Raw genomic sequence first — 70,472 nt, 5'->3', positions numbered from 1 at the left:
TACATGTCTATAACCATAAATAATTGACGAATAGAGGGAGGGACGGAGACAAAGAACAGAGACAGAACGATTCTTGAGAAGATGAGGACAGTTGAAAGGATTTAAAAGGGGCCGATTTAAAAAGGGTGTTTTGGTGTAACATTGGAGAGAAACGAAAATTGCTCATGGGTGAAACATTGACGGCTGGGGATCGCCAAAATAGCTAACAATCGGACGTCCATATTTAAAGGCAAAGGGGTTCACACAGATCGCTGACGTGGATGAGGAACCCTCTTATCCGTTTATACACGAATTAGCAAAATAATCCCTCAATTTCAAAATAAAAACAAGTACATGTCCTCTCTTTGTACTATGGTTAGGGGTGTCAATTTTAGATTGGAATCGATAACCGGATTGAAATCGATCCACTCAATAGTTTATTGATCTGGATCTAGTCTTAGTGATAGGTTATTGGTCCGAATCTAGTCTGGTCCCCGAAACCATTAAGGAACCATTGGAACCAAAAGAAATGCATACATTTGAACTTGTCTTGCACCATTTTTTCTGTTTTAAAATGTTAAAAGATGATCCTTGTTATTTTATCATAAAGTTAAAGTGACTTTTATTATACAGTTGTTGTCCAGTTGCTATTAGAACATGACCCAAGACTAAGCAAGACACTTGGCCCCTCAAATTCTAGTAATCTACTCCTCTCATATCTATTGCACATAGAGGACACACACCAATAGTTAATGAATTGCTTTTGAAAGATTCTAGCTTGCTTGAGATTTCTCTTTCCAATGGGAAAAATGTTTTACATTTGGCTGCTCAACCAAGGCATGTTTGGACCCGATTAGGAACTAGAACTATATGGACCCGATTAGGAACTGGAACTGGACCACCCATTAGTTAATGGTCTTGGATCTCAGATTTGGAACCGGTGAACTTATTGTTCTAGATCTGGTCTTGACACCTTAGAACCGCAACTACTAGAGAACCAAACCGATAGCCCATAACCGGACCAATTGACACCCCTAACTATGGCCTAATTACACATTCCGGATCTTTACCCCTACGATTCCTGCCCGGAACAGTTACTATAATTCCTCTTAGGGGGCAAAAATGACCACCTTACCCCCTGCCCGAACACACTGCCCGGATGGGGTCCATCCCACTCTTATTAGAGGCACAGAGGAACTGTACCGGGTAGAGAATCGCAGGAGATACTTTTCCACACATTCCTCCCCTAGATCCTTCTCGCTGACGATATTAGTCTTGTGTTATTTTTAATTTGAAAATAACTATTTTACCCTTATACTAAAACATCATAAATATAATTACGCAGCTTTTGGATGGCCTGGGTGAGGTTTTAAAATTTATCTTCTCCTCCTTATTCCTTCTAATTTTGTTCTGTCTCTCATAGATGGTGCTAATATATAACTATTTCTACTGATGAATTGCTGAATATTTCATAGATAGGAGATAACCCAACTGACAAAGGAGAAAGTGAGAAACAATAAAAGTGCTATCTTACTCTTAAGGGGCCTGGTTTTGGCATTGCTCACAGTGGTCATTTAACAAAAAAAAAAAAAAAATCCAGCATGATTGTGTGTTAACGTGGAATTAAAAGTGGTTTAATGAGAAAAAATATTTCATGGCTCATGGGAGGATGAAATTTCCAGCATCCCCAAGTGACGAAAAGTAATGGTTTTGGGATGTATGCAATCTGACTACAAATCAGGTAAAACGTTCTCAGATCTTATTACAAGGGGTAATAAATCTTATTAATTAAAAAGATGGAAATAAAAATAGCAAAAAATTGAGGATCAAACCATAGTTGGAAAATCAGGTTTTTTGACTCGATTCGTCTTTTAGAAAAACCTGGTGACTTGGTCTTGTCAAACCTAATCAAGGCGAGTCGCATTTTTTATTTTTTTATGCAATAATTATGTATAAATTAGTAAAAAATTAGAAAGATACAGGAAAAAAATATGAGAAAACTAGAATAAAAAAAATCAAGGAATCACATGTCAAGGGAGTTAGGAGTTGAAGGTTTCTTGCTATTTTGCTCAACTTAATTTTCGAGTGAGCCGAACCTTATTTTTTAAAAAAATGACTAAACTCGCCGAGTTTGTTACGATTCGAGTAAAAATACGAAATCTTATTTAACGTGGACGATTTATACCTTGGCCAGATTTTCCAAAATTTTGACTCAACTCAGGTGACTCGCCCTAGTCAAAACTGGGGTTTCCAACTATGGATCAAACATGAATAATATTGTCCCATTGATGCATTTGTAGTGCAAGCCAATTACCCAATTTGGGGCGAGTGGTGAAAGAATAAGCTTTTCTTAATTTCGAGGAAGAACTTGGGGGAATTGGATAGGTGAATCGGTTGATTCGGATCGGAATCAACAGTGACCTCACGATCTCGATTCAATCCGAATAAGAAGAAGAAAAACCATCTTTTCTTCTTTCTTTCTGTTAATCGTGTTAGTCAAATGAGGTTGATTGTATATTTTGGAAACAAAGGGAAAGTTCATATACTACGAGTCCGGATAAGCTCCACATATGGGGAGGGTAGTTACTGTCCACACAAATGAGAAATTGACACGTGTTATACTCAATCAGAGAAGACTACCGTCCGTTAACTTTTGTTTTCAGACGGTAAAACTAGAGACTATTTGGCGATAACATTGTTTTCAAAAAACCTGGACGTCGTCTCTCTCAGGTCAATCGTCTCAGACTCCAGTCTCTCTGCACAATTCTAAGCTTCATGCACTCAAACACATTTCGTCTCATTCCGACAAGGATCAGAAGAACCCAATTGCAAATCTTCCTTCTAAGCTCCATTCTCTCTGTAGGCTCCTAAAAACACTAATGGCGCTCATCAATCTCGCTGCAAGGATTAGAAAAACCTACTTGTAAATCCTCCTTGCCCTTGTTTTATGCCTTAACTTTTCATCCACCTTTCACTTATTCTTCACAGGTTATCTACTCTTGTTACTCCTTTGCTACTCCATCTCAGTTCACCCATTCTCAAACCCATCTCCATAGACAATTTATTTTTCATCACTCCATCCCTCTTCTCACTTCGGTTCGAGTGATTTCGAGTTACATGAAGACGAACCCTGCAACCCAACGAGCCAACTCTTGATGGATTTCTTGAAATACTCAAGCAGACTACAGAGTTACCTCAACAACCCAACATAAGGTTTGTTTATTCTGTAATTTGGGCTCTAAGACATAAACTGGAATTGGCTTCCTTGGCCATCAAATGGGGTGAGAAATGGGATTGTAACAGTGTAAAAGATTGGGAATTGATGATTTGGATACTCAGAAAGCAGAAGACTTTCAGTGTCGTTTGGAGCTTGAATCGGGAAATGCATCGATCTTCTAGAAGCTTGAGGAGCTGGAGATGGTAATAGGCAAGATTTAGGGTAGTAAAAATCTCTTTGTTATGCTTTCTCAGCCTGCCATGGACAATGACCTCGTCTTCTTCCCTTGTTCTTCATTGTCATTAACATCATCAACAAAATTGGCTTCTCTGTGCTCTTCAAATATGGTAAAATCCCGTGCTTCTATAGAGATTCATGGTAACAACCCAACTGGGTTTCAAGAATGGAAGACGGAGTCTAATGTCTTAGTTCACAGGAATCACAGTCGATTGGAAATGATTCCCACGGAGGGAGCTCTAATGTGTAAGGTGGGGTGGATATGTAGGGGAGGGTTGCGGAAGGAACATCGCTCTGAGTGGGGGTGGGGTTGAAGGGAAAGGAAGGGGCGGGGACAAGGGAAGGAGGAAAGGGCTGTGGGGCCAGGGTGAGTGCCGTCGGGTTCTCCGAAGGAGAAGACGAAGAACAGGTGAATAAAAAGTTGAAACAAACAAGAATGCTAAATAAAATATTCATTCTTAAGCAGTATTGGGTCCCACTTAATTGTGTGGTAAAATAATTTTTCTCTTCCAGGTTGTCTGGCCGGTCAGGTTCGTAGGTTCCTCTCATAAGGAGGGCATAAATGACGACCTCATCCCACCCGGTCAGTGTGTTCGGGCAGGGGGTGAGGTCGTCATTTTCGGCCTCCTATGAGAGGAACCTACGAACCTGACTGGACAGGGAACCTAAGAGGAGTTAAGTCCGTGGTAAAAAGGGTAAAAACAAAAAACCCAAAGAACAACGTTAACGAGTGGTATTCTTCTCCGTTTGGGTCATAACAAGTGTCAGCTTTTCACTTATGTGGAGAATAAATATCCTCCACATATGTGGAGCTGATCCAAACTCTATACTTTTAGGGGAGGTCCTAGTAATTTTCTCTTCTTTTAGCCTAGATAGCATTAGGGGGTGTGGTTGTATTTGTTAGAAAGGTAGAGGAGATCCAGGTATTTGTCAACAAGGTTAGCAGAGTAATTTACTCTTTATTTTTTTTTATATGTAACATTGACTATGTGGGAAAAGGCACTCTAACTCTCTTTCTATCTCTATCTCTCTCCTCTTGACACTCTCTCATCTCAACCCCCTATTGATGAACTGTGGCCAGCGCTTCCATTGTTTAGCTCTCCCACCCCATTGGCTCAGAGAATCCTCACCTAGGCTAAATTTACTAGACTTAATTAGTAAAATGTCTTTATATGATTTCATTTTGGAAGGGCTTCACAAGCAATCCACCATTTTGAGCTATATTGGTGATGTGGCAATTTCAACTGTTAGATAAAGAGGATATGATCTTTTATTACCTATTTGTTAAATTTCAAAGTCAAATTCAATCAAATAGTCTCTCATATGAATCTATCCACAAAAATTTGGATCAATCTAATATACCATATGGTAATTATTTTTTGACGGTTTAATTAAGATTTTTTAAGTGGATTGTGTAGAAAATATTTGTTGTTCCTGGTTCATCCACCATTTTGGGACCCTGATCTTCTACGGAGCCACGGGCAGAGCGGCCTGAGCGGCGCACATACAAGTCGTCCTGCAATGACCGCTTTGCCCTTGCCCGAGCGGGGGTAAGGCAGTCATTGCAGGGTGCCCTGTTTATGCGCCGCTCAGGCCAGGGTGCCGTAGACGATCTCGATTGCCATTTTGGTGTGCTTTCAACTATTATTATTTTGTTTTTTTTCTTTAAGCCATGTCTTCCCCACAGCGCACTGTGCTTAATTCCTCAAGATCTACAGCCTTCAAGGGTACTCTCTGTAGTCCCTCCCATGGAGGACAAAGATGTTTTTCTGCTTAACGAGGTTTCTGAAGGAACCCAGGCTCATACTTGGGACCTCACCCTAGTGGGGCGAATTCTTGCTGGCAAGCCATATCGCCGTCAGGCTATTGATGAGGCTCTCCTTAGAGCTTGGAATACAAGATTTCCTGTTACAGTGGTCGCTTATGCGAAAGACATGTTTTTATTTCAGTTTCAACATGGTCTCGATCTACAAAATGTTCTCAATGAAGGGCCAAGGTTAGTCTCAAATAACCTTATTATTCTGGAAAGGTGGTGTTCAAGTAAAGATTGGACTTTCATGTTGAACACACAGTGCAGATGGCAGTGACTGTGTGTTGGTTTTCATTGTTGTCAACACAGTGCATGTGTGTTGTTGTGGTCAACACAATGCATCTTGGTGCAGTTATAACGCTCAGGCCAGTCAAGCAGCATTCTAGTTGAGTAGACATGCTTATGGCAGTGCAGGCAGTGACTGGATTGTATCCTCACCATCCCCAGTAGTTCTTACAGTGTTCATTACGACAGTGATATCATTACAGGGGTATGGCAGTGTATACAGAGGTCCCATAGTGTTTGGGAGTTATCCAGGGGCATTTTGGTCATTTGACAGTGTCGTGGCATGTTGGCAATGATACTGGAGCGTCCAGGGATTATGTGGCAGCATGAGATTGTTCATTGTAGTGTTTGGATGCCGTATACAGCCTTGGGTGAAGGCTAGGTGCATTAAGAATATTGATTTTATAGGTTTTCGCACTAGCAGCGTGTTCGTCGGTATTTTTGGAGGGTATATTGATAGAACTGGATGAAGTATTCTACATGAATATTTTAGTTCGTCGAGTCTTCTTTCCATCGGTTCAAACGGTTCGTCAATCCGACGTCAAATGAGGGAGTTATGATTTTTTCCGTTTGGATGCGCAAATTAGAAGCAAATCTAGAAAGTTGGATTTCAAATTTTGCTCTCGGCCAACAGCTTAAGATCACTTTTTGGTCTCAGGGGTTTAAATGCAAATAAATATAATTAATGTCTATGATCACATAAATAAGTGAGGTTAGAGGGGCTATTTTTGAAATTATCAAAGTTGAAGAGATTTTCAAAAAAAGGAAATCATTACTCTCTCACGTGAAGGCTGTGAATGGATGAGTTAAAAAGCTTTTCAAAAAGTTTTTGATTCCATTTAAAAGCTTTTGATTGGTTCTTCAAAAAATACTTTGGAAATTGTGCCAATCTCTCTCTACCTTAAGAGAAGTACTTTAATTAATGCTTGATTGAAGATTCCTTTTATGTAAATTCCATTGGTCCATCTAAAAAGGGCTATTTAGTCTTTTACTTGATCTTTTGTAGAAAGAAGAGAGAAATGGTTCTTCTTTTTCTCCGAAATGAAAAAGAAGCTTCAGAATTGTGTAGAGAAAAATAGAAGAAAAAGGGAGAAGGAAAAAGAGAGGAAAAGAGAAGGAAGGAAGAAGAAAAAAAGGGGTTGCAGCCCTAAGCCCTAAGAGGTGTTGTATGACTTGAGTCTCCTTCTCTATCTCATGTCTCCAGCCCTTCCTTGATGCCATTGATATTCGAAATCATAGAACCGAACTTCTTTAGGTGGTTGTAGCCAAGAAGGAAGAGGGAAAAGAGAAAAGGAAAAAGAAAGAAGAAGGAGAAAGGAAGAAGAAGGAAGGAAGGTTTAGTGCAAAAAGAAAGAAAGGAAGAAGAAAGAAAGAAAAAGAAAAGGAAAGGAAAGGAAAGGAAAGGAAAGAAGAGAAAAGAAAAGAAAGGGAAGGAAATAGAAGGAAAAGAAAGAAAAGGAAGAAGACAAGGTTTCCCACACGCCAGGAACCACTCCAGGACTCCAGTGTGAGCACAATTGAAGATTTTAGTTCTCCATCAAATTGGGAGAAATTGAAGATTCCAAGAGCCGCGAGTTGCCGACTCCATCATCGGACATCGTGATCAAAGACAAGCATGGTTGTGAGATTTTCTACACTTTATTGCTGTTGTGTTTGATATATCGTATTTCCATTGCATATGCTAGCTAGGTTATACCGCCATGACCTATGCTATGTGGATTTCATTGTAGGGCATTTGTATAAACCCAATTATTTTTATTGAGTTGTCCAGGTGCATCCGGACACGAGTGTTGGTTACTAGTGGTGGGAAAACCATTGGGGTAACACCCTTGTCTCTATACTTAGAGATAGAAGCAGGTCGGATGTCCGAGTCATAGGTGTGATTGAAACATCATCTGCTGTGGAGTGCGGCTTCTCGGTTTATCTTTGGAAAAATTAGTGATGAGTAGATCTTGAGGTCCAAGTAACCATTACTCGTGCACGTAGGCAACTTGCCGGAAGCACGTATATCTACGTGTTGTGGATGCTTGCTTGCTTTGGTTAGAAGTGCCTTTCTGCGGGATGGGTGTACACTTGGTAGAGCCTTTAGTGCGGGTGGGGTGTGTACGATTTTGTGGTTTGTATTCGAGATCCTCCAGGTTGTGATTGAGTCGGTGTGCTTGAGTGAGGATCTCCAACGTTGACATAGCGACTCTTAGCGACACTTTGTTTAGCGACTCTTGGCGTGCGATATCGATTGATTGTGGTTGTATGTAATCGTGTCAAGAGTGCTAGTTAGAGTGTGGTTGTGTGCCTGTTTGCCTTTTAAGAAGGCGTGTGGTTGGTTGCGGTGAGTGTTAAAGATCTCAACAGGTGATCTAGGAGGTGAACCTGCTTGAAGGAAAAGATTTTTATAGTCCACTGATTCACCCCCCCTCTCAGTGGCCATCACTGTTCAACATTTCACTCATACACTGTTTTGGATTCAATTACATGCAGTCCCCCGATGAACTACTCACTCTGGACTTTGCAAAGAAGATAGCACCCAGATTCGGTTCGCCATCGACAGCGATGCTTATTACATATATGAAAGGGGGCAATAGAGTGCAATATATCCGGCTTAGGGTGCTTATTGATATTACCAAGCCGATAAAGCAAACATACAAGATTCAAAGGAGAGATGGTTCAGGCCATGTTTTGAACATAAAATATGAAAAGCTCCCATTATTCTGTTTCTTTTGTGGTGTTATTAGTCATGACGACCAAAGATGCACCTTATTGTATGATGCCGAACTTCTTCACCGTAGTATTCACGGCTGTGATATGGTGCTCCCTTGTCCAGAATTTAATCGACGCCATTTTACGTCTGATATTCAGGGATTAAGTCCGGACAGTCGACTTTGCGAGAGAGCACCTACAAGGTATATGACGTCGGGTTCCAATACTTCCTCCAGTGATAGGAGGTTAGAGGTAGGGGTTCCTCCATTTTTTTCCGGCACTGCCAATGGGTTCTCCGGCGAAGGTTTCCACCGTCATTGAACATTCCAGATCCCTCGCTTCAGCCGAGGAACCTCGGACTTCTACGATGGTTTTCCACATGGTCGAGATACTTCTTTGGGTGACTCTTCAAGACCCATTCAACGTATTCCCCCACCGAGTTTGAATATGACATCTCATCTTGAAAATTCCATGTATTTTTCTGTCAAAATTTTCTTTCCTAAAACCCTAAGGCTCCAGGTCCATCGTTTTGCATCTGCAACCCATTCCTGCCACCTCCCCGTTCATGGTTGCCAAGCCAAGATGTAACCCTTCCGCCTCTGTGGCGTGAAATCTCTCCGCCGCGGTGGTGTGTTCGCTTCCGCCCCAGTGGCGTGCTTCCCTCTTACCCTCTTTTCCTCATTCCCTCTCTTTCCTGCCCCGCAGTTTTCTCGATCTTTTTCTTTCTTAGTCATACTCTGTTAATCTCGTAAGTGATTTTGGTATTTCTTCAGTTCTGTTGTCCCCAAACTTCGAGTCAGTGCACCGCTCCTTACCCACCTCTTCCCTGTGTGTCTTTCATTGGTTTCTTTTGCTTTTCTCTTCGTTTGTCCCTTTTTAAGGAGATTATTGTTACAAGATGAGTTGGATTTTGTGGCGTTCAAGGATTTCCACAAGGGTCTTTGCCTTCCACTTAACCCATCTCAGAACTGCATCATCCGATTCCGCCCTCTTTCTCCCCCTTATGGCAACAGTCTCTTTGATTCGCGGCTTCGGCTCCATCACCGAATGGATTGTCCAGAAGATTTGCACCATATTTGTCGTATTCGTTGCCGATCTTCTTGGTCACGGCCATTTCGTAGTTCTCCTGCTCATGGAAACGGTCAAAGCCTTCGCCGACATTAACAGACCCCTTGGTCAACGGTTGTTGTGGATGTTCAACGAGTTAAGCGCACCCTATGATGACACCTACCTTTTTTGCTTGCTTTGTGTGTTTGCAGGTGAAGTCGACTTTGGTGCCACCAACACCGAGATTATTGTCGGTTCCGAAACTCCAACCGCCTTTCAGTTTTCTCCAACCCTCTTGTATCCACTGCCTTTTATCTAGGGAAAGTGATTGTGACCTATCTTCTAGTCTGGATGACTCAGTCAATGGCATGTGAGACTGGACCAATTTCCACTCTTTGGTTTTGAACACCGTATAAAAATAAAAAAAACATATTCCCCAACCGATAGTGGATAATGATCCACTTGTATCTCCTATTTTCATGCAGCAAGCCCCTATTACCATGCATCCTATTAATGACATCCCTATCCCTCCCTCACAAACCCCAAAATTTTCTAACCTCCCTCTTTCTCAAAATCCAGAACTCACACTATCATGCAATTACTCTCATTGCTATCCAACGTGTCCATATCTACAGCTCCTAATCCTCATCCTTATCCTTCTATTCCCACTTCTACCCCCCTTCCAATACAACCTCAATCGACCCATACCCCTCCAATTAATCTTAATGACCCACCACACCGCCCAATGCACATTCTACTATTTACTCTCAACCCATCCCACCCTCTCCAAATCCGGATCTCCGTGAAATTTTATTGTCACCATCGTCCAAGAGACAAAGAAGGGAGTATGATACTGCTTCTGAACCTACTGAAGAGTCTACTTTGGCATCTAAAGAAACTATTCTTGACTCTCAGACTTTTTTATCTTTTGGCCCTGTGGTGGCTTGGGGAAATCAGTCCCACGGATCATCATGAAAATCTTAAGTTGGAAATGTCAAGGTTTGAGGAGTTCCTTAACAATTCAATCTTTAAAAAATTTCCTCAAGTCTAGATCGTGAAATTTTTCAACATTTTATTAATGACTGCAATCTCATTGATTTGGGATATCATGGACCCCTCTACACCTGGAGGCTGGAGTAATAAAAGAAAGGGCTCTTATTTGATTCGGATTTGATTGGATAGAGGATTTGCTAATACTGCATGGATTCAGGACCTCCCTGATTATGCAGTTTTCATTAAAGCAGCCATAGGCTCAGATCGTTCACCTCTATGTCTTGATACTTTTGGTTGTCTCCCAAAAAAGGCTAGACCCTTTAGATTTGAAGATATGTGATTTACTCACCCAGATTGTGGGAAAGTGGCGCAGCATGGATGGTGTTTGTCCTTCACAGGTTCCCCGGCTCAACGTCTCTGTCATAAGCTTGCCAACTCTAAGAAGGTTTTCAAGAAATGGAACAGGGAATGCTTTGGTAATATTCATTTTAAAATTCAGCAATTAACTGAGGAGTTGACTGCTTTACAATCTCAGCCTAATTTTTCCCCATCCAAAGAAGATGAAATCATTAAGACATTGGAGAGAGAATTGCAGAACAATGAATTATTCTGGAAACAAAAATCTAGAATTTATTTGCTTAAAGAAGGAGATCAAAACCCAAAAATTTTCCATATGATGACTCTTAAACACCGCCATCATAATAAAATTCTAAGATTGAAATATCCAGATGGACGGTGGACCTCTTCTGAAGGTGAAGTTCAAAATCTTTTATGCAAGTATTTCAAAGATCTATATAAAGTTGATCCTACCAATGTAGAGGCTATTATGGAGGTCACTCAAGGGATTCAACCTATCATTACTGATGAGGTGAATGTTGGTCTCTCTAAGAGTCTAGACATGGAGGAAGTGAAAGCTGCATTATTCTCTATGGCCCCACTCAAATCTCCAGGTATTGATGGCTTTCCACCAAAAAGTTTTCAAAAATATTGGGATTTCCTTGAAGAGGAGTTCAAGGAAATTTTTGTTTTTGTGAAAGATTTTTTTATTCATGGGAATCTTTCCAAAGCTTTGAATCGTACTTTCATATGTCTCATACCTAAATCCAAGGAGGCAAATTCTCCAGATCAATTCTGCCCTATCAATTTATGCTCGGTGATGGTGAAGATCATAATAAAACTGATCGCCTTGCATCTCAAAAAAGTTCTGGAATCAGTAATTGATCATTCTCAGTCAACATTTATCCCTGACAGGTATATTTCTGATAACATTCTTATTGCACATAAATTATTTCATTATATTAAACATAGAACCAGCAACTATCATTCTCAAATTACGGCCATCAAATTAGATATGCGAAAAGTTTATGACAAAATCAACTGAATTTTTATTGAAAAGATGCTTCTCGCACTGGGATTTTCTGCAATTTGGGTTAATCTTGTTATGTCATGCATTAGCTCTGTCTCATATAGTTTGTTGGTTAATGGCTCAGAATGTGGCCTAATATCTCCATCTAGAGGTATCCGACAGGGAGACCCTCTCTCCCCGGCCATTTTTATTATTTGTGCTCAAGCACTTTCAGCCATTATTAATAAGGTAGCAGCTAATGGTGAAATTTAGGGAATTCGAATTAAAAAGCGGGGCAATCCAATTTCTCACCTATTATTTGCAGATGACTGCTTATTATTTGGAAGAGCACATATTAAAGACATATTAGCATGGAAGTCCTATCTAGATCTATATTGTACCGCTTCTGGCCAGCAAATAAATTTGAAAAAATTCCGTATCACTTTTAGCCCAAATACTCATCATAAATTCAAGAGATGGTTTTCTAGAGTTTTGAAAATTCCCTATGGCGAAGGTCCTTCTAAATATTTGGGCTTACCAATTGATTTTGGCATGTCTAAAAATTGCTTTTTCAGAATATTAAAGAAAGAACACTCTCAAATTTACAAAGTTGGAAGAAATCTCTTCTCTCTACAGCTGGCAAGGAGGTACGTATAAAAGCATTGGTTCTTCCAATGACAAATTTTGCAGGGCCACATTTTAAAATGCCTCATTCTGTGTTGGATGATATTAAAAAAGCGACTTCAGATTTTTTCTGGGATGACTCTTCTGAGACTCATAAAATTCATTGGATTTCTTGAGATAGACTCTACAAGTCCAAACAAAAAGGGGGCCTTGGATTTAGAGACCCACAACTCCATAGTCAAGCTCTTCTGGCCAAAACAGCATGGCGACTATGGTCTTATCCTGATTCACCATGGGCTAGATTAATGAAAAATATCTATTTTCCAAATGTTGATTTTATGCAGGCAAAGATTGGACACCAACCATCCTAAGGATGGAGAAGTATATTGGAAGGTAGAAAATGTCTTTCTCTTGGACTTTTGTGGATTTTAGGTACTGGACAAAACATCTCTATATGGAAAGATAACTGGATCCCTACTTCAAGGAATTTTAAAATTCGGTCCAGTAGACCAAATGATTGTCCCTTGGAGAAAGTCTCTGAGCTTATTGATCATCACACAAGGACTTGGAAAATGAATCTTCTAAATGCTTTCTGTCTACTTGCAGATATAAAAGAGATTCTCAAGATTCATCTCAATCTTTACCCACAGGAGGATAAATTGACCTGGGGCGGCTCCAAATCAGGTATTTTTTCTGTACGATCGATGTATCATATCCTTACAAATAACAGGGCTACAGTCTCTCAAAATAAGCCATCCTCTTCCATACATACAAAAAATAATCAAGTAATGGATGATTACTGTTGGAAACGCATATAGAATGCTCAGGCTCTTCCAAAGATTAAAATGTTCCTTTCGAAGAGTTGTGCTGATGGAATTGCAACAGGTGAAGGCCTTCTCAAGAAACAAATCCCTATAGACCCGTCTTGTTTACGTTGTGGCTATCCTCTTGAAACGGTGGAGCATATTTTCCTTTCATGCCCTTTCTCTAGGGCTGTGTGGTTTGGATCTTCATTGGCGCATTTAACGCCACAAGTTGAGAACCCATGCTTAAAAGATTGGCTTAAAAGTTGGGATATCATTTTTCAGGAGGATAAAAAACTGGCCCAAAATAGATTTTCTTTGGCAACTTTCATATTTTGGTATATATGGAGAGCACGAAATGACCTTATTTTCAAAAAACATTTATGGTCTCCAACAGATGTTATTCTCATTGCAGAGAAGGCACATATAGAATTTTGGGAAGCTACATCAGCCAATGGTCAGACTCTCTCACAAATTAAGGATGACTCTTCTACTCTGCAAATGATTACAAGATCTACTTGGACTCCTCCTCCACTGAATGTTATTAAAGTAAATTGTGATGCTATGTGGAATGGAAAGACAAAACATAGAGGCATTGGTATTATCATGAGAGATGAATCTGGAGCTAGCACCTATCTCAGCAAACTCTTGTGGTATTCCGTGTGATTCAGCTTTCATTAGAGAAGCCTACGCTATTCGGGTTGGACTCCTACATGCGGCAACACTTGGCTTTACCCATGTCATGGTTGAATTGGATTGTCAAAAGTTGATTATTCAGCTAGGTGAAGGTTCTCAGGTGGAGAAGGAAATTTATAGCATTTGCTATGATATTAATTGTTTGCAAAAGACTTTTGTTTCATGTAGTCTTGCTTTTGTTCCAAGATCCTCCAACACTGTAGCGGATTCTTTGGCTAGGGCAGCCCTATCAGTTGAATCTCCGATTCTGTGGTCAACAACCTCTCAGTGGCTTTTGCAACTTTGTGCTGCAGATACTACTACTTGTAAAGACTGCTTGTAAAGACTCCTCTCATCAATAAAATTCCTCTTTACCAAACAAAAAAAGGAAAAATTACACTGCCACCCCCTGAGGTTTGTAGTAAATATAGAGCGACCCCCTGTGTTTCTAAATTATACAGCCACACCCCCTGAGGTTTGGTTAGTTATTACAGACAGCCCCACTCCGTTATATCATTCCCGTTAATTGGTATGGTGCTGATAATTCATGACTTAAAATGACTAATATACCCCTAATTGCTCAATTTTTTCCTTTTTCTAATTTTATCCTTGAAATAGAGTTAATGGGACCCATCACCATCCCCCCTTCTTCTTCTTCTCCTTCTTCTTCTTTTTCTTCTTCTCTGCAACCCCACTGGCCCCACCACCTGCTGCAACCCAACCCACCTGCCCCTACCTACTGCAACCTAACACCACCACACCCCATCTCCCCTCCAGGCTTGAATTTGCTTGAACAAAAAAGATGAAATTAAACCCTGGGTTATGCATAAGTGCTAGAGCTCAACTCTTGAAGAACAAACACACAGAGAGGTTTCGCTATCCACTCTCTTTAAACGCTTAGGAATCGTAATCGTCAATCTTTAAACGCTTGCACCTCCCACTTCTCTTCATCAATGCTTGAGATCTTGTGAGTCGAGTATGACCTGGTGAAGGTTTTGGTCGGATCTGGAAAATTCTGTAAACAGAGACTCTTAGGTTTAGGAGATTGCTTAACTAACACCATTTTCTGTGTTCGATAATGTGCAGCTTGTCACTGCAACTCCATTCACATCCTTTTCATCTGGATACTTGCCAAGGCTACCAACTTTGTTGTTTAAACATAAAACCCACAATGTTAACATTGAATTGGTTAAAGCCACACATTTTCTGGGTTTCTCTTGAAAATTAGGATTAGGGATCAAGGGAAAAAATACCTAATTCCATGTCCTGGTCCGCTAGTAACCTCATTAATGGTGGTATTGATTGGGCCTTGACCGATTGAGATGCAATCATCCCTTGTTCAAATGATGCCTTTGGATATTGTGACACAATTGGATTTATTGATGTGGTTGCCGTCTATGTTTGGGCTAGTTTCAGGGGTGGTGATAGTGAGCTTGCGTGCCCTAGAGTTATGGCAAAAGTTAATCATAAAGTGGAAAGCTTTCTATTACGTGAATGGATACGTTGAACCGAACCCTCCCATTGTTTACATGATTGAACTTTTGTTCTGCAAAAATCAATAATTTTCTCTGAACCCCCACCCTCCCCCTTCCTGGCCGAGATGCCTCTGTCGGAATTTGAAGATGAAGGTTGAAGAAGAATGTTGAATAAGAAGGGTTTTTGTTTAAGATGTAAAATGAAAGTCGATAGTTCCTCCCTTGCAGATCGCCGGAGAGGACAGTGGTTTCTGGAGAAGAAAGAGGGTTTTGTACATAAGGGTAAAAGGGGTTTTGTTGGAATTTCCCATTGGATATTAATAGGATATTAGAAGAGGGCAAAATTGGTATTTAAAATATATTATTTAACACCGTCCATTTACCATCCACTCAAGGGGTGTGGCTGTATAATTTAGAAACATAAGGGATCGCTCTGTATTTAATACAAATCTCAGGGGGTGACAATGTAATTTACCGAATAACTATATACCAGCAAAGCTTTTTTCTTTTAGGTGGGAAGAAAGCCCTAAAAGCTCCCATTATTCTTCCTTGTTAGGTGGGTCACTGCCCAAACAACAAAAGAGAAGAAAGATTTGGAACCACACGTGCATCCGTGTTTCACTTATTCCAATGGATTTTTTATTGTAAAATTATTGTGGAAGACAACAATAAAGCACAGCTTTAAACTGTACGACCATTGTTTGATTACACTAATTAATAACAATTTTTAACGGCAGGTCGAATTAATTAATGGGTATTAATGGGTAAATTTCATGTCACCCCCTGATTTTCAAACGAAACTCAAATCATCCCTTGATTTTTTAAAATACTCATCTGACCCCTCTACAATAACAGTGTTAGTTGCTATTAATTATTGGTGTGAAAGAACTATTTTACCTTTGTACTAAAACATTAGAATTAAATTTTTGTTTGGATGTCAAGGGTAGTTTAAGAATTTAAATTTATTTAACTTGTTGACATCATCATTTAACGGCATAAAACTAACGATAGGGACTAATTTGTCATATTGGGGTCTAATAAAGGGGGTGATTTGAATATTTTCAAAAACCAAGGAGTGATTTGAGTTTCGTTTGAAAACCAGGGGGTGACGTGTAATTTACTCTTAATTAATCCGTATATCTTTACCTTATCTCACTTCCATCTCTTTAATGCATCAAAGGATCACCAGCTGTCTATGGGTGCCAATCAGTCCGGTTTTGATTTTTTCGGTTTGATTTCGGTTTGATTCAGGATACATTTAGGGCTGCAACAGGGTCGGGTTGGGTCGGACTTTTTGAAACCCTAGCCCAACCCTGATTCCCCTTATCTAGGCCCAAACCCGTCCTGACCCTGACTCAGGATCTTAAAACCCTGACCCTAACCCTGACCCTGACGGGCCTAGATAGCCCAGCCCAAGCCTGCCCTAATTAGCCCTGATTAGGCAGGGCTGGGTCAGGTTGGCCCTGACCCTGACCTTGACCCTGAATTACGATGCTTCTTTTTTCTCCTTTGTTGAATGAAAAAATAGAAAGGGGTTTGAGAAATTAAGAATGCTCTATCTGGGGCAGATTCCATGAAAATAAAATGGAACATCTCTTGGAGAAATCACATGAATGGTTTGGGGTCCCTGGCCGGTGCCAATGTTCTATGTTTCTCTCTCTGCAAAGCTTCTAAAATTCTAAAGTCATGAATAATACGCCAGATTTCCAACAATATGCAGCCTGGAAAGTGGAAACAAAGAAAACAAGTCAAATACATTAATTAAAAATGCAAAAATAGATAAGAATGTAGAACGAAGGGAGAGAAAGACTTACCAGTTAAATTAGAGAGGGTCGACAGGTATAGTCGCAGAGGTTCAATTCAAATGAGAGCTAGAAGGAAGTCAAAAGTATTGGGTTGCAGAAATTGCAATAGCGGCGAGCAACAGCTCCGTCAAGTCGTCAACGTCAAGGGTTCGATTGAGAAGGTGTGGAGGCGTGGAGACGACAACAACAGGGAAAATGAGAATATAAAAGGGGTTGGTACATTTTTAGGGTTAGATTGGGATATTGTTGGGGTTTAGCGACTAGGGTTTGGGTATTTTAGGAACAATACATGTAATTTAAGGGTAATTAAGTAAATAGGTTGAAGACAAGCTGTAAGCGGGAGCAGTATTTTATCCTATAATGGGTAATTTAAAATTCAAAAGCTAACTAAAGGGCCAAAGTAGGGTCAAAATCAGGGTCGGGCTGAACCCGAGGTCTCAACCAGGAACCGACCCGACCCTGACTCAGGGCCATGAATTTCTGGCCCTCACCCGCCCTCAGGCCCAGAAATCTTAAGCCCAAGCCCTGTTCGGGCTCAGGGCCGACAGGGCCAAATTTGCACCCCTAATACATTAAATATAAATGGATAAATTACATGACACCCCCTAATTTTTAAATGAAACTCAAATCACCCCCTGATTTGTGAAAATACTTAAATCACCCCCCATATTAGACCCCAATATGACAAATTAGTCCCTACCGTTAGTTTTATGTTGTTAAGTGATGATGTCAGCCAGTTAAATAAATTTAAATTCTTAAACTACCCTTGACCAGTGTTGATTTACGATTTTACCTTTGTATTGTACATTTAATTCTAATGTTTTAATACAAGGGTAAAATAGTCCTTTTACACCAATAACTAACAGCTAACTAACACCAATATTACTATAGAGGGAGATAGATGAATATTTTAAAAAACCAAAGGGTGATTTGAGTTTCGTTTAAAGACCAAGGGGTGACATGTAATTTATAAAAAGTAAATGAATTTAAAAAGGTAAAATCAAAATCAAACTGATACCATTTGATTCGATTCTTATTTGGTCTAATTAGGCTTTGAAACTTCTATCAACTTATTTGATTTCATTAGATTCATATTTGGTTTTTGGATTCAAATATATTTTATTCAGTTTGAATCCATTTTAGTTGGTTCAATTTGATTCAATTCAAACCGCCACTTTTAACTTTTAAAATTGAACTGAATCGAAATAAAATCCATTTTCCAAAATCAAAATCGAACCACTTTTTCGATTTGATTTGGTTTAAACAGTCGGTTTCAATTCCAATTCCAAATTGACATCCCAAAATCAACCAACAAGCATCATGGTTTTTCATCATGAGATCGGTCTCAAATATTGGTCAAGGCCGAAACCTATTCAGATCGGCTAGATTGAACAGATTTACCCCTGCTTTTTAACAAAAATCAATTTTAATTAACATTTTACACTTTGGACGTACCTTTGAATCAGTCAGGATACATTCTTGACCGATATCAATTCGGTCTGACCAATATCGACCGATCCGAGATTATGAACAATGCTAAGCTTTAAATGGAATCAACAATGGGATCAAAATCATCCAATACGAATCAACATGAACCCTAGAAATCCAATACGAATCGACCGGATCAAAATCAGATCAAGTCAATTCCAATCTAATTCTGATTCTCAAACCATGATAAACACCTGGGACCTCATGCATGGTAGCATCGTGATACTATAAAGTATAAAAAGAGATGTTCTTTTCAACTTTTAAGCATACGCACTAAAGCTTAGATATAAGACTAAGCATAAAAAAGAGGAGTGCATGTATCACGGACAAAAAGAGGTCTAAGGAGCACGGATAGGCCGACTTTGGCCGGATCGGAATGGTATCGATCGAGACCAATCCGATCTACCTGTACGAATAGGGATAAAAAAGAAAAAAAATGGATTTTTATTTTACAAAAAACAAGGGCAACAGCGTCATATTTGTCACGAGTTTGGTTAATCTTGATCCGATCCACCGACCTGATACCGATACCAAGATTACGAACCATGTTAAGGAGAGGCAAAGAGGAACGGAAACAGCAAAGTGGGAAGCCGTGGGGTCCTTATCGCCCCTAGTACTGGGGAGGTGCTGTGCAGCACCGCCCATGTGTGCACGATGGGGCCCACTGTGCACACGTGGGCGGTGCTGCGCCGCACAATGCGCACAACATCGCCCCCAGTACTGGGGGAGATAATTTTCCGAGGCCGTGTGATCTTGGTAGCCTCGTTGCTGTCTTCCTAAGACATGCTTTTTCGCTTTTGGCTCCCTATATATTTACAGAGTTCCCTTTTTGGCGAAAAGTTTTGAGAGATAATCGTTTTCATCACCAATCAGGCGATGGTTGTGGCCGAGTGGGGGTTTTATGCAGGGTTTTAAGAAAAGAGAATCTGTGAATAGGCGGATACAGATCGGAATCGGCTGATACTAATCCCAACTTCCACAGTTCCTAATTGTTATTGTCTGAATCAGATCCAAATCGGTCGATACCTAGTCATTTTCATTGTAAGCCACCTTGAATCAAACCAATTCAAGGACCGATTCTCGATTCCTAAATTGTAACTATTTTCACTATAAAATAGCTTAAAAACAGATGGACCGAACTGATTCAAGCTGATTTGGATTCGATTCGGATCGGAATCGACTTTGAATGATTCCGTGCCTGCTTATGATTATAAGAACCCGGTTCTATGTCGTCGTTTTTTTTTCTTCTAAGCATTATGCCTAGTGAAGTTAAACATTTCAGTATTTATCACATGGCATGCAAATAAATGCTTAAAAAATTAAATTATAGAAAAATATAGTAACTAATATTTTCTTTATTTACTAAAAAAAAAAAAAAAAGGAAGCAAGGATCGAATATGAACTGAGAGCAAGAGAGACCTTTTTCCTTCTAAGAGGGAAATTTACTGAGAAAGGGGGTGTGTACAAGCAGCAGCTTCACGAGAACAGAGCTCATGAAGCCACTGAGTAGAAAGAGGCCAATCTATCAAACACACCAATGACAGGGCTTTCCTGGCTAGGGCATCGGCAACACCATTAATAGCCCTAGAAATACAGTGAAAAGAAATAGAAGAAAAGGAAGTAGAGAGCTTCCAAATATCACCAAGCACCACAGCTGAATCGATAGGGGCTATACACGAGTGATCCAAGATATAGTTCACAGCCTCTCTACAATCCGACTCAACTTGAACCTGCTTGAGACCTAACTCAAGAGCCAGCCGCAGAGCAGCACGAACAGCCAGCAGTTCTCCTTAAAGAGTTGAATTGAAACACATGGGAATGGAAACAAACTTTCTCTAATTACCAGCATGATCTCGCAAAACCAATCCCAGACCACCCTTTGCATTGTCTTGCGGGAGAGCAGCATCGTAGTTTATCTTTGTAATACCTGTTGGAGGTACAATCCAGACTTGAGGGGGGGAGTCTCTATCTGCAACCTGAGACGAATTCGAGAGACCTTCAGGCTTCCCAACCTCTGCAAATTCCAAATAAGCCTTGTTTGCCATGGAGATGACTTCTGAGGGAGTCCAGCAGATAGAATTGAAGCACAACTCATTCCAAGCTCTCCACAGGTACCAGCACAAGAAAGCTACCTTCGACAGTGCCTCACACGCCAACCTTTTGTCATGTCGAAACACGACATCCCAGCTACCTAACCATCCAGCAATGGTGGGAGTTACATCCGTAGGAGGGGAATAATGAAGAGAACTTCCATGCCAAACCGCTCTTGCGAAAGGACAGTCCAACAACAGATGATTAGGGGTGTCAATGGGTCGGGTTGGGCCGGGCCTGCCAAAACCCTGACCCTGACCCTAGAGGTCTAAACCCTGACCCTGACCCTGACCCAACCCTGGCAGGCCAAGAAACCCTCAACCCGACCGACCACTGCCAGGGTTTTCTCAGCCCTAACCCCGACTGACCCGACCCCGATAGGGTCTAAAGGCAGAGACTCGAATCGGCCACTGATTGACCCCGTCTTGACCACTGTTTTAACCCTCTTGACCCGATTGATATATATCAAAGAATATATCTAAAAAAAACCTGAAAAATTCTATAAAGAATAAGAATAAGATGGGAAGGAGAGAGAGGGAGAGAGGGACTTGTAAATTTAAATAAAAATAATTCACAAACATCTATAAAAATCCATAAATATGAATATTGCCATAAACATCCATAAATAAAAATACTCTCACAAACATCTATAAATAAATACTTCCATAAACATCATAAAAATACTACCACAATCATCCATAATAATCTACCACAAATATCCATATAAATACTGCCACAAACATCCATAAAAATACTCTGCTACAATCATCCATGAATAAAAATACTCGCCACAATCAACCATATGGATGTAGAAGAAGAACGGGAATACTGAAAATGTGAAAAGTGAAAACGAAAAGGGAATATGGTCATATGGGATTAGGGTTATTTATCACTCTTATGGGTATTTTGGTATTTTCAGCCATATAAAGGCTTATAAAGAATTCAGGTCGGTCGGGGCCGTGGCCGGCTAGGCCGCCACCTTGAGCCCGACCCGACCCGACCCGGTCAGGCCAAAATCTCAACCACGACCGCCCTTCGGCCGCTGCGGATCGTGTCGGGTTCGGGCGGGGCTCGTGGCGGGTTCGGGCGGGTTCGGGCCAGCCGGGTATTATTGACACCCCTACGAGATGATCCCCGGTTCCTTCTCAAATCCGCGTGGGCACACTGGATCAATGGGAATTTGGCGAGCATGAAGACCTGAGCCTGTTGGGAGTCCTTCACTGCAAGTTCTCCAAATAAAGGCTTTTATCTTCGGCAGAGTATCATTCTTCCAGATTCTCCTCCAAACCCTTTCTGGAATCATCTCCCAATGGCGAACTCTAGATGTTGCTGCCCTTGACCTTTGGGCCTCCTCCTCCTTCGCAAGAAGCCAATATGCCGACTTTATAGAGAAGCGCCCATCCTTGGAGGCACCCCAGACCTGAATATCCTCTTCAGCGAAGAAACTACGAGAAATCTTTAAAATAGCATTAACCTCCGCAGGCTGGAACAGGCGCTGTAAGAGGCTAGTCTTCCACGTGCGGCTAGTTGGATCAATTAAGTCAGCAACAAAAGTGAGCCCATAGTCCACAGGCCTTTGGGATTGCACCTTATAGTTGGGCAGCGAAGGGATCCAATTGTCCTTCCAAATATCAACCTTATGGCCATCACCAATTTTCCACAATAAACCATCCAAAAGCACCACCCTCCCCTCCAGAATACTTCTCCAACCCCACAAAGGTTGATTACCCAATCTTGCATGCAAGAAATCAGTGGCAAGGTAGTAAATAGACTTGAGAAAGCTAGCCCAGTAAGAATTTGGAGTTGGCCACAAACGCCAAGCCACCTTTGCTAAGAGAGCTCGATTCTGTAGCCTTGTATCTTTAAAGCCCAACCCACCAACTGATTTTGGTTTGCATAATCTCGGCCAAGAAATCCAATGGATCCTTCTATTTCTTTCAGCATTACCCCAATAGAAATTTGAGGAGGCCCTCTTGATGGCATTGTGAAATGAGACAGGCAACTTCAAGTGGGATCCTGCAAAATTTAACATGGGGCTTATAGCTGATTTCAAGAGGACCTCCCTGCCAGCATGAGAAAGTAAACTGCCCTTCCACCCCTATAATTTATTCATAGTTTTCTCCTTCACTTCATTGAAAATGGTCTTCTTTGAGCTACCAAAGTCAGTTGGCAATCCCAAATATTTCGATGGGCCTTCTCCATATTTCACCTTTAGCACCCTTGAAAACCATCTTTTGAATTTAACATGGGTGTTTGGACTGAAAGTGAGGCTAGACTTTTGCAAATTAATGGCCTGGCCCGTCGCTTGACAATGAAGATCTAAGCACTCCTTAAGAGAGTTCACTTCCTGCAAATTAACTCTAGAAAAGAGTAAACAGTCGTCAGCAAAAAGCAAATGCGTGATGGCAACCCCCCTATGCCTCACCCTAACACCGTGAAGATTCCCTACAGCCTCAGCTCTCTTAATAACAGCAGTAAGAGCTTGAGAACATAAGATGAAAATAGCCGGTGAGATTGGGTCTCCCTGTCTAATCCCCCTTGTTGGGATGATTTTACCCTTTATGCAGCCATTAATAAAGAGATTATAAGTGACTGTCTTAATATAAGACATCACCCCGTCAACCCAAAGCCGATCTAAGCCCAACTTTAAGAGCATACCTTCCACGAAGTTCCACTCCAGCCTATCATATGCCTTTCGCATGTCAAGCTTAAGGGCTAGGAAACTGTGTTTACCTCGCTTCTGTTTCTTAATATAATGGAACATCTCATGGGCTACCATAATATTATCAGAGATAAGGCGATCAGGAATGAAAGCTGACTTATTTGGGGCAATGATTTGGTTCAACACTCCATGCAAGCGGTCTGCAACAAGCTTTGTGATGATTTTAAAGGCCACATTGCATAGACTAATGGGCCAAAATTGGTCCGCCGTCTCAGGAACTCCCACTTTTGGAATAAGGCAAATGTAGGTACGATTTAACTCTGATGGGATAATACCAGTTCTAAAAAAATTCAACACAAGGGAGAATAAATCGTCCCTCACAATATCCCAGTATTTTTGATAGAATATTGGTGGTAAGCCATCCGGTCCAGGTGACTTAAGAGGAGCCATTGCAAAGGTGCAAGCCTGACATCTTCCATTGTTGGGTCTTTGCACAGAGCCTCATTAATCTCACTAGTCACAATAGGCTCAATTGAATCCAGAACCAATTCCAAAGCATGATCATGCACAGGTTCTGAAGAGTAAATATGCTGAAAATAATTACAGAGAATGTCAGATACCTCTGATGTACTAGACGACCACTGGCCAGAAGGGTGCTTCAGCTTTAGCATCCGATTTCGATGCCTTCTTCTAACAGTCGAAATATGGAAGAAAGAAGTATTTTTGTCGCCTCCCCTGATCCAATCAATCCGTGACTTCTGCCTCCACATCTCCTCTTCTTTCTGTAACTCATCCTCAAGAAGCTTTGAAACGTCAGACTCTTTCTGTTGTGAGAACACAGACTTGGGAAGGCCCTGAATATGCTCCAGCTGGGATTTTAGATTTTTAATATTTTCATAGATGTTTCCAAACACCTCCCTGTTCCACTTCTTGAAGACATTTCTGCAGTGATTGGTCTTTCTTAGAACACGGTGAGCAGGGGAACCAGTAGTAAAGATGGACCAAGTCTTGGCAGCAGTGTTCTTGCAATCCTCATAGAGCATCCACATGGACTCCAACCGAAATGGTCTTTGTCCATGGGAAGAACCCCCCTCAGTGTCAATAACAATAGGGTTGTGGTCCGAATTAACTGCTGGCTTAACAAAGACCGTTGCATCTTCAAAAGTCTGTCTCCAGGTAGGGTTGCAAAGTGCACGATCCACCTGAATCCTGATGTTCGACTGCCCGCTTCTTCTATTATTCCATGTAAATTTTGGCTCTTGGCACCCAAGATCAAGGAAATCACATGCATCCAGGAATTCCCTAAAGATGTCAGAATCCCTAGAGCACGATTTGGAACCACCAGCCTTTTTGTGCCAGGAGAGGTAAGAATTAAAATCACCATAGCATAACCAATTGCCTTGCCTTTAACTTCCTACCGCAACAATACGATCCCACACAAGTTTTCTTTTATGTTTCACCGGATCACCATAAACACACGTTAGGTAAAAGGGGGGAAAGTCCATAATCTTTACTTTAGCATCAAACAAGTTAACATCAAATGACAGAATTGTCATATTTACAGACTCTTTCCATAACAAAGCAAGCCCTCCCAATGCACCAATCGGGTCCACAATTGAAAAGCCACTAAAGTTTCCACATCTTCTGATTTGCTCAAAAACCTTGCCATTGCTTTTAGTCTCCATTAAAAAAACCACCTCAGGTCTGTCAACTTGGAGGAGATGATTAAGGTATCGAATTGTCGAGGTCTCCCCAACCCTTGACAGTTCCACCCGAGCAGCCTCATATCCCCCCATGGAGCTGGTTCCCTCCAGTCTCCACGGGTTTCAATCCTAAAAAAGTCGAAGAGTCATCAGCAGCCAAGTCCATATCATCGTTTGTACCTGTGTACTCTGAAGACAACCGCAGCCGCTTAGAAGCCTGCACTCGTCGGCCAGGGTGATTTGAGTCGTGAGAGGGTGGGGGTATGACGTGTTGCTCGCCATGAAGAGGGTCAATAAAGTCTGGCTTTGGAGTAGGGTGCAGCCCTTGGTCAATAGGGTGGTTTCGGGTGTGGGTTTGGGGTAGAGGGGAGTGATTTGCGGTCACAGATGGCGGGTCTGAGAGAGTACAGCTGGATAAGTGGGGTAAGAGGGCCGTTAGAGCATGTGATATCTCAGGGGTCTAGGGGAGATTTTTAAGGAGCATAAGAAGGTGACTCCCTGGATTATCGGTAATGGAGGGAGGGTTAAAGGAAATAGGAGAAGAAGATACGGGTAGGGGGGCTGGTGGATGAACATTTAAAGGGGAAATGGTAAGGGGAGGTGGTATGGAATGGTAGGTGGAGTGGTGATTAACGTAAGAAGGATCAATATGGCAGTTTTCCATAATAGAAGGGAAATGGGAAGTGGATATAGGGGAAACACGGGGGTCATGGGCAGGATTAATGGAGGGGGTTATCAGGAAATTATTAGGGGTAATAGGTACACCACCCGGATTTGCCGCTTGGCCTGAGCTTGCCGCCGAGCTTGCAGGATGTCGCCGCCATTGAGCAACACCATGGTCAGGGGCATGAGTTTCAGACTGAGGCAGGAACGCCAGAGCCTACTCAATCAAAACAGCATCTGGGGCCGGGCAGCGAAGGTGAGGCTGAAAGCGTCTTCGAGGGAACTGCGAACAGGCCACATTTTTGTCGCAGTGATGTGCACTTTGATGGATTTCTTCCTCTTCAAATAAGGTGCAGCACCGCTGTTCATCATGGCCCAGCCGACCACAGTAGTAGCAGAACAAAGGGAGGTGCTTGTATCATATCTCCATGGCCTGGGTAACCCCATTTCTACGCTTCAACTTTAAGGATTGTTTCAGAGGCTTGGTGATGTCCACCGTGGTTCGAGCTCTGTAGTACTGCACTCGTTGCCCCCCACGGACTCCATTAACAAAGAGAAGTTTCTTAACCGCACCAACTTTCTAAACCATTTTAGATACAAGTTGATGATCTCGCAGCTCTTCAGGGATCTCATGATATTGAACCCACATATCTGTAGAAGAAAAAGTCCAGTCCATGGCTGCTCTCCAATGTTCCAGGACAATAATGTTTCCCGCGACCGACCACGGAGTTTCATTCAAGACATTGTACAGGTCCATGGGGTGCTCGAACTTGAAAAGATAAGTATGTGGTTTGAGAGGGGAAACATAAACTGGGGAAGTAGTATTCCAAGCTGAGACCAGAGCCTCAGGAACCGATTGTCTTCTGTATCTCCTTCCCGATAGAATCCAACCTGCAAGAGAGTGAGTCTCACTGTGGGAGAGATGGGCCTCATACTCTTCATCGATAGTGAAAGTATCTTCATCATCAGAGTTTTCCTCATCAGAAACAATCGGTTGCTGGTAAAACTGGTCCTGATGGGAAGAGGGGAAGGAAGATGATCCAGCAGTAGATGGGGAGGGTGAGATCGTCAGCGCCTTCGAAGCCATTAGCAAGTAGACAGAAGTAAGATCACTCCAACAGCAGGGGAGGAAAAAAAAAACTACGAGCACACCATCGTGGTGGCAAAATGATCCATATCCATCGGTAAAAAACTGAGTAATCTTCTATCACATGACTACTCTTTCGGCTTCTTCTTCTTCTTCAAGTCTCCAAGCCTTCAAGTCTTCAAGAAGAGTTCTTCATCAACGGCTTCTCGGACCACCACACGTTACAGCGCAAGCCAAAAAATTACAGGCCAAAAAATTACAAAAGGAATTTAAAAGAAAGAAACAGATCTCTGCCTGGTGCGTCCGCGACGAACGTCCTCACTTCAACAGCCTTGATTTCCGGCGAAGAAATTGGCGATGATTGGAGATAGATCTAGTACTCCGACGACGAAATTGCCTTCCTCTCTCGGAGATGATTGGAGTTGTGCCAAAGAACTGAGTTTCATATCTTTAGTACAATTTTTTGGTGTTTCTCGGCTTTGAAATGCGTTTACTAAATATAATTCCATCAAAAAGAAATCTAAAATTTAATATAAGGCTGAGATTAAGTCTAATAAGGCTGATCTCATCCGTTAAAAACTCTACCTTTTTCCTATTTTTACTAGCAGTGGTACGTGCAATATTGTATATGAAGGCATTATCTATCTATCATAGATTAGGCGGAAGGCTGGTAGCATCATCTTTTTATGGGGCAATTACTATCACTATCCTACATTCCTACACTTAGCCTATATTTATTAAAACTATTCTACCTTAAACTTCTTTCCTGAAACTATCCTGTTTTTGAACTCTTACAATCTCCTTCTACCCTCATTTAAATATCCAGATTGCCCTTCATTTTCATCTAGTAATCTGCTAATCTATTTAATCTACTATTCTTCTTCTATTTTTTATTATTTTTATCATTAAAAGTAAAAAATGAAATCACCCCGACCCGTTTTTTCTCTCTCCCATTTCTTATTCCATTCGTTTTTTTTTTCCTTCAATTTTTTTATTTAATTAATATTTTATTCAACATTTCATCACCGTGATCCAGTTCTTCTCCTTCATCTTCGTTATAGGTGTGTTTCCTTCTCTGAAATCGATCCATTTTTCATGGATTCTCAACTGAAATCGCCAAGAAGGCAAAGACAATCCGATGATTGATCTTGTATCGTTCTATCCCATGTCTTCTACTTCTGCTTGTGCGAATATGAAGAGGGAGAAGAAGAGTGACGACTCGAGAATCATGTTGTATAGGTTAATAAAAAATAAAAAACACGGAAAGATGAATTGAATAAAAAGAGGAAAGAGAGAAGAAGTGGGGTTCTTTGAAGAGAATCGATCTGTTCCATGGTTTTAGTGCACAGTATCAGAATGGGTATCGGTAACTGGCAAAACCGATATGATACCAATACGGTATCGGCCTAGATCGGCTGTACCCGACAAATTACCCCTGAATCTCCTTTAAAAAATGAGTTTTCTGATCATTTTACCCCTTGTATGTACCGTGCTATCAATACGGTATCGACACGATATCAGTAACTAGCAAAATCGGTACATATCGTCTGATACGATACCGATACTTAGAACCATGATCTATTTGAAGAAGAACGTTGAGGATGAAATGTTGAATAAAAAATTAATTAGATAGAAAATTTGAAGAAAAAAAAATGAATGGAGTAAAAAAGGGGAGAGAGAAGAAGCGGGTGGGTGCTTTCATTTTTTACTATTTTAATGACAAAAATAGTAAAAAATAGAAAAAGAATGATAGGTTAAATTAATTAGCAGGTTACTAGGTGGAAAGGAAGGGCAATCTAGGTATTTAAAAATATGAGGGTAAAAGAAAATATAAGAGTTTAAAAGCAGGGTAGTTTCAGAAAAGAAGTTTAAAGTAGGATAGTTTTAATAGATATAGGCTAAGTGTAGGGTAATGATAGTAATTGCCCCTCTTTTTATAGGTTAGGTAATATTGCTTGCTTCTTTACGAAAAACAAAAATTGCTTGCTTTATATCATTCATATATTTGGTATATACGTAGACCACACAATCTTCTATATTTGGAAAAAATATGTGAAAGCTTCAAATACATCCAAAATTCAAGTTTTTTCTTTGGAAAATCCTTAACAATGGTTTTTCTAATAGAATGAGATTGATTTTTTTTTTTTTTTTTTAATACCTTAGATACATCCTATCTAGTTTGCAATAATGATCAAGAAACTGCTTGTTATATCCTTTTTCCATGTCCATTGTCTAAAAGGATTGGGTAGCATGGCCATTATGATTAATTGAGTTTTTTAGTAACCTTATACATCATCACTTTTGGATGAATGTGATTTTTTTTTTTGGGTGAGAAGAAAAGAAGTTATATTAAGATAAGGAAGTTTATACAGTTTTGTTGGTAAGAGCATTGCGAGCCAAGTTCACCACTATAGTTATACAAAAATGATCCCCATGATCTATATACTTAATGCTACTATACGAGTCAGAAATATATAGCAGATCTTTAAGATGATGCATGGGCCAGGCTGATTTGGTTGGAGATGGAAGAACATCGACGATCATAGGGTAAGAATACCACACTTCTTGGATCTGCGGAGATGGAAGAACATCGACGATCATAGGGTAAGAATACCACACTTCTTGGATCTGCAACCCCAAAACTGATGCTTGATCCAGCTCAGTTCTGATACTGTACAAAATCGGTTCCAATTTCGTCGAAGCAGATTGAAATCCAATAGCAAAAAAGATAAGTCTTCCTCCCATCAAAAAACAATAAGCCCATCCTGCTATGCTCAAACCTGGTATGCAGTATCCTGCGCAAATTGCATCATGAAATTCGAGGTTTGATAAGCCATGGAATTGGGAAATAGATAAACAAACATCCGCCTCATTATTTACATTCGAGGGTGTGATAGATGGGGGAAACAGTTTCATATCAGATAAATAACATGAAATGTGCGTTGTAATCCGAGTTGGATTAGATCTCTCAGCTCCCTTTGGTGTGCTTGAAATTCTATTATTTTTAAATCTTAGAATTCCGACCCCAATGTTATTATGCAATACATCTCCATATGGATTTCACATCTAAACATCTTGGCTCCACCTTTTTCTAATCTCTCCACACCTAAAATAACTATTTCACTCCAGTCGATGCACATTATGCTACAATCCATTAATTATCCTATTGTAATATGTGCTGGTGTAGGTGCACGAGGTGGAAATCCATGCACCTTTGGGGTTCCACTGTTCCACCCTCAAGGAGAGAGTGGATATATGTTTTAGGAGTCGTCAGCTAGATTAGGGTCTAGGATCCAAAATGATTTACATAGGTCTTCCCACCAAAGGGGGAGAGATTGACTCGCAATGGATAAAGCTTTTGGTCTTCCCAAATCTTTGGGTAGGTGTCAAATTACATGCTGGGAAGGTTTTACGGGCCCATCCTCTCGGCCAAAGGCTAGTCTCCTAGTTGGATCAGTCCTAATCTATATTCTAGCATGCACATTAAAACATCAAATCTAACCCTAATCTAGGTATCTAGATGTGAAAGCAGTAAAGAATATATAAACAATGATATAATGGGGAAATATATATAGGAGTGACCGAACTTTGGTGTAATATACTGCCAAGTTGCCTATGTACTCTTACTAGGGATCAGGTCATATTGTAGTTCCGGCGGTAAAATACTTATGTGTGTGTGAAAAGGTGGATCAGGCTCGAATATCGAGCTGCTTACGTACCCTTAGTAATGATCAAGTCATAACGTAGTATGATGTGCCCCACCTCCCTAGGGGTTGAGGAACATGGACCATCCTCGTCAGAAGGAAATAATTTTATACTATTCTTGGGAATTTGGCTATTACAATGAAGTGAAATATAATGATGAGCATTTTGAAAGTCCTAATTTGAGGTATAACAATTAGAAGGGGATTTTTCTATTTTGGAAAATCCTAAATTTAGCAGTATGACAGCTAAAAATGAGATTAAGCGGAATTCGCTATTACAATGGTGTATAAAGATAGTTTGGAAAATAAATTGAAATTACTGAAAATAAGGGAAAGAAACGTGCCCTTGGCTCTTTCCCTTCAATTCTGTAGAATTCTGGTACCCTTTATGACCTTCATGGCAGAATTTTGACTCTAGGGAGATTCTTGGTATTGGATTTCCTTGGAATTTTTAGGAGGGTTTTTCTTTGGATTTTTTTCTTATAATTTGCTTGAATTTTTGTCGGCGAAATAGCCTATTTTTCGTTGGTAGAAAATAGGTATTTTTGTAGGCGAAATACCCCTTTTTTTGTTGGAGAATATTTGCACTAGCATACTACGTCTTTTTTCATTGGCAAATATTTGCGTTGATGAAATACCCCCTTTCTACTACTGAAAAAAAAAAAAATCTACATTTGTAGGGGAAAGTAAACAATACCTCCTTCAGCATTGATTGAAGGATCTTTTAAGGTAACAAATTCAGTGTCTACAGATAGCAGCCATAACCATGCATCTAAAGAAGCTGGATAGGTTCTTACCCAAAAAAAAAAAAAAAAACAGAAGCTGGATAGGTTTATTTATCTTCCACAAGTACAAAGTGATTACTACTTGTGCAGACTATGGGGAGACTATGGGGTTGCAGGATGCTCCCAAGAAGTCTAGATATGAGAAACCCAACAAAGAGTCAAAAGGGCATTGTCTCTAAGAAGTGAATCCATAGAGACATGGACTGATTCAGCACCTTTGGTAAATTGGTTTTCAACACTTCTACTCATCTAGGAAAACCCCATCTCTAAGTTTTCATTTGTTTGATATTAAGGGCGGCTATGATGAATGGATTTTTAATTTCTTGATTCAGCTAGATTTAGGAGGATATGCTCATATCCAAATATTTATGCCTTGTTCCACCATTCATTTGTGATTGGTTTCGGAATTTGGATTGGAATTTTGCGAAATCGAACCCAAACTAGACTGCACCGAAACTAATAACATCGAACCAATCTTAGAAAATCGAATCGAAATCGAACCCGAACTAATATAATCCGATAAGAATCCGATGCCAGCTCAAATTTCATTAAAACAAACATATTTTTCTCATATTTATGCTTATGAATATATGTACATGTCAAACTAAACCTGATACTAAACCGATAACACAACAATTAGAAAAAGCGAATCCAAACTCAACTGAAATCGAATTGATGCAACCTTATTGGATTGGTTTTGAACTCACCCATTCTCACACCAAAATCGAGCAAATGACACCCCAATGAGGGGCTGTAATACAAGGTCTAGTTGAGGTCTTCATGCCCATGGGGGTGTCATTGGGCCAATGAACTCCTTTTATTAATTTAATGAGTATTTAAATTAAGGGAAAAAGAATTCTCTTAAATTAAATAATTCACCTCAATTTTATATAATATAAAAAAAAAAATAGTAAGAATCATGGACCCATGGTTACAATGTATTTGACAACGTGTGTGGTGACAAGAAGATTTGTGTGGAAACTGAAGACTCCCCAACAAGGACATGTCTTGGGAAGGAATGAGATGAGAGTCATGAGAGACTATGAGAGGCGTTGATGTTTCAACTTGGATAAAATATGAAAGAAGACCTCCCTCGAAGAAAAGCCCATTTCATTTCAGTGTTCATCAGGAAAAAGAGACTCACAAGAAGGATCAGAGTATGAGTGACACAGACTAAACCATTCTGATTTCTGAGAGGACTGCACTGCTTGCTTGCTAGGTCTTCATAAAAAATCTTGTCTTATTTCTTGGAACATGGGTTTTCTGTAGAGTGTCCCACTCCCAATTTCATCTACCCAAAGTCCTAAACAGAGTCTGCCCTTGAAAGAAACCCCCCATTTCGTCATCATCCGTTCCTTTTCGACCTGTTGTTGCTGTTTTTAGGTCCCTGTTGTTTTCTTGAATTTTCACCAAATTCTGCTCTTTAGTCATGATCTTGTGCAGGAAAAGCACAAACCTTTAAGCGGTTTAACTTGCCCTCTCTGCGAAAAATCTTATCACTGGATCAGTGAAAGTCTTCTCAGATTCTTTCTTCTTTAGGGTTCTTTGGTTTTCCTTTTTAGCACTTTTTTTTAAAATTTTTCAGATGGAAATCTTTTGATGAATTTCGGCAGAAAACTTTTCTCTCAAGTCCCAAACAAAAACCAGATTACAATCGTCGTCTGAAAACCCAGATTGTCTTCTGAGTCTCAGTTTCTTTTTTTCCTTATTTTGGGCTAAACCAAGTTTGCTTCAAGGAGAAGGGTTCTTCGTAAGAAGAAAAGGAACTTTCAGTAAAGTTCAAACGCAATATTCCCATTTGAGGAGAGCAGGTTTTACCGCTCCCACCATAACTTGAAACCATTACTGGGTTTAGTGCTTTTTGTTGGCCTTCTCGTACAGTGATTATTCCGAAATTTGATCTTTTGGGATATTCTTCCTCTTCTTCCAAAATGGGTTGTGTCCACGGAAAGTGCTGTGGCCGCTACCCATCTTCATCCGATGGGGATATTCGAGATTTTCGAGATTCTGGTATACGCAAGAGCCACAACCTACATGTATTTGGGAATTATCGAAACACACTCACTGAGAGGTCTTTAGAGTTTGCTCCTGTGCCTTCCCACAACTTCCATTTAGAGTTCTCAGTCCTCACGCAACGAGGTTACTACCCAGACTCCCCTGAGAAAGAAAACCAAGATAGTTTCTGCATCAAAACCCAAGTCCAAGGTAACCCGGATCTCCATTTCTTTGGGGTCTTCGATGGTCATGGCCAGTTTGGCACCCAGTGTTCTAACTTTGTTAAGGATAGACTGATAGAGATTCTCTCTGAGGATCCCGCATTGTTGGAAGATCCTGTAAAGGCATATAATTCTGCAGTCCTAACCACGAACTCCGAACTTCACAGTAGTGAGATAGACGATTCAATGAGTGGTACCACTGCAATTACAGTTCTTGTTTGTGGGGATACCCTTTATGTCGCAAATGTGGGTGATTCAAGGGCTGTAATTGCTGTCAAGAGTGGAAATCGGGTTGTCGCGGAGGACCTTTCTCGTGACCAGACACCATTCAGGAAAGATGAATATGAGAGGGTGAAGCTTTGTGGGGCGAGGGTTCTAACTGTTGATCAGGTGGAGGGTTACAAGGATCCTGATATTCAGAGCTGGGGGGATGAAGAGAGTGCTGGTAATGATCCCCCAAGACTTTGGGTACAGAATGGGATGTATCCTGGCACTGCATTTTCAAGGAGCGTTGGTGATAGTACAGCTGAGAAGATTGGTGTGATTGCTGCTCCTGAGGTTTCAGTTGTTCAGCTCACATCTAATCATTTGTTCTTTGTAATTGCTAGCGATGGGGTATTCGAGTTCCTCTCTAGCCAAGAGGTTGTCAATATGGTAATCTCCATGATCACTTCATGATAGGAGTATAGGATTTGTCTTTGGCTTCTTTTACTGTTTGTATTTTGGATATTTACTCATCTCATGAATGCTATTTCCATACAACTGCTTTTGAGCTTTCCCTTGTGAAACTCAATTTATCATTTCGTTATCCTTGTTTCTATTCAACTTCTTCGTGATTTTTCTTCCTCGATTGTATATCTGTGTGTGGGTGAAAAAGGAAGGGGAAAGTAGATGTTCTACATGAGTTACATTTTTTTTTTTCTCTAAATTTTTCTGCCAGTTTTCATTTGCCCATTAATCTTTTCTGCTGCTTACTCTGATTGGTTCAATCTGTATCCCCAATCAAGGAAGAAATTCACAAAATTCAAAGAAATGGATTGGAATTGGAGAATTGGTTTTTAAAACTGACCTCTACATCACCAAATCAGTAATATGTAGATGGGAGTTCATGAAAGCAAATGCATAGAAAAATCTGCTGTAGTAGGGAAAACTCAGTCTTAACTCTGAATATTAATAGACAATACAGAGTTAGGCTGAAAACTAATTATAAGGAACCCCTTTTATAGAAATTTATTGATACATGTGACTTTATTTGTTGGTATTAGTCTGGCTGCTGTACTTTGCAGGAAATAATCCCAGTGACCATAGTTGGATTGCTTTCAGCATTACCAACATCCAATCTTTCATCCTGTTCCATCCTTTCTTCTTCTATATATTTGTTGTTCTTTGGACGAACTCTTCTTTGTTATTGTAAATTAGATAGTCTTCATGAATATTGAGATGGATTACATGAACAAAATCAAATTCTCTTTTTGATCTATCTGAGACATGGAGGTTGAGTGGCTGTCCAGAAAAGCGTTATGAGTATTCTGTAGGCTGTTGCCTTTCCATTCTTTTTCCATATGGTTAAAGGCAGCCACTTTTTAATCCTACTTGATATATATATATATATTTTTTTTTTGGGGGGGGGGGGAGGGGACTGGGGAGGATCTAGTTCATATAAGTATATAACAGAAGTGCAAAACAGGGTGTGCCATGGGCTGAAGTGGATGAGGGAAATCCACATGTGGCTATTATAGAGGGTCTCTTATAATTTTGACTGCAGGTAGACCGTATTAGCACTCCATTTGCCAGAGAAGCCCATCGCTCCAGGTCTTAAAACCCACGGCATTATTACAAAGGATCTTTGACCTTATTCTTGGATGTTACTTGCTATAGTTATTCATTATTCTCTGATGGTCAATACCCAAAAATCCATAGAGACTAAGCTATTGCCTCCATTTTATAAGTTAGCATTTCGCATAGCTCTCTTTTACTTTCTGTAGTTCTCAACAAGCCAACAAGAACCTGTTTTTCTTTCTGGTAATTCTTTGCCTAGTATTTCCTCTTCACCATCTCCACTCTTGATGATCAATAGGTTCCACATGTCGACTGCCTGGGAAATCCATTTCCATTTGAGTTTCTCAGATGAATATTTCTTCCTATTTCTTTAGCAGTAAAAAAGAATTTCAGATGAAGATATATATATTTTTTTGGTAACATCAGATGAAGATAATTTACTATTGTTATGATTGAGTTTATGAGAGAATTATTAGCTTCATTTTTTTCATCTTTTACATTGTACCTGACAATTTTCTATAGTTTGCCACAAGATTCTCCCAGGAAAGGGCTGAAGCGACAACTCTCTATGAATTTACATTTCCTTGCTAAGTTGGTGAATCTGTGAGATGGCACAAATCTTTCTTTTTTTTCGTAAGAAAAACTTAGCTTGCATGTTGTCGTCATCATTGTTGTTGTGCACTATGGGTTTTACCCGGTTGAAGCACCACCAGACTTATGCATGTAGCTCAATGATGTTGGGTGGGTCTGTAAGACGTAGGACAACCGATCCTACTAATAGTGGAACCCACAGATATGCTTTAACAGTCAAATAGTAATAAATCTTAGAAGTAGTGCTAAACGCATCTGGACAAATCAGCTTTATGGGAACTGAACCAGAGACTTCACCAAGGGTTAGTATTGTCTGAAAATTTAAAGAATAATATTTAGAATCAATTGCACATCAGTTCATATTAATTTCACCTGTTTTGGCAAAATCTAGGTCTTCCAATCAGACAATTATTCCAACTAAAGTGTGATAGGAGATTAGGCTTGACAGCAAATTCATAGAAGCATAAACCCAGATTTCAGTCTGATCAGTTTACCCCTAGTGGAGTTTCTATTTAAGCTGACAAAACTGAAATTCTGATCCTGAAAGCCAGTTTCCATGCCTAGATTCACTACATATCCAGTAGATTTTAAAATACTCTGGACAATTCAGGAGATTTGCAATTGCTGAGCTGGTATGTGCCAATTCCTGCAGATTTAAATAAAGATTTTAGTCAACTAAAGAGATTTTAAAACTCTTACCTACTTAATGACCATGAACAACTGATAAGATCCATAACAAAGAGTAAAGCCATGATTTTTTTTTTCCAACACAGTCTCTCTCTGTCTCTCTCAATTCTGGGCCAACCATTGACCCTTGTATTTGGAGAAACCACTTAAATTTTCAGTTATAATTAAGAATAGGTTGTTTTCTCTTAAGCATATCTTCTCCTCTCTCATGTTTGGCCAAGGTTGAGAGAGCCAGGAAGGGCTGCAGTTCTGAGCAAGGGAAAAGTGGAACTCCCCCCCCCCCCCCTCCCTCTGATACAGTTTGATTGTCCTTTTTCATGAATCTTTGGGAAACCAAGCAGTCATTCTTTTGAGAAACTTTTTGTGCTCTCTCTCATATTGGGGTTGGGGGGGGTTTCAAGATATGAATTCATGTCCATAAGTTTGTATCCTGAATAAGTTTGTGCAATAATGGGACTAATATTGTTCCTTTTAGCTAGTAATTGAAATTTCTTTTTTATTTTTGGACGCCTTATCCTGATACCTTCATGGTTCCTTACAATTCAACTGTCCTTTGTATATAGGTGGGGAGGTACACAGATCCACGAGATGCATGTGCTGCCATCGCTGGAGAATCATACAGGCTATGGTTAGAACATGAAAACAGAACAGATGACATCACAATCATTGTCGTACATGTCAAGGATTTATCTAATGTATGAATGAAATGAACCTTCAAGTCTTCCTCTGGATGCTAGATTTTCTACACTTTATGCTGGCTAATGTCAAAGATCTTTATTAGGCTGGTAGATTGTAAATATGTTTTACCAATGGAATGGCCATACATGTGGTAAGAATTGACTGGGTCACAAGAGTGACCTCCTATCAATGGGTCCCTCTTGGGATTTCTTTGCCACAAGAAACCTGAATGGGTAGTCTAACCATCTCGTCTGTAGGACTTTCTTGTTGCATTTCCCCCACTCTTATACGACCATCTAGGAATGGGATGGTAAACTGTTGACATCATCTAGTTTCATCTGAGTTTGGCATGGGAGAACTTAAATGCCTCCCTGTGCGCCTGTCATTTGCCTTTCTGTGCCTTTGGTTGACCATGGATCTCTACCTGCTGGAGTCATTTTGTATCCTGCAGCATGCTGCTTGGTTATTGCTTAACACATCATTCTTCAAATTCTATTAGTCAGGTGCTGGCACTACTGATGGAACTCATGAAGTTAACATGAAGACAATATCTGGGGGATCAGAAATGTACCGATCAGTGAGAAGCAATTTCACAGAATCTCACTCATATCAGCTCAACTTTCCAACAGAGCGGAACCCTGCTTGTGTTGTTCCATCTCCAACACATTCCAGGTGCTTGGAAACGGTGTGTTTCTCATTCTGTGCTTTGAACTTGATTATATCCGTTATCTTCTTTACTTAGCAGTATTTTTTTCTTCTCAATGGCAGTGAATCAAAGTAGATGGACGTCAAGAAGTTTCTTCACTTCATCCTGTTTCATATGCATTTAAAGGGTACTGAACTGTTTTCAAAAATCTTAAGCTTAATTACAGATCACAATTATGGAACTTATTATTCTGTACATTAGGGGGAAAGATTTTCAAGGTTTACAATATAGGTCTCTTAAAAAATAATGTACCCTATACCCACATGATGACTTTGTGGATCATCCAGTTCATCTAATTGATAAGGGACCTCTGGGTCAGATGTGTGATCAGCACTTGGATCCACATCAGCTCCCTTGGCTTACATTTTTGAGAATATTATACTTTCAGTTTAAGTACTGCCCGGGAAATAGCCATGCACATAACAAGGAGGATATATCGAATATGGAAGGCAATTTTGGGGAGCCAACTTGGCTACTTTACATAAGATTGTTGGTTTGACAATTTTCAGGGCAGTGATTGTCTACTTGGTGGCAGATTGGTTCAACAAGAGGGCTATCAATAAAGTCATAAATGATGGAAACATGGAAGTCCTGTACTAATACACCTCAGTATGAAACATATATGAATGTCATTAATCCTCTGCTACATATTCTTCATTCGATACCCCTTTTTGAATTTATTTTGCTTGGCTGTATTGAAGCCAAATTATTTGTTAGGTCGTTCAACCGATAGTAAGGTAACTTCAGTTTCAGGACCCAGGAGTTACAGATATGATATAAAGCTTAGCCATTTAAAGTATTTTTTTATCAAAGAAAGGCAGCAGAGCTACCCAAAGAATTAAAATTAGCACTTTCTATCTTGTGAGGAATATTTTCTCTGACTAACATGCTGAAACTTTGGTGACAGATAAATGACAAGCAGGTTATTGATCTGGTGGCAGAAATCATTTGATGCTGTGTTTGGCATACCATCAAAGATCTGCGCATGTACCTTAACCCAGACTAAAATTTCATGTTGCTCTGTGCATTACAGACCACACTGATCTTGTGGTTTCTGCTATTCAAGAGTACCTAAAGGACTTGTATATACGGGAACATGCTCATCCAATGTCAGAGGAGGGAATAGAAATTAGTTTGGGAAGCATTGCAAAGCTTATGCTGAAGGTTATCTGTCTAGAGAAGACACTCAAGCTGGGGATGTGGATCACAATAATCTGGTAAGAAGATAGAGAAGGTAGGTGTTGACATGTTCTACTTTGCACTAAATTTAGAAAGAACATTATTTATGAGGTAGTGGAAAGTTCCAATATTAGTTCTATTCAAATTTCAGTCTACTCATCATCCATGTATCCAATGCTATTTGCAATGTCAAATATGATAAAACTGGGTCTCCAAAGTTCAATTTCCTTCTCCAGCAATGCTTTGACTTGGTTCCTAATGCTTTAACTTGGCATGAATGTTGCCATTTTCTATTTTGTCAGATAGAATATCAAGTTGCCCTTGTAGATTTTTGTTTAGGTTCAGTAGTGATGCTTTTGCAAAAGGCTTGTTTGCAGTTTGGGAGACTTTCCATGGTTTTGACCAGTGAGTCAGTGTCACCTGGTTCCACCATCGTGATAAACTCTCTGTGCTGACCATAGATCTTCATGTTGGTAGATTTATGGTTGAGATCTCTTTCTAGTGGAAATTTGAAAATTAGCGTAATTGAGCTGAAACATAATTGACGGCGGGCCTTGGTGCAACAGTAAGGTTACTCCATTGTGACCAAGTGGTCTCAGGTTCAAGTCTGGAAACAGCCTCTCTATGAAAGCAGGGATAAGGTTGTGTCCTTTATGACCCTCCCCAGACCCCATAGTGGTGGGATCGTGCACTGGTTCACCTTCTTTTGAGATGAAATATAATCACAGAATTGCAGATAGGGATGGCAAAGTGGCAGGGGAGGGTGGGGTTTAAATTGTACCCACCCTGTTTAAGACATCACTCAATTCAAACCCAATTTGCCCCATGAAAAATGCACATCATACCCAATTTTGATCATATTAGACAGGTAAATCTCCTATTTAATTGCAGAGAAAGTAGTCTTTGTGTATTTTTTATCATTTACTCTTCAAATTCGAAATACTTCATATAATAAGGGGTATAATTCAGACCTTTGATTTCCTTCACCATGGGTGGAGAAAAACTCTCTTAACAAGAAACCTTGAAAAAAAAGAAGGGGAAGAAACCTTTAAAAAAAAGAAGGGGGAGAACTTCATGAAATGGAAGAAAAGGAATATGAAGGAGAAGTGAGATTTAGTTCGTCATATGATGCAGAGAAAAGAGATTTAACTCATCAATTGATGAAGATGATTTGGTTTTCTAACAACCACCATGTTGCTCCTAAAATTTGGTCCAAGCAATGGCCTGTGGGAGAGTGTGGCTTCTCCACCCAGACACAAAAGGGGAGTAAAATGACTGCTTCACCCAGTGAACAGCAGAAATGCTCTCCCTGTTGATTCCTTGGTGCGCTCCCATTGATCCCACGTTTGCGTAAGGACCACACTCCCCAACAGTCCCAACACCCCCAACAGAGATTTCTTTACTGAATCGATTTTAAAAATCAATGATATTCTTTTTGAAAAATGAATAATTTAGATACAATTAGAAATTTAAATAAAACTTTTTATTATAAACATGACCCGGGGAAGGTGTTCGAACACGAGAGATTCTCCCATTTAAAACATGATTTGGTCATTTGATCGGCAATCTTTTAAACATAAACATTAGATGCTTTAGTTAATCCATTCCTAATTAACTTACCATTGTAATCCAATTTTTGAAATCTTTATCACTTTAATCCTTAGAAACCGTATTTATCGAACCAACTATGGTACAAAAATGCCTTTGGGTAAGGATGTAAACGGATCGAATTTGATTTGATAGTGGCATTATCATATTTGTATTCGATTATATTCGGATAGATTCAAATAATATCCAATTAGTTTTCAATTAAATTCGGATAATGTCCTATCTATTAACATCTTAACGGTTTTGTTGATGAGGGTTAGGGTTGAGACTTGAGAGTTCAACAACTATCCTTTTTTCTATTCTTTCTATTCTTTGATTTTCATAAGTTTTCTATTTTTTATTTTATCTTATATTAAATATGTGATTCTATGTATCATAATGCATAAAATAATATATAAATCAATAGAAAATTTAGAAAAAGAATCATTATCTTAATATATAAATTTTTTATTTTTTTTAATCTTAATCGGATAGACGGACACAAAGATATATTTCAGACATTTTATTACTGTCGTCAAATAGGGAGATTATCATATTCGTATTGGATTAGTTTTTTGACCAAATTCTAGACAGATTCAAACATAGATCAAAAACGGATTTTCAAATATCCGTTGACATCCTTACTTTTGGGCCGTATCAGAGTCAACCTGAATCGGTCTTTAAAGTTTGATTCAATTCGACAATCCAGCCGAGTAGCCGAGTCGGTTCCTGGTTTTTCAAACTTTAATGGAATCCCAAGCGAGTGATGGATTTTTGAGGTTCAAGCGTTCCACATGTGGCCACAACTTCCGAAGCAGATTTTGAGTTACAGAATTGGCAAGTTGCGACAACGGATGAGATGGGTGTCCAACTCCTCAAAATCACAGCCTTTTCGTCACCGAGGATCCTAATTATCAATCCTAAAGCCCCTGTATCCCGATTCCTTGGTCACATTGATTCTTCTGGAAAATCTACGTTCCATCTTCTCTGCAAAACCCAATACCACGAATCTCCTTTAACACCCAAATCCCTGACCAGTTCCGCCACTGGGTTTCCTGCGTGCTTTTATCGGAGCAGGAGGAGCTTTAGAGGTGGAGTAGTGGCCATGGCTGCCACTGGCTCTGTTCAGAAATCGGAGGAAGAATGGCAGGCTATTCTCTCCCCGGAGCAATTCCGTATTCTGCGCCAGAAAGGAACCGAGTAAGACTCGCAATTTGAGCTTTGATTTTTTCAATTTGATCTTCCTGTGTTCATGGATTACTTTCGCGGTTCGTGTTTAGGTACCCATTTGCTGAATGCTGCATTTCGGATCTTTTTAAGTCGCCAATTGCAAAAATCTATTTGAATTTCAGTTGATCTCTCATTCCCTGGTGATTTGTCTCTGTGGGTCCTAATTATGTGATTTTCTCATTTCTCTGATTGGATTGGTAAAACCAAAGAAGACGAAACATTAAGCTCTATAGTGAAACCTGTCCAAACCTTAGTACAGGAGCAACCATGGTGATTTGTAAACTTGATTTTCTACATTTTGGATGGTTGCTATAAGACAAGTACCCAAACCTCCACATCCCTAAATTTTTTAGTGATGTGATTGATCTGCATAAAAAGAGTGGCATGCACAGACTTTGATCATTAAGTGCCATTTGTAAACTAAATATATATTTGAATTTTCATATAATCCTCCATAGGGATGACCTTAATTTCTCAAGACCATCCTTGTGTTTGTATGCATGATTTCACAAGGATATTGAAATGGTGCAAGTGGCACACTGGCAGAAAGTTTGGAAAAGCTTATGTGTTAGTAATGCTGAAGGTGGTCCAGTCTCATGTTAATGTGAAAATTCCAAGGGAGTGCGATACAGGGATTAGTACTTGAGAGACATGTTAATGAGCTAGCAAAGCATAATTAAAGCATCTAGGAATAGAAGATATAATTATCTGGGACTGGGACTGGGACTGGGACAGGGACAGGGGCAGGGTGTGAGCATTGCCAGGCCCTTCACTTAATTGATTGGCACTATTGTGTTTGAAGACTCTATATGGCTCCCAAAAATCTTGGGCATGTGGATGTGTACAGAGAACCTAAGTTTGTGGACCATAAGATTTATAGTTGTGGATTACGTGTCCCAAAGTAAATATTTTTTCAAGATTGATGGTTCCTTGGCATATTTGAGTCAGTCAATGGGGAGGTGCTGAATGCTAGAAATTATGGGACTGTGGAACAAGGAAATCACAATTGATGACTAGGGAAAATAGTTTTGGTCTTCAATCAGATGTTCTTCTTCTTTTTTTTTTGTTTTTTGTTACTCCAATTTTATTATCAATAGATTACTCAAAACTGGAATAAAGTTAAAATAAATTAGACATATCAGAAGAAAGGTTTTGAATATCAAGTTGCTTGGATAGACTAAAGGCTGGGTTTAAAAGAAAGAAATCGAAAAGCAAGATGCTAATGTCCTTGGTACCTGAATAGCAGAAAAGCATATTTGAATGATCCAAGGACTCCATAAAAGGTCGCAATCAGGTGGGTCCAATACCAAATCTCTTGCAACTTGAGTCAGTCCAGTTCATTATCTACTTGGGGCTTCCCAAATCTGATAACTCTTAATCAACCTCTTCTTTTGATCAGTATGAAATGATTTTATTAGAATGGACAAGAGAACCCGAACACACGGTTCAAAGCCACTACTTTCTTGGCTATGAGTTTCTTTGTTTAACCATCAACTAAAGAGTTGGGAGAACTTTGTAGCAATTTTAATTAGATATTTTTCAAGGATGATATCAACTATCTAGTAGTGGATTCACCCTCAACACTACTCTTGATCTCCTCAATGATTCTAAGTCCCAGTTGGACAGCCAGGCATTTGGCACAAATTGACCAACAATGATCAGCCTAGAAAGGCAGCAGTACTGGACCAGACTATCTATGAGCATTCTTTCAATCCCTCCAGGATTCTCATATTGTCCATAGTGACAATCTGTGGAGGTGATGAAGAGTGGTACTGACCACTGAGTACTACCATAATGGGCCAATCACCTACAATGAACTATTTAAAGACACCCCAGAAAGCAGCAACCCTGCGAGCTACTATATGGTTATCAAGGTTGTTATCTGCTACTGAGGCGAATTGAGATCCCATAAAACTCAGTATTCCTTGTGTTCCTAATTCCACAATTTACAACCAGTAAGAGCTCCCCTACCAGTTTCCTCCTCGGGTGGTGAAGGTGCAGAGTGGTACTAACCATAGTGGGCCAATCACCGACAATGAACTCTTTAGAGATGCCCAAAGTAACGGTCGTCTCTGCCCTATGAACTATTATTATGGCTATCAAGAATGTCATGTGCTACTTCTCTAGCAGTTTTACCCTCTTCTTGGTGTTGAAATAGTGGGGGAAACCACCTAAACCAAACTGCCAACCCTACCCAAACTGAGCCAAACATTAAGCAGTATTTTGAGGTTGAAGTTGGTCTTTCCTAACCCTATTTATATTGTACACTCAAACCAAACTGTGCAGTGGTCTGCATCTGAGTATGGATGTGGGATCTGCTGAAGCCAGGTTTCTGCATGTATGTATTTGACTTATTGTAGTAGTATTACTCCAATAAAGGTGTCATTCTTCCATGCTTAACAGCAGTACTGGAGAAAAAATAATCGACTCATGCATTAAAGTGAAAGTTTATGTTGTAGGTGCCCTGACCTCAGATGGAAATTATCTATTATCCATTGAACTGATTGAATGTGCAAAGTGGTACTAACCATTAAGTTGGTTAGGCGGAGTTTGTTTTTGTTGTTGTTGAACTAATTGAAGGATTATTTCATTTACCAACATGATCAACATCAGCAAATCCCTTTATATTGCATCTTCCAGACACACACTGTGGACTTGTGTCTCAGTGTTCTGTGTTGCAGCAGATTTGAGTTATTCTAAATTATCTTATTTCTCTCTTCATGCCTTTGTGTTTTCCTTCTCGCTGCTCTCATTTCTTTTAGGTAAAATTCATCATACAAAATGTTATTATAATTGTATCGTTGTCAAAAAGGTAACTGTAAAGAGATGGGTCCATGTTAGGGTAGGTAATGGGAAAAGAAATAGAAGGATACCCAGTGCACGAGGCTCTTGCCACTGCGGGTTCGAGAGAGGGGCAGATATGTACGCAGCCTTACTCCCGCTTCATGGGGAGGCTGTTTCCCAATTCAACCCACGCCCACTAGGTCGCAATGTGCAACTTTACTGTTGCGCCGAGGCCCGCCCTCTAAGGGGAACAGAATATATGAACCTTTTTGACCATTGCAATGATTCCTCAACATCCCCCCCCCCCCCTCTTGGGTACCACGATTGCCTGATTTAGCAGCCACTATCACATTGTTTTAGGATCCTTGCGTATTTGTCATATTTAGGGTGTTACAACAGTCCCTTCCATAATGTGGTTTCCAGATAATACTAGTTGATATGCTTCGTAACTTGAACTGAGGCCATTTAGTTGTATGTCCCCAAGCAGTTCCACAAAATAAGGCCATAAGTATGTACCCATGTGCATATGGTTAAGAGCTCAAACCAAGTTATCTCTGGTTCACTAATCAACCAATGGTTCACTGATCAACCAAGTCATTCAATCTCACTTAATAGTGAGTTCTTGTTACAGATATCACAATCTACATAGCTAATAAAGATTCACAGAATATGCAGCTCATTTATGGCGGACATGACAAATTCATCTGTGGCTTTAGTGTGGTTTGGTGCTTGTAACTATACTAATAGTTTGATGATATGCAGGTTCCCAGGCACTGGGGAATATGACAAGTTTTTTGGTGAAGGGATCTATAACTGCGCAGGTTGTGGGACACCCCTCTATAGATCCACTACAAAATTTGATTCTGGCTGTGGCTGGCCGGCTTTCTTTGAGGGTCTTCCTGGAGCCATAAATCGTACAGTAAGCTTTGCTCTTCTATTTTATTGGTTCTCCCCGCCCACCCACCCCCACCCCCCCCCCACCCCAAAATCCCCTTCAGTACCTTAGGCTGTGTATAGTATGCATTCTCGGAATAGATTTTGGGTTTAGAATGCATTCTGACTTGAGAAAATAGAGAAGATTTGGGTTTTAAAATCCGTTCTAGACCCAGAATCTTTTCCAGGAATGCAGACCAAACACAGCCTTAAAAAACAACTACTTCACATATAATGTGATATGTGGTTACATGTTTTCAGGCTGACCCAGATGGGAGGAGAATTGAAATTACATGTGCAGCTTGTGGTGGGCACCTTGGTCATGTATTTAAAGGCGAGGGTTTCCCTACACCAACTGACGAACGTCATTGTGTTAACAGCATCTCAGTCAAGTTTGTTCCAGCATCATCAGAATGAAGATTATTGTGATGGTTTTTCTTAAATCAAGAATAATAGTATCTGTCTAAACATAGTTATTACTCTAGTTATTTTATTCACATTGAATGTTTTAAAAGGATCATGATTTTAACTTGTTTTCTTTTCTTTCTGTTCTCATGAGGTTCAACTGTTATCAAGTTTACTAACAATGAATCACCTGAAGGTGAGAGGTGAGTTTAGTTCATAATGGGATTGAGCACCATGCTTCAGAATGAGGTATGAATAAATTGGGCAATGCCACTAGTTCTTTAGAATGCATCATCGACACTGTTTTCTTGCCCCCTTTTGTAGTCGATTCCCATCTGGATACTCCACTTGACCTGTCTTCTTCTTCTTCTGCTCTACTTGACCTTATGTTGCTGAATTTCGGTTACCGAAAGTCTCGTTGGCCACCACGGCCTTGCATCTTCTCTTTCTGCACCTGGGTTTATATAGCATTCATTCTGGTGCAGCGTACAACTTAAACCCAACTAAGGAAAATGAAAGAATCTGTTTCAAGGATGCAAATGTAATGAGTCCAAAGTTTAAAGACATGGAATCAGCCTCCATCAATTTCAATTCGAATTAGATCAGAGTCGGATTGAAATCGAATGGAATTCTATAAATTAGAATTGGGGAGAAAAGGCAGAGATTTTCACAGATTTGTGCTTGTTTGGTAATTGTGGTTGATATCGGATAGATTTACTTCCGTTTGTGGAGAATTCTTATTGATCACATGGTTAATTGTTTGCGTGCTTAGTCAGAGATGTCATGTCACGCGAGGCATGTTCATTGGCGATAGATAAATATGCACATCAATACTATTTTAGAAACTTTTTTTATTATTTTAAAGACTTTTGTTGATTTTGCTACAACAGAGGCTAGTTCATTGACTTTGTACAAATTAATGACTAAAAGAAGTGATGGAAATGGTGGTAAAAAAAAATGAATATTGGTATTATTCTGTGTAGATTCTTCTAACTCAATCAAACCTAGCTGAAATATGCTTCTTTGTCATTAACAATGTAACAAAAGAATAAGAAATAATGGTTATTTAGCATTTGACAGGGGCGTTGTTTTCCTTTTCCCCCTGGTGGTCGTGATGAACATTGTTGTTATTATTATTGTCGTCGGAGTCGGAAGAGGAGGAATCGGAAGAAGGTAGATGATCAAAGAAGCCATCGAGGTACCAAGAGTGTTTCTCGTTCCAGTCCCCCTTAGTGGCGCTGGCGCGCCATCTCTGGTCGGCGATCATCTCGGGGGAAAGTCCCAAGTGGAGGAGCTCCTCCTCGGAATGATGGATGGCAAGGCTGTAATCTCCACCTGAACCCAATTGAATGACCAGGAATTCACAGTTGCCCGGATTGTTGAGGTGCTCGAATTGCTCCACCGTCCACTTGAACCATTTCATCAGGAACACTCGCATGGTCAGCCCGTGCGACACGATGATGAGGTTTGTCTCATCACCACGTTTGTGATGGTGATCAAGCCTCTTCATGTCTATGTCCCTCCACAGCGACTCCATGAAACCTGCGGAAGTACAAATCTCAGAAATTAAGAGAAAACGAGAGGGGAAGAGGAAGAAGAAGAAGAAGATGGTTTGAGTAGTTGACATACTGGAAAGGCGGTCGAAGACATCGGCGGCGGACTCGCCATCAGGGAATCGGAAGAAGAAGCGGCCGAATCGCTCACGGGCTAGCTTTATGGCCTTCATCCGCTCCTCCACCTGGAAATTGCCGAAATCTTGTTCCCTGATCCTGCATTCCTCCCTGACCCCGAGGATTCGGTTCCTGGGAAAAGACCTACCGATCTCTCTAAGGGTGGATCGAGTACGGCGGTAGGGTGATACGTAGAAGTAAACCTTCCAGTTGTGGGAGAGGCCGTCGTCGGAGAGCAGGTGGCGGATACGTTGGCCGGCGAAGCGGGCTTGGTCGATGCCGTGAGAGGTGAGAGGGATCTGATTGTCTGGGGTGGTGGTGTAGGCAGTGTCGTCTAGGTTGCCTTGGCTCTCTCCATGCCTCACCAATATTATTCTCTTGGGCAGTATATCGACGTGTGATGGTAGATGCTCCATGTCCACTCTTCTCAATCTTTCTTTTCTTCTCTTCCCTTCTTCTTCCTCTCTTCTTCTTCTTCTTCTTCTCTTCCTTTCTTTCTTCGTGCTTAATTTTCCTTCTGTAGGTTTCAGAAATGAGATTGATGACGAGTTCGTACACTTCATATATACGCGTATATATATCCTGTTCGTGCTCTCCACTCCTTTACGCTATAGTGTTTTACACGCCATTAGTCCCATCCATCATTCATCATCCATCAGGGTTTGGTTTTTTTAAATCCATCAGGGTTTTAAAAAAAAAAAGTGTCGGATCTTTACACGCCATTATTCCCATCCATCATTCATCATCCATCAGGTTTTTAGTTTTTAAATCCATCAGGTTTAAAAAAAAAAAAAAAAAGTGTCGGATCGGATGAAGGTCAATTTGAATCGAAATCGGTCTAACCCGATCCTGATTCAAATCACTTCGATAAGGCCACTTCAAATCGATCGATGTCACCTGGTCCGAATTAGAATCGGCCGAGTCTGATCCTGATTCAAGCTACTTCGAATTAGCCTCTCCATACAGATTTTCTAGGTTTCCACCCTTTTCTGGCCAATCTCGACAGCTTCCGTTTCTGGCAACTTTTGTACCTATTCCAGCCAGGATCGGAATTGGCTGGACCCGATTCTGGCTTTTAAAACCCTTACCATCATGTATACATAAATTAATGGAAGAAAGATGTCTGGTATTCTGGTTATGTGGTTTTTGCACCAACGTAGGGGTCAATGAGGGGATGCACAGGTTCATCAATCAAGGGGATTTTTTTTATTCTATTGGGGGTGAGTGGTCATTTCAAGGAGGAAGTGTTTAGGCACAGGCACTAGGCGATCAGGCAACATTCTTTTTTCTATAAATTAAATTAGGGGGAAAAAAGGCTGGCGGGCTACCCAACATGTGTGCCCACACACATGAAGGTCAAAATGACCACCACACCCCTCCTAAAATGAAAAATCCCACCCCTATCAGATACGCCACATGTGCTCCCTTGGTACCTGTACTGGTGCAGAGACCACAGCACCACGCAGCCTAAGGGTGTCAATTGGGATTCTATTATTCAATTCGGTTTCAATTCAGTGCAAGGGACAAAAAGGAGATACCAAAACCGTATCATACCAAGAATAGGAATGCATTTGCAACACCAAAATCGCACTGAGTCGAATTGGTTTTGGTACGGTTTTTATTTGGTTTCTAAAACCAGTTTATTCGAATTTTAATAAGGTAGTCTGTACGCTTTTTATTTGGTTTCATAAACGATTCTTTATTCACTAGTGAATATTTGGTGTGATAGTTGGGTGCCAACCCAACCTCATTTCAAGGTGAAACACCCGAAACCAGCATCTTGCCCTTTGCATTTTGTTTCCGATATTATTGACCCTGTCAACAGATCGTGGAAGGTTGATTTGCTCCAACAGTATTTCCATCCAGAGGATATGGATGTAATTCTCAAAATAAATATGAGCCTATACCCTAGTGAGGATTAGCAAATATGGGGTGCATCTAAGATGGGGGTGTTTACTGTAAAATCAGCATACAATCTCTTATCGAATCTAAATCTTGAGCGTGCTGCCACGGGTCTTTCTTCCTCTCGTGTACATCAATGGGAGTTGGTACCTGAGTTGGTGTGGAAACGCATATGGTCACTCCAAACTCTCCCAAAAATTAAATCTTTTTGTTGGAGAGTATGTGCGGAAGGCGTTGCAACGGGTGATGGTCTCCTCTCACGGCAAGTGCCTATCGATCCATCGTGTCGTCGTTGTGGTGCAAACAGAGAGACAGCAGATCACTTGCTCCTTGAGTGTCCATTTGCCAAGGCGGTTTGGCTTGATAGTTCCTTATCATATAAACCTCCAACAAATCAGGTACCCAAGTTCTCAGATTGGTTGAATAGTTGGGATTCCTTATATCGCCAAAATAAGAAAGTTGCTCGTGAATCTCTATCACACGCTTCTTTCTTGTGCTGGTATCTTTGGAGAGCAAGGAATGATTATGTGTTCAACACTAAAAATTGGACACCACAAGAGATAATCACTGTGGCCGAGCGAGCTTTTCTTGAGTTCCATGCTACTTCTGCTAGTGGCCATGCAACAACATTTACATCTTATTGTGCGTCTGCTGCTACTATCAATTGGATATCTCCACCGGTGGGTTATCGTAAGGTAAATTGTGATGCAACATTGAGAAATAGAAGTTCAAAGGGGGGTCTAGGTTTCATTTTCAGAGATCATAGGAGCTATCAGGTGAAGGCAATCTCAATTCCACACCACTTTAAATTGGCAGTTCGAGGTGAAGCTATTGTAATTCGATGTGCTCTTATAGAAGCTGTGGCTGTTGGTTTCGCTAATCTTCAAGTGGAATCAGATTGCAAGGAGGTGATCGACTATATCCATGACCAAAACCAACATCCACTCTATGAATTTTCTACCATTATTTCAGATATTAGGAGATTATCCTCCTCTTTTGATTTCATTTCATTTCGATGTATTCCACGGGCTATGAACGGTATTTCAGATGCCCTAGCTAGGAAGGCCCTGTCTATTATGTGTATGACAGATTGGCCAAATTCCACTCCGTGGCTTCATGATCTTTGTGAATCTGAAGCTTTAGGTTGTACACATACTATCCTTTAATGAATCTTCTTTCTACCAAAAAATAAACGATTCGTTATTCGGTTTTAATGTGTAACTGTCGGTGTGATTATTATTCGATTTGAAAATTCAGAAACTAAAATACATATATAATATATGAGATACATCATATATAATTATTATACATGTGTATTCTTATTAATTTAACCATCACCCACGCAATTATCTCCCACTATAACTTATTAAAATTAACCATCCGAATCCTGATAGTGAGATACATACATAAGATATGAAATACATATATAATACATATTGAGATACATAATATATAATTATATTGAAACATGTGTATTCACACTTCAATTAGCGAATAGGTAATTTGGTACTGTTCGTACGAATAGTTTTGCCTTGGATACTGAACCAATATCATATCGAGGAAGATTCCTTTTCTAGATACCGAAATCGTACTGATCTTTCTTCATTTCAATTTGGTACAATTTTAAATGTTTATTTGGGGGAAAAACAACTTTGCACAGCGATGTCCCCTACACCTACACAATGCACCATGAAATGGGAAAATTATCCTCTCCAATTCCCTATAGCCCGGCAATGCGGCAGTGGTAGTATGGATGCCCAACACGTGGCAGCTCAGACATCCAACAGTCCTAGCTCATTGACTATGTTGAGCTCAGATCGTTAGACATCTGAGCTACCACGTGTCGGACAACCACACTAGCATTGCCGCACTACTGACCTATAGGGAATTGGAGAGGATAATGATCCCATGAAATGGGAAAATTATCCTCTCCAATTCTCTATAGCCCGGCAGTGCTAGTGTGGATGCCCAACACGTGGCAGCTCAGACATCCAACAGTCCGAGCTCATTGACTATGTTGAGCTCAGATCGTTGGATGTCCGAGCTACCACATGTCGGACATCCACACTAGCACTGCCGCACTATCGACCTATAGGGAATTGGAGAGGATAATAATCCCATGAAATGATCATCCTAAAAAAACTTACATGTTTTCTCGTGTTTTATTTTAAGCTTGGGTTTAAAAGATAACGAACGCGAGAATATCTAATAATAATTTAAGGGAGGGGGATTGCTGCCCAGCTGAGTGGCCACTGCATCAGCACAGGGCCAATGGGAGAATATCTGATAATAATTTAAGGGAGGGAGATTTGTTCTTATCCTCAATCAGCTTCCTAGGATTGTGCTCAACGGTTACAGGAGTTGGCAATTGATTGTTGGGAAACCGAATTAGAAATGTATTTGGAAACCGAATTTAACCGTAACCGAACCGAATCAAGCAGGTTTGGATTCGATTGGCAGTCCCAAAACCGAGTCGATTTTCGGTTCAGTTTTGGGTCACACCATCAAGACATAAAACCAAACTTAATGACCGAAACTGAACCGATTGACACCCTTTCATACCAAGAACAGGAATGCATTTGCAATACCAAAAACGCACTGATTCGAATTGGTTTCGGTACGGTTTTTATTCGGTTTCTAAAACCAGTTTATTCGAATTCTAATAAGCTAGTCTGTACGATTTTTATTTGGTTTAATAAACAATTCTTTATTCGGTTCTAATATGCAACTGTCGGTGCGATTATTATTCGATTTGAAAATTCAGATTACTAAAATACACATATAATATATGAGATACGTCATATATAATTATTATACATGTGTATTCTTATTAATTTAACCACCACTCACGCAATTATCTCCCACTATAACTTATTAAAATTAACCATCCGAATCCTTGATAGTGAGATACATACATAAGATATGAACTATATATATAATACGTATTGAGATACATAATATATATTTATATTGAAACATGTGTATTCGCACTTCAATTAGCGAATAGGTAATTTGGTGTTGTTCGTACGAATGGTTTTGCCTTGGATATCAAACATGTATCATATGGAATCGTTATCACCTCCAATTTCTGTCCGCTCCAATTCCCTCCAATCCCTCACATAAGAGCGGAAAGGTCCACCTTATCCACTGCCCGAACACACTGCCCAAGGTGGGGTAGGGTGATCACTTCTGCTCCTATGTGAGGGATTGGAGGGAATTGGAGGGGACAGCGAATTGGAGGTGATAAAAATTCGTATCATATGGAGGAAGATTCCTTCTAGATATCAACCCGTATCATATCGAGGAAGATTCCTTTTTTAGATATCGAAACCATACTGATCTTTCTTCAGTTCAATTTGGTATGGACCATTTTGGTTCCAAATTGACAGCATTAACGCAGTTTGACAACAATCCCCCTTTCAATTAAATAATGGTAAAAAAGAATGCTGCAAAGCAATGTCCCCTACACCGACACAATGCACCATGAAATGACCATCCTAACCCCTAGCTGGATGCATGTATGCTCCCATTGAACCCGTGCTGGTACAGTGGCCACGCAGCTGGGCAGCAATCCCCCCTCCCTTAAATTATTATCAGATATTCTGGCGTAAGCTTAAAATAAAACAGGAGAAAACATGTAAGTTAGGTGAGACAAAAGCGAAATAATACGAAAATTGTATTCTACCAAGAACAAGGATGCATTTTCAATACCAAAATCGCACCGAGTGGGATTGCTAACGGTACGGATTTTTTATTCGGTTTGAAAAATGCTTTTTTTATTCAATTTCAATAAGCAATAGTCGGAAAGCAACGAAATGATAAGCAATACTCGATACGATTTTTATTTGATTTCATAACCGATTCTTTATTCAGTTTTAATATGCAATAGTCGATGCGATTATCATTGAACAAAGGATCAACCAGAGATGAACACCCTAATCACAATGGTTTTCACTATGGATGAGTAAACAATGGTGATCATGCCTTGTAAATTCAAATGCTACCCATAATCTGGAAACTTCCATGGCAATGTTTTTCAAGTTTTTTGTGAACCAGATTCAGTTTTCAAAGCAAACATAGTCAAGACATTGGCATTATTTCAGAAGTATATCTCTATCTCGAAGAAAGCTTCAAAGAGTTAGGTATTATGTATTTCAACCATAAAAGAAACATCAAAAGAGCCACAGAAGTAACTCATAATTCATGCTCAGTTTGTACCTCTTTAATGATGTTCACTGAGGTAGTGCCACAAGTTAATGAAAGAGTACTCAACAATGCTCAAATACACATATTATGAATACAGAAACAAAAGCACGAACATATATCAAGACAATCCCCAACTTTAAGCGAAATATCCCTTCCCCCCCCCCCCCCCCTCTCCCCCCCTGATCATACTATTAGAGCATACAAAGCCAAGTTTTTTCTTTACTTGGAGTATCACTGTTACAACAAACTGTTGAAGCGTTCCATGAGTTATAGATACCATATTCTGACTGAACATGGAAAATAAACACATAATCCGGCGGTCCGGCCCTCCCTCCCCTCCCCTCCCCTCCCCTCCCCTCCCCAACCCCGGCGCAGGGCCCAAGTGATCTTCTCCAAACAACCTCAGTTGCCACTGTGATGGATCTCCCCCCATCAATTTTCCACTTCTTTTACAAAGAGGAGTTTTGGTTCTCCTGTCAAACCTTCAACTATCATAGGAAAGGGATCCAAGAACAATGGTCCCTCGACTAGGTTTTCTCGGCCTCTCTTGGCAATACATGACAGAGAATCAAATTGACTATTCTTGAATAATCAACCTCGTCATTAAATATCATCTCACCAACTGTTTGAATTGCAATAATTATGAGATTCCCTCCCATCCCTCAACTAGATTTTCCTTAACCTTTCATAGCAATACTGGTCTGTGATAGGACCCAATTGTATGGATTAGAAGGGTAATACTAATATGTTCAGGAAGAGAAGAAATCAGCCTAATACTTGTCATTAGATTCAATGATAAGCACTGGAACTTATATTTTTTTTTAAGTGCACAGCTCTCAACAATTTAAAGGAGCAAATTAGATTTATCTAGTTGAAACAATTAGAACTCAGATCCTTCCCTAAAACAAATATTCTTTTTACCTACCGATTTAGAGAACAAGAACCAACCACAAAGCAAACCAAACCTCAGAAACCAAAAAGTGCATCCTTCAGTCACTGAGCCAAAGAATTCTCATAAAGGTGAACTCCATTATTTTGTAAATGATAAGATGACCAGGTCTTTACACACCTCATTTAAAAATTAAAAAAAAAAAAAAAAAGAAGAGAAATAACTGCAGGGAAATCACAAATAAGGCTCAAGCAAACCCCAAAAAGAAAAACAACTGAACTCAGCTACAAAATACCAGAAACAATCCCAAAACACCAAAACCTACTTGTAGTTTACCTGACTCTCCAATAAGCATTTCAGATCTTAGCATTCACCAAAATTGAGAATGAAGAAATGTTATCTCACTTACTAGTTTTAGCAAGTTCTTGCTGCAGTTTGTGACTCTGCAATTCTCACTGTTCTTTGAGAATGAACAAATCTCACTTACTAATTTTAGCTAATTCTTGCTGCAGTTTGTGACTCTCAGCAATTCTCACTGTTCTTTGTTATTGCGCTTCCTCTCATGACATTCCTTCAAAGCCTTTACCTCTGCTCAAAACACAGCAAAACCAAGGACTAAATTCATAAACAAACATAAAATGACACATAAGAATGCCAGAAAACAATGTATCTCACAAACACAAACAAAGAGAAGAAATCAATAAGTAACCAAAACAATATACCCCACAAACAAGGAGAAAGGAACCAACAAGTAAGCAATGACTAGCTTTTTGGAAATCTTAACTCTCATAAAAGAATAACATATTCACATTTCACAAGACATCTGAAACCCATAGAAATTATAAAAATGCAAGCATAGAGAAATTAAACGCTTGGGTCAATTAAAAAAACAAAAGGAAACATATAAGAAGAGATAAACGCCTCAAAACCCATAAGAAGGGGGAGGTTAATTTGTCAGCATATACTAGCAAATAGCAATTACCTATAATCGTTTACAGTCTATGTTAGATAGTGTCCATCAAATCCAAATGAATTGTTTATTTTAATTAATTTACATTAATTTTTATATTGCGGATTGTGCGTCCAGAGATATGACCTCAAAGTGTTGCGATTAGGGGCAGAGTTGGGTTTTCTGGTTACATGGTTGCTGCATTGTCTGTTTTTGGAAATGGAGATTCGAGACATAGATGTGACTCGATCATTCGAGAACCCGAAATGGTTTACAATCGGGATGTTTTAGTGTAAATGGGTTCTTGTGATAGTTGCAATTACCTATAATCGTATACAGTATGAGATATGAACAAAGAGAAGAAAGGGGAGTGGGAGGAGTCATACCCAATTGGCAAGATTTCCAATTCCTGTTGCTCTGAACAAGGCATTCCTGCACACACACACACACACACACACACACAAAAGGCATGGGTTAATTCCAAAGCGGTGAATTCGATTTCTACCTTTATGATTTTAAGAGAAAGAGCATTGATATGAATAGGGCAAAATACAAAACAGCTTTACCTGTAAAGATAAGTAGAGAACAGAGCATTCTTTGAGTTGCTTGACGTTCTCGTCGTCTTCGTCTGCGTCGGTCTGATGAAGGGGAGGCGGTGAGGAGTTAGGCAGAGGAGAAGATGGAGGCGATGAGGTCCCAGACGGAGGCGGAGGCTGAGGCTGAGGCGGAGGCGGAGATTGAGGCGGCACGGTACTGCTAGATTTTGATGCGTCCATAACTGAAAGAAAGGGTGTTTGGGTATAAAAGTATAAACAGTAGGTTAGAAGAGTTTAGACGAGATGAAGACTCGGAATCTTTTTTGCTCTAGGGCCGCGTTTGGTTTGAGGAAAAGGAGACGACGAATAAGGGATTAAAAGGTTCGTAGAAGGATAAAGTTTTCCTCCACCAAGGAAAAGATATTCATGTAGAACTCAAAAAGGGAATACCCATTACACGAGGCTCTCGTCACTGCAGGTCTGAGGAGGGTCATAAAGTACACAGCCTTACCTTTGTTTTTCAAAGATGTTTCATCAAGCCCCAAAATTTCTAGGTGGGCATAGGCTCATCATGCTAAACTTTGTACTTTAATGGGTAATTACCTTAACCTCTTACTTAAATATGTTAATCAAACATTTCAAATGGTATCTATATTTTAATCTCAAAAAATTGATTTAAAAAATGTAGTAAAATTTAAGGTACGCATTTTTTTTTTAACATAGATGAATCACTAGATTGTAGCATTTTTTTTACAAAGAAAGAACCATTGACAATTCTTTCTGATATGTTAGGTTTACTCTCAATAAGAAACCTATGACCAAATCGTGTTTGGAAGAGAGATGTCATTAGCAGGTTTTTCCACCCATCTGACGCCAACGTAATCCTCCAGATTCAGCTCGGTGTGTTTGCGCAGGTGGATAAAATGGTTTGGGGAGCAGATAAACACAGCATTTTCTCAGTGAAGAGTGAGTATGTACCATGTCCTATCTAATGGCTGGAGGGCTGAGGAGATGACAGCGAATGCCCATTCAACGTCTAGCAGTTGGCCTGCAGTCCCAACTGAAGTGTGGAAATCTATCTGGCATTGCAATTCCCTCCCAAAGATTCGTCATCTCATGTGGGGAGCGTGTGTTGATGGGCTAGCCTCTACGGCAGTGCTTAGTCACCGGAGGATACTTGTAGACATCCAATGCCAACGATGTGGAATGGCGGAGGAGACTACTGATCATACTTTTTTGAACTGCTCATTTGCAATAGCAGTGTAGTTTGGGTGTACACTTTCTTACAAGCTGCCAGTAGGGGAAGATGCTAAACTCTATCGCTGGATTCAATGTTGGTCGTCGTTTGCAAGGAATGGCAAAAGTGAATCATGCAGCTTGAAATCGTTTAGTTCCTTTGTGTGTTGGTTCCTTTGGCGAGCATGGAATGATCTTATTTTTGGTCGACGAGATTGGCGCCCAGAAGAAGTTATCACAGTAGCTCAGACGGTTTGGGAGGAGTTTATATCAGTTGATACTATTGCAGAGGAAAGGCCTAGGCGAGCAGTTCAGTCCCATAGCGAGGGCAGGTCGCCTCCCCCTGATGGTACCTTTAAGTTAAGTTGTGATGCTTCTCTTAGTAAGGACAGCAAGCGGAGTGGGGTGGGTTTCATTATTCGAGACCACTTAGCCAGCGCTAAAATTGCTATGTCTAATCCCATTTATTTTGAGGATATTATGTTAGGGGAGGCGCTTGCAATACGCGAAGGTCTTCTTGAAGCAATCTCTAAGGGCACGTACAAGTTGCAGGTAGAAAGCGACAATCAAATGGTGATCCGGTTCCTGCAGCCTGCGCCTCTTCCTTCCCCCCTATCTATTCAACCAATCCTCGATGACATCCACCATTTGGTTACTTATCTTGAAGATGTGTCTTTTTCTTATGTTCCAAGGACCGTGAATGGTGTAGCAGATTCCCAGGCTAGGAGGGCACTGTCTGTTACGGAAAGGACAGTTTAGCCCAATTCCGATCCCTATGTAGCTGGTGACCTTGTACCAGACCACAGGAGTCGTTTCCGTCTTTCACAATAAATCTATTTTCTACCCAAAAAAAAAAAAAAAAAAACCTATGACCAGCTTTCATCAAAAAAGAAACCTATGACCTTATATATCATCGCTATTATCTATTCTCAAAATACATATATATAATAATTCTTTTTTGGATGGCTTGCTTGAGGAATCTCCAACGGATGCTTCATTTTTGCCACATGGAATGACCATATTCTGACAATTGGATATCTACTACACAAGGGACCAGGAACCTCTGCAGTACTGGTGGGGCGGCGGTGCACATCCGACAACACAGCAGAGGATTTTAAGTGCAGACTGACCTCATGTCGAATTTGTATGGTTTAATTTGATCAAATTCTATAATGCATATTGGTATGTGATACACCATATTTCGTACTTTAAATCTTGACCATACACGTGGACTCCCCACGATTCATAAAGGAAGGCAAGTTGCAGGCGTGCTTGGAGACTCCCAAGCGCACGACGATTATGAAGTTAGGCCCCACCACGGCAGTTACATAACCACCAAGGGAGGATCCCACGTGTCTCAAGAATCCCGAAGATCCTAGGATTTGTGGGGAATCCCAACCAAAATGGAAGTTTTCTAAAACCGTGCACGCAGAAAAGGAAACTATTGAAATAGCAAGGATCGTCCAAGATCCCATCCCTCACTATAAATTAAGGGCTAGACCCTCATGTAGAGGAATTCAATTAGCAATATTGGGTATTCAATAAAGAGAGAGTATTTCGCAGTCTCATCTCCGTTATTCCCCAATTCCATTTAGTTATTAGCATATGAGTTGTGCCGTCGGTAGATTTCTCTTCGGCAAAAATCTTTGCACAACATTTGGCGTCGTCTGTGGGAAATGGAGAACAAAGACCTACGAAGATCCCACCATGACCAATACAAGAAATCAATCAAGGATCACTCAATCCGCTGCCGCCGCCGCGGCTATTCCTCCTCCAGGACCTTCTGCCGCTGGTCAGGGAGGAGCCTTAGCCCGTCCGACTGCTTCCCGACAAGGAGGTGAAGATCTTATCCCAGAAGACCAGGAGCTGCCGCGTCAGGAGGAGTCTCAGCCAAGGCTCCCAGGGGACCCACCACGTTACGTAAGAGTGGAACAATTCTACACAATGCAGGCCCGCTGGGATGACAAGATGGAGCAGATGCTGGAGATACAGCGTGGTCTCCTGCAAGGGATCCCTATACCTCCTCCGCCACCGCCAAGCGGAGGAAGATCTCGTTCCCCAGAGCACAGCGAGAACCACAACAATGCAAACAACACCCGACGAAGGAACAAGGAGATGCCGAAAAACGCCAAGAATCAAGATTCACACATGACAAAGGTTGAGCAAGCCCTAAACGACAAAGTCTTGGAACTCCAAGACCAGATTCAAGAAGTCATAAGGGGAAAGAACCAAGCCCCGATTCACAACTTTCACTTCACTACGAACTTGGCGTTCACGGATGAGGTTCGGTTCAAACCCCTCCCAAAGGGGTTCAAGATGCCAGCCATAGAGCAATATGCAGGCACCACGGATCCGGAGGATCACCTGGAAACTTTCAAGTCCCTCCTGTTCTTCCAAGGCGCTTCAGGCGCTATAATGTGCAGGGCCTTCCCCTCCACCCTGAAGGGAGCGGTGCGACAATGGTTCTCTCGGCTCCCTCCATGGTCTCTCTCCAATTTCACAGATCTGGGCCGGGCCTTCTTGGCTAACTTTGTAAGCAGTAGAGTTCACAAGAAAACAGTCGCCAATCTTCTGGCCATAAAGCAGCGCCCCGACGAATCCATCAGGGGTTTTCTTACAAGGTTCAATAAAGAAGCCTTGGAGGTACGAAACTTGGATCAAATGGTGAAGTTCTAGGCACTGCATAGCGGAATTTGTGATGTCGAGTTGAAAAAATCCTTAATCATGGACGAACCAGGAGACATGTATGAGTTGATTTCGAGATGTGAAAAGTATATCAACTTGGCCGAAGTTCTTGCGGCCAAGAAAGAAGATAGAACCGAGAAGAAAGCTCAAGAAAAGAAGGAAGAGAACCCCCGAGAAGTTGGCGCAAAACGCAGTTGAGATGACAAGGATGGTAAGAAAAAGAAAGATGACAGAAAAGCTTGGGTCCCCAAAACTACAGATCTGGAATCCGAGCCGGCTTATACGGCCCTGACTCATACTCGAGCACACATATTGAATGAAATCAAAGACCAGGTGACCCTACGCTGGCCTGCCAAGATGGTCAAGCCGGTGCATGAGCGCAACAAGAACAAATACTATCATTTTCATCAAGACCACGATCACGATATCAAGGAGTGCAGACAGTTGAAGGACGAGATAGAGGCTCTCATCCAGAAAGGGCGCCTAGGCCAACTCGTCAAGAAAAAAGGAAACGACCGCAAGCCAGGTTATCGTGCTCGGGAGCCAGAGGGGAGATAAAGATCACCCCCCAGAGCTGATAAAGAGGAACCACACCGAGGTAAGCCCCATACCGAGAATGTACCCCTGAGGGAGATAACAATCATATTTGGTGGACCTGGTATGGGAGGAGAAACCTCAAACTCCCGAAAGCAGCACGCTCAGAATGTACTCCAAGCCGAGACAATAATAAAAAAGAGGAGAACCGATTACCACATCACCTTCTTCGATGAAGACCTGGCAGATATTCAATCTCCCCATGATGATGCCTTGGTGATCAAGATGGTTATCGCCAATTGCATGGTGGGAAGGATCCCGGTGGACAATGAGAGTTCAGCTGACATCTTATATTATGATGCCTTTGAAAAGATGCTCCTGAAACCCGAGATGCTGAAAAGAGTGCCCTATACGGTTTCAATGGGGCCCCGGTACAGGTGGAAGGATCGATTGAGCTGTTGGTTACCGTGGGGACAGAACCCAAACTCTCTACGGTAATGATGACTTCCTGGTGGTAAAGGTGAATTCCATGCACAATGGGATATTGGGGCGGCCAGGGCTCAACGTACTGTAGGCGGTGGTTTCAATCCCACACCTAGTTATGAAATTCCAAACTGATCATGGCGTTCCAGAATGTCAAGGAAGTCAAGTGGAGGCCCGACGCTGCTACGAAGGATACCTGAGGACCAAAGGAAAGGAGCCCCAAATGCATCTAATCCATCTGGATGAGAACCGAGATATTGGTGAGCAGGAGAGAAGTGAGCCAGCCGAGGAGTTGATCCCTGTGGAAATAGTGGAGGGGGATGCCACGCGCACCATCTAGATAGGCGCAGGCCTGAATGGCGAAAGAAAATCCGCCCTCATAAACTTCTTAAGGACAAATGCGAACGTGTTTGCCTGGTCCGCTGCTGACATGCCCGGGATAGACAGGAAGATAGCTGAACACAGGCTTAGCTTATACCCCACTGCTAAGCCAGTATTCCAGAAGAAAAGAACCTTTGCTCCCGAGCGATAAGAAAAAGTGATCGAGGAGGTAACCAAGCTGCATGACGCCGATTTTATCGAGGAGGCTATCTATCCAGAATGGCTTTCTAACGTTGTAATGGTGCCCAAGCTAAGTGGCAAGTGGTGAATGTGTATTGACTACAGATTTGAATAAAGCCTGTCCTAAAGACTACTACCCCTTGCCTCGTATTGATATATTGATAGATGCCACGGCAGGCCATGAAATGTTTTCTTTCATGGATGCCTACTCAGGGTATAATCAGATCAGGATGTATGAACCTAATATTTTGAAAACTTCTTTTATCGCGGGGAGAGATACATATTGTTATATTCGCATGCCTTTCGGATTAAAGAATGCCAAAGCTTCCTACCAGCGCTTGATAAATTACCTTTTCAGGCATCAAATAGGCCGTAATGTGGAAGTTTATGTAGATGATATGCTGGTAAAACGCTTGAAAGCACAAGATCACATTGCAGATTTGAATGAGGCATTTCAGGTTTTAAGAGAAAGCAAGATGAGGTTGAACCCGGCCAAGTGCGCCTTTGGAGTCACATCAGGAAAGTTCCTCGGTTTCATGGTCTCAAGAAGAGGGATAGAGGCAAATCCAGCAAAGATCAAGGCTATACTCGAGATGCATCCACCTGGACAAGTTAAGGAATTACAAGAACTCATGGGAAGAATAGCCGCGCTCGGGAGATTTATCTCAACTTCGGGAGACCGATGTTTGCCTTTCTTCAAGGCTCTCAAGAACAGAGCAAAGGAACGCAAAACCAAGGGGGCCAAGCTCACCTTCGAATGGACCAAAAAATGCCAGAAAGCCTTCACAGAGCTAAAGAGATATATGGCACAACCCCCTCTCCTGACAAAGCCAGAACCAGGGGACACATTGCAGTTGTACTTGACCATCTCTGCTGTTGCAGTTAGCGCGGTATTGGTCCAAGGAGACGGGCGCACCCAAAAACCAATTTATTATGTCAGCAAGGTACTCCTGGACGCCGAGACCAGGTATAGCGGTGTGGAGAAATATGCCTACATGTTGATTACGGCGGCACGAAAGTTAAGGCCATATTTCCAAGCTTACACCATTGAAGTAATCACCAACCAGCCTTTGAAGAAGATATTGGCCAAACCCGACCACTCAGGACGGCTGGTAGCGTGGTGCATAAAGTTGGGGGAGTTCGATATCCATTACATGCCCTGAACTGCTATAAAGGCACAGGCTCTAGCGAATTTTTTGGTAGAATGCACACTCCCTGAAGAAGAAATCCCTACCACCACGGAACCTGAAGAGGTGGTAGAAGAGTGGACACTGTATGTGGATGGTTCATCCAACACACAAGGGTGTGGGGTAGAATTGATACTAACCAGCCCTGGAGGGTTCTTGGTGCAGTACGCGCTGAGATTTGAATTTCAGACAACTAATAATGGGGTCGGGTATGAAGCCCTAATTGTAGGACTGAAACTGGCACAAAGTCTTACCGTCCACAGTGATTCCCAACTAATAGTTAACCAGGTCAAGGGGGAGTATGAGGCAAAAGAATCACGAATGGCCCAGTACCTGAGAAGAGTGTAGGACCTGATCACAAAATTCAGCCATTTTGAGATACTTCAGGTACCCAAGACACAAAATGCATCAGCAGATGCCCTCTCTAGGCTAGCCACCTCAGATTTTCAAGACCTGGGCAGAACGGTGTACCTGGATGTGCTCGGTACTCCAAGTATAGAGCAGCCCGAGGAAGTATTATCGATCGAGATGGAACCTTGCTAGATGGACCCCTTAGTCAACTACCTTCAAGAGGGCATATTGCCCACTAACAAAAAAGAAGCAAAGAAAGTCAGAATGAGGGCAGCGCGGTACACGATGATAGGGGGAACACTATATACAAAGGCATTTGCAATGCCCTATTTGAAGTGTCTCCGACCATCTGAGGCAAAGTATGTTCTTCGGGAGATACACACAGGCATTTGTGGACAACACTTGAGGGGCATAGCACTCGCCCATAAGGTCATTAGACAGGAATACTTTTGGCCGTACCTCCGCAAAGAAGCAATGAGTTTTGTCCTCAAATGCCTGAAATGTTAGAAGTTTGCACCCATCACGTGCCAACCAGCAACAGAGCTCACTTCAATCTCAAGCCCATTGCCCTTTATCTAGTGGGGAATGGATATATTGGGGCCCTTCCCCAAGGCATCTGGAGGTAGACAATTTGTGGTAGTAGCCGTCGACTATTTCACCAAATGGGTAGAAGCGGAAGCTTTGGCAACAATCACCGCTGCAAAGGTTTGAAACTTCTTCCTCCATTCAATCATCTACAGGTATAAAATCCCGAGAACCCTCATTACTGACAATGGAAAGCAGTTTGAGCAAAAGTTCAAGGAATTTAGTGACCAATATGAGATTCAACTAAGGAAGACCTCAGTAGCTCACCCCCAATCCAATGGGCTAGCGGAAGCAATGAACAAAATTCTATTAGATGGAATCAAGAAAAAAATGAAAACGGCCAAAGGTTTGTGGGTGAAAGAACTGCCTAACATTCTATGGGCATATCGGACAACCACGAGGTTGGCAACTGGCGAACCACCCTTCATGTTGGCATATAGAACAGAAGCGGTGCTCCCGGTGGAGACAGGAGAAATCTCGCTGAGGGTACAACTCTATAATCTCGAGGTTAACAAAAAAGAGCTAAGAATAAACTTAGACCTGTTGGAGGAAATCAGAGAAACAACCCGGGTAAAGAACTAGTGCACCAACAGTGAACAGCACGCCATTACAGCATAAAGCTGAAAGCTAGAAGGTACCATCAAGGAGAGCTGGTCCTACGCAAGGTAGAAGCCTCAGATCCAAGATCCATGGGAAAGTTATCACCCAACTGGAAAGGACCATAATGAATCTCCAAACAAGCAGCCCCAGGAGCCTATCATTTGGAGACCCTGGAGGGGGTACCAATACCATGATCTTGGAAGGCAGAGAACTTGCAAAAATTTTATCAATAAAGGTCAGTTCCCAGTTGTTTGAATCCCAAATTATCATTTATTGAAAGTTCAAGCCATGGCCGATAGAGACATCAATGATTAATTAAGCAAATTAATGATAAACATAATGACTCTTTGCAATATTATTGACTCTTCGCAATATTATTATTTTTGTTACTAATAATGTGCTAGCGATCAACATAATGGTGAGTTGCATCATAGGGGCATTTTCCCAAAGCAAAGGCGATGGTCATCCGACCATAATGGTGAGTTGTACCATAGGGGCGTTTCCCCAAAGCAAAGATGATGGTCACCCGACCATAATGGTGAGTTGTACCATAAGGGTGTTTCCCCAAAGCAAAGATGATGGTCACCCGACCATAATGGTGAGTTGCACCATAGGGGCTTTTTCCCAAAGCAAAGGCGATGGTCATCCGACAATAATGGTGAGTTGCACCATAGGGGCGTTTCCCCAAAGCAAAGGCAATGGTCATCCGACCATAATAGTGAGTTATACCATAGGGGCATTTCTCCAAAGCAAAGATGATGGTCACCCGATTATAATGGTGAGTTGCATCATAGGGGCGTTTTTTCAAAGCAAAGATGATGATCACCCGACCATAATGGTGAGTTGGACCACAAGGGCGTTTCCCCCAATCAAAGGAAGCGACAATCCGATCATAAAGGAAAACACTAAACGGGAATACAATGCCAAGCAATAAAAAGATGAAGTATGCAAAAATAAAGTATACAAAGAAAATTGCTTGGATGGTGAAATTCTTTTATTAGCATTTCAGCCTACCAGTACAAGTATGTAATGATTCAAGTACAAGCTTACAAAGCAATTACAACTTTCAAATACAAGTACACAGTAAGGTTTACAAGTACTACGATGAAGCTATGATCGGTTACAGAACAAAGTTCTCTCAAAGGAGAAAACGTGGCAAACTAATAACACAACCACACCGATAGGAGAAAGCCCTCTTTGCAGAGTTTGTGTACTCCCGAGCAGAAGAAGGCTGATGAAACTTGAGCCCCGTAGATTACGAAGTGTGAGACAGGGGTAGCATTGACAACGATATCACAATGATCGATACCGAGCTCGACACCTGTAAGGTAGCACCACCTGCTCCAAAGCAATTCCGAGAATCAAAAGGCAGCTGCTTTGCCAAATGAGATTCACCATCAGTACGCTAAAGCACCAAAATAGCCCTGTTACTCTCCTCTCATACCATAGGAAGTGAGGAGTCTGAAAAGCACTCGACATCTAACTGGCTTCTGGTTCCCCAGCACACTGACAAATCCACACCACCGCCCACCAAATGCGTTAATAGTGAGGTCGGCGGCAAGCAGCCTCCTGAAGATTCTCCACCTCTCCGATGCAACCTTCCTTCTCCAAAGAGTTGGCAAAGGGAAGGCACACAGAGAGGCACCATCACGGCCCGTTAACCCAAAGGATACTGCATGTCAATTGAGGATCGAAACTGTGAAGAGAAATGTTGATTGAAGATTGAAGTTGAACATAGCAGTTCCAGAAAGGTAGACCTTCAGAAGTATGGAACCACGGCATCTAAGAAAACCACCGCAACCAAAACACCATAAGAGGCACAGAGTTTCTATGGAACCGCTACGGGAATACAACACTGAAGAACCCATCTCTTCTTGGGGAGCAAAAGTCTAAAGGATGCTAGCCCTATTTATAGGGTGAAACGACGGTTCAAAGGCAAAAGAGAATATTAAGGGAACAACTACCCCACTTAATGGGAAGTTACTCCCAAGGCCACGTGCCCTAACCCCAATGGACAAACGCTTCTCCAAAAATGGGAAAGGATGCGATTACCCAGGCAGCGATTCGGCTTCTGCGCCAACTTCATTAATGATGAAGTATGCGAAGCATCAGTCAAACAAGGAAATAATAAATGTTAGTGTGGGGAATCTTCAAAAATCTCTGAAAAGAGGATTCGTGCCATAATGAGCATTTATGTTAGCGAGAAGGGCAAACGTCACTAGGAGCCAAAGGAAAAGAAAAATTTGACAACTCAAGGAAAGAAAAACCAAGTGCCGCAAATTTGATAAATACCGAGCATGAAGCCAAACCTACCATATATACATCAAAGGGGGAAAAAATTGTGGCCCGAGGTACAACAACAGCAGTTACAAATGTGTGAGCTTGGGGCGAGGTGGATTAGGGGGCAAAGGCCCTGGAACATTCTGTGGAGGAGGAAAGAAAGGTATGGATAGTATTAAGGGGTCAAGTACAACCTCCCATACAGGAACACACGGGTCAAAACCTAATCTCATCTTCCCCCAATTAAAATAGGGCACAACCTCCCTCACTCGGTTATACAGGCGTTGAGCGCCTTCTAAAGCCTTATCCACACAGAAACTTTAAAATGCAGCCGATTGAACCACGTGTTGATTGTAAGGTTCACCGCGGCATATCTTTCAGCCCAGAGATAGTCACTCACATTATCCACAATATCCCGAGCAAACTCTAACCTAGCCAGTAGATCTTTCTCCCAATGCTCAAGGGACCTATGATCTTCCAATTCTGCTTCCAACTGAGAGTTACGCTTCCTCAGTATAGCATTGGCTCTGTCATGTGCTACTATCTGAGATTACAACTCCTTCCCACGCTCTGAAGCCTCCCAAGCCACGACATCGGACGAGGGAGGATGATCCTAGGCAAAAAAGGGGAAAGGAGTCATGGTCGGATATGCAACTAGACAGAAATCCAAAACGGCAAATAAAGCCTATGGCCATTTGTCATTAATCAAGAAGCCTGGGATTACAAAAAAACAACAGCTACAATGCAGTAACATCTGGTGTAACAAAGAGATTAAACCGTAGAGGCGTCTACAACATCTTCAGGGGTCACGAGGGCGGCTGGCGTGGTCGACGGGGCCGGGGGAGGATTGTCCTCTCCCTGCTGGTCTTAGAAGGAACAGAGGTCACTATTTGGCCAGTTTCGCCGATAGTAGCTCCTCCTGGGCTAACCGAAGAGCTTTGCCCATCGGCCTCGTTGGAGGGCACTTTACGAATCACAAAATAAGAAGGACGAGGGATGTCTAATTTTCCCATCGAAGAGGCAGGCTTGTAGGCGCCCGACTCTAACCGCTTAAGCATATACTCCACTTTGGATATCCCCTCGAAGTTGAAATCCAGTTGTCTCTCCTTCACTCGAACCCAGATGGAGTAAGCCGTCTTCAACATAGTCAGAGAAACCGTCCCCATGTGATGAACCTTGCAAGCTTCAGATTTAAGATATTTATTGAGGGCCCTGGTCCTGGCATCATTAACTTGAGCCCTCAGACTGTCAAGATCCGCTTGCAGATTACGAAGCAGTTGTTTCTTCTCGCCCAGCTTCTTTTTCATCTTCCCATAAGATGTCGTGGAAGATTGGACTTGCTCCTTCGCCTCCCTCAGACTCTCCTGAGCTATTTCCAGTGCTTTCACTGCAGAATCTTTCTCTACCCTCAAAGTGTGCCAGCTGGGTATTTAGAAGCGAGACCCGTTCATCGTTGTACTGGGCAGCCTTCCTCAACTCCGTCATTACACTCTTGGATTCTTGATACACCGAGGCGACTTTTCTCTTGCGCTCCACCAATTCCGAAGCAAAAGCCAAAGTCTAATATGAAGACAAAATGAGAATCAGCAAGCAAGGAGAAAATAAACAGTACAGACCGAAAATAGAACGTCACCTTATAGGCCCGGGCAAGGGTCGATTTCTCCGGCGTCTCATCAGACATCTCAGAAAGCCAATCCTGGTCTGGTGGGGCAACGCAATTCAGGGCCGTATTCTCGACAGCCGTGATATTGCTAATCACCCTCTGGTCGTTGCTGATGGACCATCAGGGAACGAACACATCAAGATTGGCCTTGCCCTTGCTCTTGTCCTTATTGGTATTGCCAAGAGGAGGAAGGCCTTTCTGGATCACGGAGGACCCCTCTTCCCGGGAGACCAACCCTGGGTCAGAAGTTTTCTCCTTACCCGAGAAAACCTCTACAATTTCTAAACCTCGGAGAGGCGCATGGGGAAGCTTGAACGATCCCTTCTTCAGGGAATCCTTGCCCAACTCGATGGAGGACGCTTTTCTCTTCCTGCTCTTATCTGAGGGGGCCACAACTTTGTCCCCGACAACTTGAAGGTCCTCCTTCTCTATAAATGACGTGAGGGAATCCAAAGGAAACTCCACTGCAACCAACAAAAGGAAAGTATCAAGCAAAGGAAAGGTTATAATACTACCTGGGACACCCCGAAAAGGGGAAAGAGGGAATTCCCAAAATGCTCACCCCGCTCTAGCTCGCCTATATCCTAGACATCGATAACCTCTGCCTTGATGCGACTATTATCAGCTATCATCTTTTCCTGAGTCACCTGATCCTCGGAGTCCAAGGATGGAATTTTATTCCCAGGTGTGGTATCAGGGTAATTCCACTTGGTGGGACACTTAGGCCCCTCACAGACTGCCCAGAAAAACCTCTGCTTCCATCCGTGGTTAGACGAAGGTAGAGAACCCACTACCGGTACACCGCGTTGGTGAAAATAATACCATCCGGGATGACCACTATTTTGATTCAATGTAAAGCACCTAATGAAGAAGGCATCAGAAGGACATCTCCCCAACCGAAAGCACTTGATTAAAAAAGTTCCCACACATCTCCAACTGTTGGGAACCAGTTGGCTGGGAGCTATCTTATAATGCCTGAGAAGTCAGCCCGCAAAAGGAGAAAGGGGATATTGAAACCCCGCTTCAAAGGCGTCCAGGATAAGCCCCACCTCCCGAGGTCGGGGCTGACTCAGTCTATCTTCGGGAGATGGAACTCTAAGAATAACCTCCTCGGGAATCGCGTAGACATTTTTTATCTCCAAAAGATTATAGTCAGTAAGAATGGAGGGAATCTCATCGACCCCTTTTCCAATAGTAGGGTCCTGTTGCGGTTGTCGAACTCGATAACCCTTCCTACCTAGCCGTTTCATGGATTCAAGGCTGAAGGTGCCGACAAACGCCCCAGTGGAGCTCCAAGGAACAAATGTGGAGATTCTAGAACTTGCGCCTCCGTCTAGGGGTGATAGACGGGGGATTCCCTAGTTTCCTTCCTGAGTAACCCCGTGGAACAATCTCTCACCCTCATTTAACAGGGATTCTACTTCTGAGTCATCTTGGGAAGAAGAATTTCTCTTGGACTTTCCCATTTCCCCGAAGCAGATATAAACAAACAGAGAAAGGAAGTGCAGATAAAAAAGAAGAGAAAGAAAGAAAAACACTTACTTGGAACAAAGAAGATTGCGATTGAAGAAAGAAGGAAGGCACAGAACAATGCTAAGGCAGAACTCGAAGAAATATCTTTGACAGAGGAACTTGAAGACGATGAGATAAGAAAACTAAGGAAGGCTGAAACATTTTATACCCTTGGGGACACTCTCGTAACCCCCGTTAGATCCAAAGGCACGATTATTTTTAATGGATCAGATGACAGGGAGAAGAAAGGACCTAGACTTCGAATAGAGAGTATCATCATCAAAGAACACCGGGAAAGTGAAGAAGTTCAAAAATTAAACTTTATGACGTCCCATCAATTTACCCTCAAAATGCGTAAAAGGCGACAGATATTTTGCTCCCACACGCTAACAGCGGCTAGTGGCGGCGCATGAATAGATAACCAATGAAGGGCAAAAAGGTCCAAAAGAAGAAGAATCATCTCCAACCAGGCCAGACTCCGTGTTAGTCAGACTCAGACTAGCAATCCGAGCTCTCGACAATTCATCAAGGCCCATCGACGATGCTTATCACATTACTCCCTCAACCTCAACTGCAGTAAAGGGAGTAGGGGGCAAATGATACACCATATTTCGTACTTTAAATCTTGACCATACACGTGGACTCCCCAATTTTCATAAAGGAAGGCAAGTTGCAGGCGCGCTTGGAAACTCC

General features: G+C 41.2%; 6 protein-coding genes and 1 long non-coding RNA gene across 12 annotated transcripts in view; 4 read left to right on the top strand and 3 right to left on the bottom strand.

Annotated features, from left to right (window-relative positions):
* Window positions 1–6,957, top strand: part of LOC122657781 — a 16,223-nt gene extending 9,266 nt beyond the window's left edge. Inside the window, exons 2-3 of the long non-coding RNA XR_006332358.1 lie at window positions 6,657–6,666; window positions 6,943–6,957. This is a non-coding gene — a long non-coding RNA (uncharacterized LOC122657781). The remainder of the gene's footprint in view (window positions 1–6,656; window positions 6,667–6,942) is intronic.
* Window positions 6,958–19,922: 12,965 nt separating this feature from the next.
* LOC122659473 lies at window positions 19,923–20,525 on the bottom strand. The gene is made up of 2 exons (XM_043854581.1): window positions 20,324–20,525; window positions 19,923–20,269 (listed from the first exon to the last, which is right to left on the bottom strand). The coding sequence occupies exons 1-2, from the start codon at window positions 20,523–20,525 to the stop codon at window positions 19,923–19,925; spliced, it is 549 nt and encodes a 182-aa protein (XP_043710516.1).
* An 11,847-nt stretch (window positions 20,526–32,372) lies between these two features.
* LOC122660192 (probable protein phosphatase 2C 35) lies at window positions 32,373–39,333 on the top strand. 5 transcript variants are annotated; one of them, XM_043855395.1, is made up of 5 exons: window positions 32,373–34,045; window positions 37,012–37,143; window positions 37,626–37,798; window positions 37,895–37,959; window positions 38,740–39,333. In XM_043855395.1, exons 1-4 carry the CDS (start codon window positions 33,107–33,109, stop codon window positions 37,905–37,907), a joined length of 1,257 nt encoding a protein of 418 aa, XP_043711330.1. In that variant the 5' UTR covers window positions 32,373–33,106; the 3' UTR covers window positions 37,908–37,959; window positions 38,740–39,333. The 5 variants fall into 5 exon arrangements, with proteins under 5 accessions (XP_043711330.1, XP_043711329.1, XP_043711333.1 ...); XM_043855394.1 differs by having other exon boundaries at window positions 37,626–37,811; XM_043855398.1 differs by lacking the exons at window positions 37,895–37,959; window positions 38,740–39,333 and having other exon boundaries at window positions 32,374–34,045; window positions 37,660–37,784.
* A 2,036-nt stretch (window positions 39,334–41,369) lies between these two features.
* Window positions 41,370–46,086, top strand: LOC122659462 (peptide methionine sulfoxide reductase B5-like). 2 transcript variants are annotated; one of them, XM_043854569.1, is made up of 3 exons: window positions 41,370–41,798; window positions 45,375–45,557; window positions 45,807–46,086. In XM_043854569.1, exons 1-3 carry the CDS (start codon window positions 41,458–41,460, stop codon window positions 45,985–45,987), a joined length of 705 nt encoding a protein of 234 aa, XP_043710504.1. In that variant the 5' UTR covers window positions 41,370–41,457; the 3' UTR covers window positions 45,988–46,086. The 2 variants fall into 2 exon arrangements, with proteins under 2 accessions (XP_043710504.1, XP_043710505.1); XM_043854570.1 differs by having other exon boundaries at window positions 41,378–41,798; window positions 45,375–45,531.
* Window positions 46,087–47,016: 930 nt separating this feature from the next.
* On the bottom strand, window positions 47,017–48,091 carry LOC122659472 (phosphoglycerate mutase-like protein AT74). The gene is made up of 2 exons (XM_043854580.1): window positions 47,580–48,091; window positions 47,017–47,492 (listed from the first exon to the last, which is right to left on the bottom strand). The coding sequence occupies exons 1-2, from the start codon at window positions 48,034–48,036 to the stop codon at window positions 47,017–47,019; spliced, it is 933 nt and encodes a 310-aa protein (XP_043710515.1). The 5' UTR covers window positions 48,037–48,091.
* Window positions 48,092–49,563: 1,472 nt separating this feature from the next.
* LOC122659471 lies at window positions 49,564–50,688 on the top strand. The gene has a single exon (XM_043854579.1). The coding sequence runs from the start codon at window positions 49,564–49,566 to the stop codon at window positions 50,686–50,688; it is 1,125 nt and encodes a 374-aa protein (XP_043710514.1).
* A 3,818-nt stretch (window positions 50,689–54,506) lies between these two features.
* Window positions 54,507–56,342, bottom strand: LOC122659470 (WAS/WASL-interacting protein family member 3). The gene is made up of 4 exons (XM_043854578.1): window positions 56,133–56,342; window positions 55,953–55,998; window positions 55,106–55,205; window positions 54,507–55,028 (listed from the first exon to the last, which is right to left on the bottom strand). The coding sequence occupies exons 1-3, from the start codon at window positions 56,340–56,342 to the stop codon at window positions 55,150–55,152; spliced, it is 312 nt and encodes a 103-aa protein (XP_043710513.1). The 3' UTR covers window positions 54,507–55,028; window positions 55,106–55,149.
* Window positions 56,343–70,472: the final 14,130 nt, after the last annotated feature.

The sequence above is a fragment of the Telopea speciosissima genome, chromosome 4 (genome assembly GCF_018873765.1).
Source record: "Telopea speciosissima isolate NSW1024214 ecotype Mountain lineage chromosome 4, Tspe_v1, whole genome shotgun sequence".
Lineage (NCBI taxonomy): Eukaryota > Viridiplantae > Streptophyta > Magnoliopsida > Proteales > Proteaceae > Telopea > Telopea speciosissima.
Note: the sequence above shows the minus strand (reverse complement) of the source record. Positions and strands in the feature narration are given on the sequence as shown.

Bases quoted from the DNA above. Each gene is read 5' to 3' on its own strand.
- LOC122659473 (XM_043854581.1), bottom strand. From the start codon at position 20,525: ATGGCAAACAAGGCTTATTTGGAATTTGCAGAGGTTGGGAAGCCTGAA. The intron at 20,270-20,323 runs GTAATTAGAGAA...CAACTCTTTAAG, and splicing joins GGTTTTGCGAGATCATGCTG to GAGAACTGCTGGCTGTTCGT.
- LOC122660192 (XM_043855394.1), top strand. From the start codon at position 33,107: ATGGGTTGTGTCCACGGAAAGTGCTGTGGCCGCTACCCATCTTCATCC. The intron at 34,046-37,011 runs GTAATCTCCATG...CTTTGTATATAG, and splicing joins GCCAAGAGGTTGTCAATATG to GTGGGGAGGTACACAGATCC. The intron at 37,144-37,625 runs GTATGAATGAAA...AAATTCTATTAG, and splicing joins ATGTCAAGGATTTATCTAAT to TCAGGTGCTGGCACTACTGA.
- LOC122659462 (XM_043854569.1), top strand. From the start codon at position 41,458: ATGGGTGTCCAACTCCTCAAAATCACAGCCTTTTCGTCACCGAGGATC. The intron at 41,799-45,374 runs GTAAGACTCGCA...GATGATATGCAG, and splicing joins CTGCGCCAGAAAGGAACCGA to GTTCCCAGGCACTGGGGAAT. The intron at 45,558-45,806 runs GTTCTCCCCGCC...ACATGTTTTCAG, and splicing joins TTTGCTCTTCTATTTTATTG to GCTGACCCAGATGGGAGGAG.
- LOC122659472 (XM_043854580.1), bottom strand. From the start codon at position 48,036: ATGGAGCATCTACCATCACACGTCGATATACTGCCCAAGAGAATAATA. The intron at 47,493-47,579 runs GTATGTCAACTA...GTACTTCCGCAG, and splicing joins TGTCTTCGACCGCCTTTCCA to GTTTCATGGAGTCGCTGTGG.
- LOC122659471 (XM_043854579.1), top strand. From the start codon at position 49,564: ATGGGGGTGTTTACTGTAAAATCAGCATACAATCTCTTATCGAATCTA.
- LOC122659470 (XM_043854578.1), bottom strand. From the start codon at position 56,342: ATGGACGCATCAAAATCTAGCAGTACCGTGCCGCCTCAATCTCCGCCT. The intron at 55,999-56,132 runs GTAAAGCTGTTT...GTGTGTGTGCAG, and splicing joins TTCTCTACTTATCTTTACAG to GAATGCCTTGTTCAGAGCAA. The intron at 55,206-55,952 runs GTATGACTCCTC...TGTTTTGAGCAG, and splicing joins TTGGAAATCTTGCCAATTGG to AGGTAAAGGCTTTGAAGGAA.